The 71,006-nt window shown below is 40.5% G+C and overlaps 3 protein-coding genes and 2 long non-coding RNA genes across 6 annotated transcripts in view; 4 read left to right on the top strand and 1 right to left on the bottom strand.

The window, feature by feature from the left end:
- The window catches only part of LOC102233200 (ras-associating and dilute domain-containing protein-like), a 28,605-nt gene extending 19,259 nt beyond the window's left edge, over positions 1-9,346 (top strand). The window contains exons 11-18 of the mRNA XM_023340463.1: positions 3,344-3,593; positions 5,162-5,334; positions 6,024-6,168; positions 6,242-6,423; positions 7,112-7,406; positions 7,503-7,702; positions 8,655-8,794; positions 8,903-9,346. Of these exons, the coding sequence (XP_023196231.1) occupies positions 3,344-3,593; positions 5,162-5,334; positions 6,024-6,168; positions 6,242-6,423; positions 7,112-7,406; positions 7,503-7,702; positions 8,655-8,794; positions 8,903-8,996 (1,479 nt within the window). The 3' untranslated portion in view covers positions 8,997-9,346. The remainder of the gene's footprint in view (positions 1-3,343; positions 3,594-5,161; positions 5,335-6,023; positions 6,169-6,241; positions 6,424-7,111; positions 7,407-7,502; positions 7,703-8,654; positions 8,795-8,902) is intronic.
- Positions 9,347-12,628: 3,282 nt separating this feature from the next.
- LOC102227112 (sulfotransferase family cytosolic 2B member 1-like) lies at positions 12,629-19,918 on the top strand. Of its 2 annotated transcripts, none has more exons than XM_005811174.2 (6): positions 12,629-12,875; positions 15,981-16,192; positions 17,052-17,178; positions 17,309-17,403; positions 17,533-17,713; positions 19,656-19,918. In XM_005811174.2, exons 1-6 carry the CDS (start codon positions 12,737-12,739, stop codon positions 19,763-19,765), a joined length of 864 nt encoding a protein of 287 aa, XP_005811231.1. In that variant the 5' UTR covers positions 12,629-12,736; the 3' UTR covers positions 19,766-19,918. The 2 variants fall into 2 exon arrangements, with proteins under 2 accessions (XP_005811231.1, XP_023197262.1); XM_023341494.1 differs by having other exon boundaries at positions 17,530-17,713.
- A 7,581-nt stretch (positions 19,919-27,499) lies between these two features.
- Positions 27,500-29,565, top strand: LOC111609852. Its single transcript, XR_002753370.1, has 3 exons — positions 27,500-27,756; positions 29,107-29,176; positions 29,494-29,565. It is a non-coding gene; the product is annotated as an uncharacterized LOC111609852 (long non-coding RNA).
- A 1,305-nt stretch (positions 29,566-30,870) lies between these two features.
- LOC111609871 lies at positions 30,871-70,527 on the top strand. The gene is made up of 47 exons (XM_023340734.1): positions 30,871-30,969; positions 32,783-33,569; positions 34,872-35,061; positions 35,152-35,516; positions 36,200-36,319; positions 36,397-36,594; positions 36,746-36,886; positions 37,835-38,095; positions 38,708-38,888; positions 39,008-39,174; positions 40,281-40,421; positions 40,492-40,670; positions 40,754-40,926; positions 41,780-42,004; positions 42,104-42,213; positions 42,322-42,537; positions 43,076-43,202; positions 43,313-43,529; positions 43,610-43,757; positions 43,866-44,043; positions 45,385-45,562; positions 45,647-45,773; positions 45,884-46,003; positions 47,770-47,920; positions 47,998-48,110; positions 48,255-48,405; positions 48,490-48,738; positions 49,303-49,518; positions 52,827-53,008; positions 53,129-53,312; positions 55,292-55,434; positions 57,418-57,599; positions 58,146-58,402; positions 58,479-58,716; positions 58,806-58,989; positions 60,752-60,878; positions 61,936-62,010; positions 63,278-63,451; positions 63,540-63,820; positions 63,938-64,086; positions 64,618-64,696; positions 64,936-65,050; positions 67,086-67,217; positions 67,306-67,536; positions 68,310-68,457; positions 69,042-69,207; positions 69,765-70,527. The coding sequence occupies exons 2-47, from the start codon at positions 32,787-32,789 to the stop codon at positions 70,167-70,169; spliced, it is 8,877 nt and encodes a 2,958-aa protein (XP_023196502.1). The 5' UTR covers positions 30,871-30,969; positions 32,783-32,786; the 3' UTR covers positions 70,170-70,527.
- On the bottom strand, positions 58,177-60,743 carry LOC111609872. The gene is made up of 4 exons (XR_002753380.1): positions 60,542-60,743; positions 58,520-58,571; positions 58,357-58,398; positions 58,177-58,266 (listed from the first exon to the last, which is right to left on the bottom strand). It is a non-coding gene; the product is annotated as an uncharacterized LOC111609872 (long non-coding RNA).
- Positions 70,528-71,006: the final 479 nt, after the last annotated feature.

Here is a 71,006-nt window from a genome sequence, read left to right as displayed (position 1 = left end):
AAGAAGCTAGCTAGCCTTGGTGCTAATCTGAACCCACTGGACGTCAACCCTGCCATTTTCAAAAAGGATGCTGTGTTTGGGGCCGCAAGTGTAGATCACAGCTTTTAAGCTTTTGAAATTAATATTGTTTTCCACCAAATTCTCTTTCAATGTACAAAAAAATTTTTACCAAACCAAGATGGGACGTCTATGAGACAAACTGCGGTTTAGGCTCAGCATCACATGCTTTTATGGTTATAGGAAATAATAAATTTGCCTAATAAATCAAAAACTGTGGCCAGCCCTCCCCTACTGGATGAAATGAAGCTATCTGCTATTAAAACAATCCTGCCGGTGGTAAAAAGCCAAAGACATTTTTCAAAAGGCAGGCTAGCCGTTTTCCCAGGCTTAGCGCTTGGTAGGCTAAGCTAGGTGAAAGGTGTGCCCAATTGGAGGGATTTCAGTTTCCTGTACTGATCATGGACAATATTTCTAGAGGCAAACTGTCAGCTTGCCTTTAGAGAAAAGAGCATGTGAAGCCAACAGGATCCAGTTCTGCCCTTTTACACTGAAGCAGTACCACACCCATGGAAGCGTGCCCAGGAAAGTTTCAGACAAGTTTCCAGTGGAGCTGCGTAGGCGTGGGTGAAAATGCCGTCCAAAAAAATACTGTTGAAGAGACTGGCCTATTTAAGTTCAAACAATGACCTTTACAAATGCTCGTTTGCTAGTCCCCCATGGCAAATCGGAGTCCGATCAATGGGGGCCCGCCGTAAATTACACTGCTTCCAAGGTCCTGGTCACACCATACTCGGCATTTGAAGAGCCGTGGGTGATGAGACTGAAGCCAAATCAAAGACAGCATTAGCGGTTTGCCATAATGTTAGCAGCAGCCGAGTCAAGGTCTCACATGTTGTGCCAGCTGGAACTCAGATCTGTGCCTGATGCATCAGGTTACGAGCCTCCTATGTAACGTTGGGGAGACGGTGAGAATGCTGCGTCTTCGGAGAGAAAGCTATAGGAATTCTTCGATAAACGCAGTCCTGTAAGTTTGACTCAGCACATATTTCTTGAGAGCAGCGGCTGTGGTTATCTAACTACCTGCTCTTACATCCATACTGTACACGCCACTGTTTTCTCTCAGGAAGTCAGCTTGATGAACCAAATGGTTTCCAGATGTGCTTTTGTCAGTTCAACCATCAATAATCTAAATGTAAGGCTAGTAAAAATGCACATTTAAAAAAAATCCATTACAGGGATTGGCAAGTATTCACTTACATTAAACTTTTGACTTTGTAGAGTTAGAGCCACAGAAACATTACTACGTTTTAAATGGGATTTTTTACGAGAAGTTCCTAATGGAAGGCTAATGATACATGGTTTTCAACATTTTTAAAGGGGCAGTATTATGTTAAATTGACTATATTGAGCTTTACGTCATGTTATGATCTTAATCTGTCATCAAAAACATACCTGAAGTGCTGCTTTGACTTTTTTATGCATGGTTGAGAAATCCTTTAATCTCCCATAGCAACCGTTCAGCTGTTAAAAACACCCAGGTGGACCTAGCGCCGCCTTTGAGGCACAGCTTCTCCTCAGAGCTGTCCAGGCTTCTGCCTCACAGATCAGTGCTCCACTGAGACTTCTCCCTCAGCTCCTTCAGACTAGCCAGCAGCAATTAGCAGACACCTAGTGAAACTGTGCATCTGCTGAGCTCATCATACAAGCTACTTCTCAGTGCAACACTCATAAAAACATTGTTAAAAGGTAAGTAGAGGAGAACTAGCAGGTCTGAGAAATAGCAGGAATTTGTTAAAGAGACAGAGTCCCAATTTCAACTTCAAAACCAAATTTCCTTTAAGTCACATCAAAACGGGATATTTTGAGTGATTTTATTTTAACACATTCAACTAAATACATTTTTTCTGGTATAACTGTATTATTCTGTTTTGACAACAAGTCTTATTAATTAAGATTATTAACAGTTAGTTTTAAAAACAATATTACCAGCAACAGTTGGAACCGTTTTAGTGGAATTGAAACTACTTTAACATTTTTTTTCATACGTTTGTTAAGAAGCCAATTTTAGCTCTTATGAACTTTAAATATCTGAAAAATAAATCTGAAGTATTCACGGCCTGCCCGTATTTGCGAGTGACAGCAACAATATCGAGACACATACAAGATAGAGGTATATATCTGTTAAACAAAAATATGTTACGAAAAACTAAATAGCTAACAGAAACCAGAATGTATCATTTTACTTCTGATACCTCTTCAGTGTAGTCACAGAAAACGTTGGAGTTTGACAAAAAGAGCAAAGAACAAATGCTTTTTTAAAATAAAACAAAGTTTGGCAGTGTTTGGAATCTGTTCCTCTGATATATTTTGTGGTTATTTCGTCAATACAAGAAAAATTGCATCGGCCTGCATCGCAAACGGCGCCACTGGTGAGCAAGTATTTTGGCTGAAGAGACGTTATGATGAATAAAAAGACACTACAAGCAGACCTGTGGGCAGACTGTGTTTATTTGTCCGTCACTGCGAATGCAGACGTAACCAGACAATGCTTTGAGTTGTCTTTTTATATTTGCCTTCAAAAGCTAATGCGTGCATGTGGTCATCTGCGAAACCAGTGCTGCTGAAAATATAAATCCCCTCTGGCTTGTCTGCATCGAGCGACATTTTCCAAGCCAGCGTGTCTTTCCAAGATTGTTTATTGAAATGCTCTGTCGTTTCCATTGTGTTTCACGCGGCCCGGCCCGGTTGATGCTGAGCTCAGCCTCGCCGCGGGAACCTCGCAGGAACTGTAAACGGAGCTGCTCGCACTGGATTCCTTCAGTGCTCTTCACTCAGCAGCCCTCTTTGGAGCACAATGCCAAGAAGCCCACATTCAAAGCAATGTTCAACTATTCAGGAATGTGGATCTACGGCTGGCACTAACCTCAGATACTTTGTGGGCATAGGAGTGAGATCTTAGGGAAAGGGGGATGTCTGTGTACAATTAGGCCGAACAAAGCTGCGGTTGTTCAGCCTCACTGTGAGGAACTGGAAAGACATTTGGAGCAAAAGGTGAAAATCTTAGAAATCCCATTTTTTCTTTATGTCCGGGACTGCTGCCTGCGCTAAAGTAAACATGCATTAACTATGTTTTAGTGTCAGACTTTGCCGTGCTTAAGTTATATACATGGGTGGTCTGAAATTTGACCGGGAGGGCTACATGTTTTAGTTTCTCCCAGCAATCGTATCATATACCACGCAATGTCAACTTTTCCGGCCTCTAATTGAGCCACAGGAATTGTCAACAGTCTCCAGAGCCGCATGGATAAGTGAGTCACGTCAATTTCCTTTTCTGTCCAACCAGTTCCTGTACACAGTCCTTCCGAGTCTCCTGGACTGCAATCCTTTCAGGGAGAGTGCTGGAGACTGTGGTCGGGGCCTGGGTGGTGGCGGGATGCACGTCCCCGTGGAGATCAGTCAGGTGGTGGAGGTTCTGAACGAGAGCTGGAGGCTGCTTTTAGACTGTCAGGTCCACCCAGAGGTTTCCTCTCAGCTCATTGGCTACCTCTTCTACTTCATAAATGCATCGCTCTTCAACTCACTCATGGAGAGAGGTACCTGCAAAAAGACACACACTAATTTCTGACATCAACACATAAAACGACAACATCAAGAGACATGAACCCTAGTGACAACACATAGAAAACATCAACATCAAGATATGGAATACACCAACATTAACACATAGAAAACACCAGTGTCAACATGTAGAAAATACCAGGATTAACACACAGAAAACACCAGAATCAAAACATAGAAAAATCCAGTATCAACACATAGAAAACGAGTAGAAAATACCAGGATTAACACACAGAAAACACCAGTATCAACACACAGAAAACACCAATATCAACACATAGAAAACACCAGCATCAAAACAGAAAAATTCAGTATCAACACATAGAAAACATGTAGAAAATACCAGGATTAACACACAGAAAACACCAGTATCAATACATAGAAAACACCAGTATTAACACACAGAAATACTGTGTGTTAATACTATCAAAACATAGAAAACACCAAAATCAACACATAGAAAAGACCAGTATCAATACACAGAAAACAGAACTGTGTCTTAACCCTCCTGTTATGTTCCGGGTCAAATTGACCCGTTTTGAAATTTACAAATTAAAAAAAAAAAATAGAAGCATTTTTTTGCATGAAACGTTTTCTATTTGTCTTAATAGGTGCACTCTAGACATAAGTTGAAAATTTATTCATTTTACACATTTGTACCAAACCCTAGGTCTACTTTTTACATCGATACTGTTCGGGTCAATTTGACCCGGCAGTCAGGTTAAAGTGCAAAAAAAGATTTTAAAATGTCCAATTCTATATGTTTCCTTGCAGTTATGAACCATATTTCACCACACACACACTCACACACAAACACACGCAACCACACACACAAGCCCACTTTCTCACTATTCTCTTTACTTCACTAGGAAACTGCGAGAAAGCAGAAAGTGTTCACACAACCTTTGACGGGAATCTTTTCTGTTCCTGTGGACAAACTCCACCCACTCTGAGTGACACTCAGCAGAAGTGGAGAAAAACATAAATACTCTCTGCATGACTCATTTATCTTGATTTTAATCAGCGGGTCAATTTGACCCAGAACAGTATGTGCGTCTCAAGTTCAATTATAAAGATCACCCTTTGGTAAAAAAAAAAAGTATAATATAAAATAATTTACCAAAGGTCAACTTCAAGGAAATTATTGTTTTTTTGTGTCTAGGTTTTTTTCAGTGGACATTAAAAATCTAAATTCCATTTTTTATGTCCAAATGAGTAAATGAGCAGGTTGTCGTCATTGATCCTTAATTTCTGAGAAATAATAAAACATCATTGCACAAATATTGATTGAAATGGTTAGTATTGGAGTTAATAATCAGATACAAAAATGTTTTGGAGGAATTTTTTGGTTTCTGACACTATTGCATGATTAAACACTCCCTGGGTCAAATTGACCCACGAACATTTTTGCTGTACCCTAGAAACGAACATAACAGGAGGGTTAAAGTGCATCTGTATTCTCCTTACTGGTTTGATTTATGACTCTAAAAGGGGTAAAAAAAACAAAATGTCTCTGACCAGTTTTCTCTTCATGTGCACCCAGGCTCAGAACCAGGCTTCTTCCAGTGGTCCAGAGGAGTGCGAATGCGGGCCAATCTCGACCTGGTTCTGGACTGGGCCCACGCGGCTGGACTTGGAGAACTGGCCTTGGAGCACACACACACTCTCTCGTCAGCTATCAACCTGCTGGCTACACCAAGAAAGAATTTACTGCAGGTAATCTAATCCCTTTTAACAGGTTCTGTTAAAAGGGATTAGATTACCTCTTGTAGATTAGGCTCTTAATTTACTTTAACTGTCCTAAAACAACAACCATCTGATGGACAGTTATTGGCACAGAAGTTGTTATAGATTGTTATAGTGTAACGTTTGGCAGGGAATATCAAAACCAATGAGTTCTTGACAAAATGTTTGCAAGGAAAGTTTTAGCTCTAGTTTGATTTGAAGCAGGCGTTCTTTTTCTTTAGCTGAAAGAAAAATATAACCTAGGTCATAGCTTTAGTGTCTTCTTGATCTTTTAATCGAGTCAAGCAGTGGTTTGACATTAAATGGCCACTGGCTTGCTTGTCTTTTACTGCTATAACGATTGAAACGAAGAAAGCAGAGGAAGCTTCTCCTGTTGCAGGCAACAGTTCAACGGGATCTTGAAGGTTTCCAGACACTGATACCTCGCCAGTATTGTAACTAATTTACATACCTTTCTATGACGTCACCCACTTGAATTCGGCATGTTGGATGCCGTTATCTTTGCCTTATTAGTATAATCTAAAGACGCGAGCGCAGCAGCTGTGTTTTATGTTGGAGACCGATCGTCCATTACGTCCTGAGAACAAAACGGCCTCGACTAAGGCAGTCCCTCGGAAGTGTAGAAACATTTTTGTCCTTTTCGTGTCGTTCACGTGTAGACGCCGTGGGCGTCCTTGCGCTCCGACTACCCCATCCTGAGTCCGGCCCAGCTGCACCACCTGCTGAGTTTGTACAGCCCGGCCTCACCCTGCGCCCAAACGTGGGCTCCATCCGCACAGGATCGAGCGGCAGCCCACACAACAGGTGAAAAGTCCTCTATGGAATAATCCGGGTGGCTCTTAAATATTGTCCTTAAATACAATTTATCTGTACTTAGCTGATATCCTGGAGAGTTTTGACACCCACCATCCGCTGGAGCTTCCAGACGAAGGTTACCAGCTCCAGCTCAGACGGCCAGTGGCAGACCCAGCTCTGAGGGAGCAGCTGCAAAAACTCAAGGAGTTTATCGGCGTGCTGTCTGATTCCCGGATGAACGATGCAGACGCTAAGAAGCACCAGGTTGTAAAATATTGGTTTTCACCTTTTATATTTGGTGTTTGGTGACAGGTGATAAAACTAGCAACCACCTTATAGCGTGAACAGACTTATTCACATGGGATTTTAATTGCTTTTTCACAATTGGAAATTGTGTTTTTTTGACTTTGGGGAAATATCGACAAAGTTTTGCACCACATTTGTAATGGAAACACAGTTAATGAGGACAACCTGAAAAGTTCGATTTTGGTCTCCTGTCTGACCAGAATCTTTGTTTTTTTCCGTACTGTCTGAAAAAACAAAAACAAACCATCATCCTCCGACCACTTCCTGGTTTTCACCAGTAGTAACATCTGGCTGTTGATCATGTGACTCGTGCTGTGAAAAAAAGTGTTTCCATTGAAGATGTGTGAAAAAAATCTATTTTCATACAACTGAAAAACCACATCATCCTAGCAAAAAAATATATTATTTTGTGAAATAAAGCTGTCGTTTTTGTAAAATGTTAGGAAAACCACATTCTACTCAAATGAGGGCTTTTAAAACTGATTGACCTTGATGTCAAAACAACAACAAAAAATCCCAACAAGTTACTCCAACACTAAAAAAACAACAATTTCTCATGTTATTTTAGAGGAATTTGTGATCTCCAGTGTTTAATGCCAAGCTGAAGCTTTACTGTATTATTATACTAAACTAAGCTGTTCTGTAGGTTGGTGCCGCTCAGATGGACACCGCTCAGGTGGTCAATGACATCCTTCAAAATGTCGGCTTAGAAGCCTGTGATTCATCACCGGATGAAATGATTCTACCTCCATCACCATCATGTCTTAACTGGGATGAGCTCAGCACCGGCGTTGCACATATTGTAGCTGAAAAACTAACAAATCTGGATCTGACAGAACCCAGTGAGGTGCAGTGGTCTGCTCTGGACCCTCCCTGCCTCCTCATCCGACCTAAAACAGGAACCTTGATGAATCCTAACAGCGAAACAGTGGAATGCGAAGGTCGTGTAACACTTTCATTCTTTTTTTAATTCATGCTCTTCCACTGACTGTGTTTTGATAAATAGAACTGAACATGCTTTCAAACTTCTCCCGCAGGTGGCTTAGTGTCCGAGTGCCTGGCCGCGCTGAATGCGGACCATTTAAAATCGGACTGCGGCACCGTGAAAAGACTTGTGGAGCTAAAGGAGGAGGAAGAGGAGGCCGGGGAAGAGGAAGTGGACAGCAACGACGAGGTTTTCAGTTTGGAGCTGGAGCGGAGCGAAACGGGAATCGGCCTTGCTCTGGTGGACACGAGGGTCAGTGCAGTTAAAAAAAGCAAAAACAAAGCTGTATTAAACATGTCCGTGGAGCATTTAAACATCGGTTTGACTTTTTTATTTTCAACAAAAAATGTTCCACCTTCTATCAAAAAAGCACAGTTTTGCAGTTTCTGTTTCCATTTAATAAGAAATTAAATTAAAATTACGTGCGAATAACTTGTTTGCGCGATACGTCTTTATAAATCATGGCAGCAATGGATGTAAACAGTGACAAGATTTATTCATAACTCAGCAATCAGAGGAGACGTCTGCGTCTTTTTCAGGCGTTGGAGCGACAAGTGCCTTACACCGGGGATTATGGATTCAACAAATGATTACCTTTTTTCACAACTTTTTATGAACTGCGTGATGCTGCGAGAGCGCCGGTTGTTTAAAAAAAAACAAAAAAAAACAGGCCATCGTCCTCCCATCACTTCCTGTCATCTTCTTCGCAGTTTCCGCCAGTAGTAGTAACATCTGGTTCTTGCTCATGTGACTCGTGTGATGCAAAAAAACGTTTTTCCATTGCAGTTTTGTAAAAAAAAATCTTATTTTGATACATCTGAAAAACCACTTAATCCTAGCAAAAAATACACGTATATTATTGAAATACAGGAGTTTTTTGATGATATTTAAAAAATATATTGAGGTTTTGCAATGTATTTTTTTTATATATTGAAAAGCAGGAATTTTTTGATAACATATTGAAAAATTGTATCAAAAAATCTATTTTGATGACAAAAAAATTAATCCCTGCGCTGAATAAAAAGCTAAATCGTTTGGAAAATTGTATCCTGCTACTGCTGCAGCTAGCATACTTGACTGATTAATAAGTTGCCCACACGGTATGCCTGTAAACTGTGTTGCTGCTAAAACATTTGACAGTCAGGTTAAAAAAAAAGCTTCAAGTGTGAAATCCTGACTCCCGGCTATCATGTTCCGCGACCAGAACACGTCCATGAAGGTGAAGGGCGTCTTTATCCGCGCGGTCGTGCCAGACTCTCCCGCCGCCAAGTGTGAGAAGCTGGAGCCCGGAGACAGGATCCTGGCTGTCAACGGAGTCAGTCTGCTCGGATTGGATTACGAGAGGTTAGGAACGTTACCCAGTTTAACAAAAACACTCCATATTTCATACTACAATCTGGACGAGCGGCTTTTATTTACAGCACATGCTCTCTGCCTCTTTGCCTCTGTTAGCGGAAAGGAGCTGATCCAGTCATCAGGCGCCAGACTGAGGTTACTGGTGGCAAGATCGCACTTCATGGCTGCAGCCTTACAGAATGAATGCTGACTCTGCAGTTTAGGAACCACTGAACCACAATCTGCTCTGCACGAGACTCCCAGAGCCCGTTGAACACGGCGTGTACAGAAAATGGACTGTGAAGATGAACTGTGCTTTCAGACGGTCATTGTAAATTAGCAGCTTTTGAGTTAGAAAAATTACTGTAATAATTTCTCGTTATCTTTGAGTGGTACTTGATTTTGTTTCAAGTAGCGGAGAATTTGCTTCGAAAGTTTGAAAATTTGTTCAGACTGAATCCAGGCAAGAACACAGCACCCTTTCACAGATGTCTGAAAAGCCTTAAAGGGGCAGTGTTATGGATCTGCTAGGCACATAGTGCCATTTTACAAAACAATCAGGCGACTATGTTACTTTCAGTTGTTATAAAAATGCTATAAATATCAAATATGAAGTAAAAGAAATTTGACTTTGTAATTTAACGCCTTGAAATTGGGCTTCTGTCTCTTTAAAAATGTCTGCTTTCTGCCTTCAGGAATTTTTAACAACCTTGCTCTTCTATTAATTATTGGTTTTTACCAGCATTGCACTCAGGAGTAGCTCCTATGATGAGCTCATCAGATCCACAGTGGTTCCTAATTGCTGCTGGCTAGTCTGAAGGAGCTGGGTGGAGGAGTTGCAGGGGAAGGCTGCTCTGTGAGCCAGAAACTGCAGCTCCATTTAACCTTTACCAGAGGGTCACTAACTAAAGGTTTCTGGAAATTGATTGACTGAAATATATAAAGCACAAATAAAAACACCAAAACAGTATGGTGAAACTGGTAATTTTGTAAAAAGCATTTTTTCCTAATGTAGATTTTTTTCCTCCCCCTATGAATAAGTCAAATCAAATCCTGGATTCCCCCCCCCCACATTTCTCAGTGTGAGATTATACAATAAAGTATCATCTTCACCTGGACCAATCAACAGATCTCAGTGGTTAATTGGGCTGCTAAGTTAAAGATGTGGCGAGGTTTCCTCACCTTTGGACTTCCGTCGCTAGTTTTTATATTTCCTTGCACTCTAGCCAACAATATCCTGTTGAGAGCATGATGTACTTTATTTAACAATTCAAAAGTGTGCTGAGCAAAATCACTTCCTGTCTGCATCAGCATAGCACAAAATGAAACTGAGGTCAGCTGAGGTTAACCCTCAACAGATCTTGTTCCGCTTCACCCACATAGCTGCAACAGGGCGGCTCTTCCGCTGGTCTTTTGCTCCACCTAGTGGCTGTGACCAAGAATGGCCACACAACTTTTCATTTGCTTTCATTTGAAACTATTATCTCAATCAGATAATCGGCTATTCAGACAGCTGTAATCCACATATTTTGTGTGACTTTTGATTTGTGAGAAATAAACAAACCTCAAAGGGGATGAATCTCTGCCACATGACTTACTCCGGCTCAGATATCAAAAGAGCAAGAAGGGTACTGTTGCCCGGATAACAAGTTTTTGTGCACTCTGCTCTAGTTTCCTGTAATTTACCACAAGAAACTTTGAGATTAACTGAATTTATCTCATTTAGTGCCTTTACATCCAAACTAAAATCCGATTCAATGACATGTACTTGTTCTTGATAGCTTGTCATTTTCTTTTTGCCGAGTAACTTTTTGTGTTGTACTTGTTGCTGCCTCTTGGCCAGGTTTTTAATCTCAATGGGATTTTATTCTGGTACATGAAATGTTTAATAAAAAATTTAAAAAGTATGTCCAAGAGAGAGTAATACGTCTTCTTCCAGTTGAGAACAATGGCTTCAGACGTCAGAGAGCTAACTCTCACTCCTGGCGCTCCGTTGTTACAGTGAAGAGCTCCAGTGAATGCCAAAGGTCATGACACGAAGATGTCAACAGAATTACATCATCTTCATAAAGCAATGATGAGACTCAGGTTTCTACTATACCTAGCCCACCTGCTCAAGGTGTCATTGTACCTGTTAGCGCACAGCAAGCTAGGTCAAAGAAATCTGGTAAGGTTGCAGAGACACCTATAGGACTCTAGTGGCATCAGAATTTAGCAGTTGTGGGATTTCTCTCTTGTCTCTGGCAAAAGACCGTCTAGCGCAGGACGATTGTATTTACCCAGAATGCTCTATTCTTTAGTCTGCTTCCTGCTTTTAGAGCGATCTGTTTGCATTCAAACAGAGACTTGGGTTTGTAGGCAGACCAGAGTTTAATGTTTGGTCCACGTCGGAGTTCAATTGCACATTCATAACTCTCCAAATGAATCAGACTTTCTAGACGAACGAACAAGAGTTTGATTAAAGCGGACAAAGCAGGGAAGGTGTTGTGATTATTTGTTAGCGATCGTCTTCAAGTTGCTGGTGCAGTGATGCGTCAGCTGAACGGTGAAAGATTTTATTCTGAACTGCCGCCCGTATCACGACAACCAAATCGCGAGGAATCGTGACCCAATCAATAAAGAACCCCGCTACCCCCAACTCTCACAACACAACATCTTATATTGTCCTCTGAACACACATTTGGGTCTCATAACGTTTTCATTGTCTTCATTGTCCCTATTTTTCTCCAGGCATATTTTCCTTCTGGTCTCGTGATATCTGCCTCTCCATAGGATGCTGGAATTAATACCTTTTATGGTTTGATGATACCATAAAATGGACTCTCAGTCTACTGGAATCCATACATCGGTCAGTCTCATGTGAGACATTCATTAGGGATGTGAGAGGCCTGGGTGCCATGAGTGTTAATGCATCCTAGATGTAAACTGGTACCTCATGGCCCTATTATTCCCTTCCATGCCAATGGGAAGAGAATTGGTATTAAAAATTAAGGATGAAACGTTCACCAGAAGTGAACTAAGTTGTGGTGTACTTACCCTTCTCTGAGCATCCTTGTGAAAGCTCTGTTTGACCAAAGAAGGTCATCCTGTTGGCTGGATATACACTCTGAGAGTTTGTTGCTAAGACGGACGATAAACAGCCGCACACAATGCTAAACACAGACTGATCCAGATAACTGTGGCTAAAATAACCAGGCAAGTTTTAATAGTCTGCATTATTAGCCAGTTGTTTGAACCCTTAGAAAGTAAGTAGCCAAAGATTTGTCTGCCTCTTTATGAAAAATGACGTCTTTTGTCATTCTGTCAATTATTGAAGATAAATGTGGCTTAGTCAGCACATTTAAGGGTTACTCAATTGACTGAAGAGTATTTTGTATATCGCTGCTAGTGCATAAAAGGAAGCGAACTGGATGTCCAGACATGACTGCAATGGAATGTAAAGCAGAATGTGAGGCTCAGGGTTCTTAGTGTAAATCAGTGCACTCACGTTGCAACCACAAACTTAAATGTTGTCACTTCCTAAAGTAAAAGATCTTTGTCATTTTTTTTTTTTTTTTGCCAAATGAGAAACGGCTTAGTTTGCTTATGGTTTGGGCCGTCTATGACTTCCACAAACAGTCTTAAAGTCACATTCAGGGAAGTGTTTGTAAGATGAAATGTGAAATACCTCAGAGGGTGAGAGTACTTTTGTAAAGCGCTGTAAACATACAAAACATCTACGATTCATTTTCACACATATATGGTTAAAAGATACGGAGTTGAAAACTGTGAGCACACACCTATGTTTTGTTATGTTTCCGTCGCCTCTTCCGCCTCCGGAAGAGGCGACGGCTTATAGTCCCAACCTACTCATTAGTATCAGCAAAGTTCAGACAAAGTCCAGCAGTGTTCAGCTCGGAGCTGCCCGAACCGAACCGCACACACTTAGCTCCGTTCACTCTGCTCGGAACCATGACTGAAGCGGACCTCTACACTCTGTACAAGGGCGTGTATGTACCTACTGCGGTACACACTCCGGAGAGCCTCAAGTACTACGAGGAGTTTACATTTCGACCTGACGACGTTGTCATCGTAACGTATCCCAAGTCAGGTGAGCGTCCCGCCGTCATAAGCGTCATGAACAGAGGAGGGGGTATTTTAAAGCTTTTTTTTTTTAAATTCAGACTGCTAGATAAATGCGTAAATAGTGAGAGGTTTCGATAATTTATACAAAACTGACCAAGAATTGGACTTTACGCTCAAGCCAAGGGTTATCTGGAGGGAGCGTTTCAATATAGCTCTACCATCACCGCAAGACATCTGGAAAAATGACAATTAAAAAAGAGAGAAAGAGATAAAGAGTTCCTTAAAGGCACGAAATCACGGTGTGCCAAATGACAGCACTTTTAAAACGTGTTGAAACACAAACTGTATCTTTTCTACACAAATACACACACACGCAGTAAGTCTGTATTCACAGGGACTTTGCAAGGGCCGCAGTCCTGCAACTTTTAGATGTGCCTCTGCTGCACCACACCTGACTAGAATAATTAGGTCATTAGCAGGACTTTGGAGAACTGATCTACACAAGCAGGAGGCAATTAAGCCATTTCATTCCAGCGTTTTGTACCTGTGGCACATCTTAAAACTGCAGGACAGCGGCCCTCGAGGACTGGAGTTTGAGACCCCCGACTCTGTCTAACATCGACCCTTACCCTAAACATAGCCATCACCAGGTTAAGTTGTCTAGCCCTCAACTTAACCTAAATTCAACTCAAACTAACCCAAAAACTCCACCTCTTCATAAAGAGCAGTCTGTCCTCACAACTAGCATCTGTTAAAAAAAAGTCCTTAAACTGTATCTAAAACAAGGCCACACACACACACACACACACACACAAATAATTGTCTTGACTCTGAATGACCATCAAATACATTTTAACATCATTTAAAGGTAATCTAATTAAATATAAAATGTAATTCTGAGTGTTGTACATCACCGTACTAGAGTTTTTGGCCAGAATTGTTTTAATTTGAGCTAATTTTATTTTTAAAACATGAACGTCAACCTCAGTCAGATTTAGGTCCAGGTTTTGACTTGGTCACCCCAAGGTTAATTAATTAATATGGGGGTTGTTTGTTTGTTTGTTGAGTATTTGAGCCATTCTAATGTGAACTTATTGGTTTGTTTCTGGATCATAATCCTGCCTCATTACTCGAGTGTGTTTGTTCTCAAAGTAATGTTTTTTGTGCAAGAGAACAAATAAAAAGAAGTTTTTAATGGATCATCCACATTTCTCCGTTGGGGGATCGTGGCTCTCGCTGTAATTTTGCTTGAGTCCCGAAGCCGTAGAAATTACTTTGCAAGCCTCTCAAAAGCGATCGACGCCGATGGCTTTGCTTGGCATCTGTTCTTGCTTTTCGAGATTATTGGCACTACTACGTATTGCCAATCCGGTTGGGTGCTAGGGCAGTCATTCCTCCAGCGGCCCGTCATGTTTTTTAGTTTAAAAATTTTATAAAGTTGGCAGGAAATTTGAAAATATCACTTGATAATCTTCCAATCTGTTATTAAAAGATTTTAAGATTAATACCTGAACACCAACTATAAAATCTTTAAAAAAATGCATTTAAAAAGCATGTTTTAAAAAATCCTTTAAAAAATAAGCAGTGCTTAGCCTGGTGGGGCACAAGTAAAGCCTGGTGGTCTGCCAGGCTTATAATACCCTGGGGGGAAACCCTGTATTGCCAAACAGGTTTCCATTTGGATGAGTTCTACTGATTTCTATTTCATTTATTCAGTGTTTCTATGACCACTTATCTTGAATACCATTTTCACTGTTCCCCTCAACTTGCAGCTGGGAAGCCATTAACTGTGTCTGTTTATTTTTCAAGTTCCAGTTTCGTAAGCGGAAGCTACCATGATTCCAGAGGACAGAAGGTTTCTTCTTTCACAACCGTTATATAGTACAGTTATTCCTTTGGGTTTTCTTAGCTTTTAGGAACAGGACAGTACAACAGGGCTTTTTGAGAGCTTTATCTGTTTCTTTCAATACTCTGTTCAGCCCTCCGTCTCCTTTTTCTCTGCTCTTTTTGTCTCCCCATGTAAGATCTCACAGTATGCAACCAGATATCGGTTCTTTGTAAAGCTAAAAGTGTTCCCAACATATTGGTCCTGAGATTATTCATTTGCTTAAAAAAAAAAACCCCAGTAATCTTCATTGTCATAAACTCCAATGAGATATATCTATGTATATATATATATATATATATATATATATATATATATATATATAATGACAGTAATAATTTACGTAAATTGGGATATTTTTAACATCTAAACATTTTTAGAAAACTATATTTTCACTTCTTGTTTTCGAAAGGCTGCCTTTGTGGATAAATCGTTGTAAAATCTCTAAAAACAAGCCAAACGCTGCAGTGACAGGCCTGCAAGGTGGTGGTGTAACACTGCAGCAGCAAGACACCAAATACAGACGAGGTATGGGGGGAAGTACACATTTGAAATTGAGGCTGTGATATTGTTTGTTTGTTTTTTTTCCTTTTTAAACAGAAAAATGCAAACAAGGCATTTTGAATGGGTATTTTTATGTGGAACCAATTTCTTTTAAAAAAAACAAACGGTGTTTTTAGTCAGTTTCTATGTAGACACAAGGCTTGAAACCATGAAAAAAACAAACAAACTAGGACTTAACTTTCCATAAACTTTGATCTACATCGGCTAGCTTTTAGGCTGTGTTTCCATTGTTGTTGCGTCTGAAACCTTGACCACATTATCATTATCTCAGTTTGTTTCACAGCGATTATGGTTTAAGAGCTACAGGGTAAATTTTAAATGAACTGCGCTGATCCTGACTTTTGGAAAGAAAAAGGAAAAGAGTTTGGATCACGATTAGAATCCAATTGAAATTAATAATTTTTATTTTTTATTTTGCATTTTTCATTGCTGCTACGCTCTGGACTTGAACTAAAATCTATTCAGTTTGTCATAATTTACAAATCTATCATAAGAAAAGCTGAAAGGGGAAGTCTTCTTCCTTTAATTCAAGCCATCCAAGTTTGATGGATTTCATCAGCGTACTTTAATGAAACCTCTGTGAAACATTGTGACATTCAGCACGGTTGTCCTGGCTTTAAATATTTGATAATAGTAATGAAATTTTTAAAAAAAGGCTGCTACCTTGTTTTCTTTGTGTAGGGACAACTTGGATGCAGGAAATTCTTCCCCTGATTGTAAGTGGAGGGGATCCAGCCTCCGTTGAGACGCTGCCTAACTGGGACCGCGTTCCCTGGCTGGAGGAGACCCGGGCCTCCATCCTGAAGCTCGAAGAGCGGCCGTCTCCTCGCTTGTTCACCACGCACTTCCACTACAGCATGATGCCGCCGTCCTTCTTTCAAGTAAAACCAAAGGTAAGCCTGCCCCTAAGTCTGTGGTTGGGATCTCTGCTCTACTGTTACTTTATCAAGCTAATGAAATCCTCTCTCTGTGTGTTATCAAAAGCATATATTTTTCCCTTCTTTAGCATCGGCTAATACCGGAAACAGTGCTCCAGTTGACTTAAAACAAACATAAATGTACTGAATTACAAAATCCGTTGGTAACTCTGACATAACTCAAAGATGTAAAAATAAACCGCAACAAACGTTGTTTCAAATGGTTCAGAAGCTTCGATCGATTAGAAATTCTAAATGAAATAAATAATAAAAGTATAATGTCGCTCAGAGCACAAAACATAGAATTAGACTGAATAGATCCGTCCTTATGGGCGCATTGTCACCGATAACCAATCTAGGATGTTTCTCGATATCGGGACTGATACAGATACTAATATCAGATCGGTGCATCGCAACTTTTGATATGAGCTTGTGATCAAAGTTTTTAAATTATTTAAAAATTTTGATCGCATCATTTTGAAGAAAAAGATTTTAAAAATTTAGTACAACTTATTGAGCAATTCAAAAAGATATGATCTGTTCCTATACTCTGTGAATTTTTAAAATGTTTTAAGCCATCTTATTCCAGTTTGTACATGTTAAAATAATTGTTAAAAAATGTGAGGAAGTTTTACTTCTGAACATTTTGGGTTAGTAGAAATGTCTAATTTTGTCATTTTGAAATGACAAACAAATAAACATACAAACCAGAGGGTTTTGCTATGAAACTCTATACTCTGTACTTTGGAGACACATTGTAAATAACGCACAGAGTTTATGTGAGACAGGTTGGAATACATTTTCTGACAAGTTTCCAAACTGACCATCACTGCAGGTGGTCTATGTCATGAGGAACCCCAAAGATGTGTTCACGTCTGCCTTTCACTATTACAACAGCGCCTCGTTCTTGGTGAAACCGGGTCCGCAGAGCGAGTTCCTCCAGAAGTTCCTCACGGGAAAAGGTCACCGTCTCTACGTAGCTTTATCCTGCATGCACTGTTAAAGTGTTACAGAGTATAAATCTAATCCCATCTGTGTTTGAAAACTGATTCACAAAGAGAAAAAAATGTGTGAATCTGTTCTTTTTTTCAGTTATTTTTGGCTCCTGGTTTGACCATGTGAAAGGCTGGCTGAATGCTAAAGAGAAACTGCAGATCATGTACATCTCCTACGAGGAGATGATGAAGGTGACAGCAAAGTGCTTTTTTCTTTTGTTGTTGTTTTTGGTTTTTGAATAGCGAGTCTTGCCATGAAACTCTCTGTGAACATGAACCGATCTCTAAGATGGAACTGCGCTGTGGCTTCCTGTGCAGCAGGACCTGAACGACGCTGTGAGCAGGATCGCTCAGTTCCTGGGGAAGCCTTTGGAGCTCGATGTTCTGGAGAAGATAGCCGACAAGTGTTTATTCAAAAACATGAAGAATAACCCTATGTCCAACTACTCGGTGGTGCCCCAGGAATTCATGGACCAAACAAAGAGTCAGTTCCTTCGTAAAGGTGAGTCTTTGTAATTAGCACAGCCCCCTAGTGGTGGAACTGCACTGAACCCCATTGAAAATCTCATGGCTATCCCACCAAATGTTAATTTCTGAACTCTTCCGGAGTGAAAAACATTAGTATTGTTGTTTCTAAATGAGTATCATCTTGTTTTCTTTGCATTATTTCAGATCTGAAAGTATTGCTTTGGTCATTAATTTGACCATTTCTCATTTTCTGCAAATATTAAATTTTTGCTTGGAATTTCAGAGACCTGTTGTCAGTAGTTCATAGAATAAAAGACAATGTTCATTTTACTCAAACATATATCTATAAAAAGTAAAATCAGAGAAACTGATCATTCATGTTTCCCAGAGCTGCATTTCTAGCAGCATTCAGATTGACGTTGTAATTCTTACCCTGGATCTAATCCACATCGGTTCTCTGATGTGCACCAGCATGTGTAAGCACATTCCTCCCAACATAAGGCGTCATCAGAGGAATCTTCTTGTTATGCGGCAATTGTGCAAGTCTCATTTTTACCCAGATATTCATTCCATGTTTTACGATGGAGAGTTTAACTAACTTATTGAAGAAGTCAAAAGGTTACTCTATAGTTACAGGAGATACAACTATTGTCTTCAAACATGGAGGAGGATAATCTGGAGAAATTTGACCACTGATTTAGTAGGATTTGCATATATCAGCAGACGTTTTGTACTGATATAAAAAGCAGGTGTTACAAACTGGAAACTGTTGCCCAAGAAACCATTTTGTCTTATGATAAACTTTATGCTTACAAACAACAACTATGGCCGTCTCGATGGTATTGCTGTTTGTGTCTTTGCCTCTCTGCATCTAAACAGTGAGTACTGTACAGTTTCTAAAATATAAGCTAAAGAGTGACTAATAATCTAGAGTCTCTGGATTCCAAGTTTGTCCTAATTCTTTTTCTGGGTTAAAAGTGAGTACTCCACAGTTTCTAACAAAATAAAATAAAAAAGAGGAAAGGACACATTAGGGCAAATGGCAACATTCAGACAAAACAAAGGGCCCAGGAAAGGAAACCACGTTGCTCAGCCTCCCGGCAGAAGTCCGATGAGATGTTATAGAGGAATGTCCTTGGGAGCGCTCAGCTCCACAGCTGCATGGATTACAGGAGCAGGTGAGGTGGGAGCGTTATGTTTACATATCCTCCAGGAGATTAGAAATATGTAGCCCTTCCAAGGCAACACAGGGAAAGCCAATTCAGATACAGAATGTTTTAGGTCTGGTAGATTATACATTTCAATCTTCCCTAAAGTCTCTCCGATACATCTCAGTTTCCAATAATCCAAATTAGTTTGGTCGTTCCACTGAACAGAAATTAGCAACTTCTCCAAGATCGATTTCATCCCGTTAGTGAGTTTTGAGTCCTCAGCTGGATGCGAGTCTCAGCGAGGCTCGCATCCAACTTGCGTCTCTGTCCACACCAACAGTCTGAGTGTTCGCTAGTTCGGCCAAGTCTGTCACAAATTTGTCGATAAGCCAGGAATCTGCAAGCTCCAAACAGCAGAAATCCTGTTATGAATAAATCCAGGGTGTGTCCCCGCAGGACAAGAGGGCTCTTCTGTGCCTAGTCTTCTTGTTGAGAAAATTGGATCAATTGTATTGAGAGACCAGTTGACCAGATCCATAATTTGTAGACTTGGAGGATGTGCAAAGAAAGGCTCCAAAAATATAGAAAAAGACAGGACAAAAACAGAGCAAGCATGGGCAGAGGAAAAAAGCGTCCGCCTTCACCGAGAGCAAGAGAGGAAAAAACCCTGGAAATTGGACACATTAGTGACTTTAGAAATAAAAGTCAAGAAGACTTAAAGTTATGTTACATTTGTGCACAAATTGCTTTCCATAACCGATGAGATAAATTCAGCATTTTCCTTTAAAAAGAAAAAGGTTCTACGTCTCTTGTGTTTTATTTCAGGGGTCGCTGGAGACTGGAGGAACCTGCTTACACCAGATGAGGCACAGCACTTTGACAACGTGTTCAAAGAAAAAATGAAAGATGTGAACTATGAATTCAACTGGGATTAAGCCAGTTTAGTGCAATTGCTTTTACCGTTTCATAAAAAGAATTAACTAGTATGTCAGACCAGTGACTGAAAAAAATCAATACTGTATTGAGAGCAGTTCAAACTTTGACCTTTTCTTCTGTGACTTAACGAAGTTTCAAAAACAAAAAAAAAACAAATGCTCAACGTTGTGATCCATTTTGCCTAGGAAGTCAGAGCTTACCAGGTAAGTGGAACTGGGAAAATACCTAAAACCGAAATTTCTACTGGTTTTGCAGTAGAAATTTGGAAAACCAGTGAGGATAGCAAAGTGTTGTCTTCAATAACCAAGCTAACTATGTTTAGTGACGTAAGCCAAGAATAAAAAAATCTGTAGCATTTAATACATTTAAAATATCATGGAAACACTTTAACTACTATAGTTTGTCAGCAGCTAAACTGATAACTGATTGAGTCAAATGGAAACTGTCAAAAGAACAAATAGTTTTAAATCTTTACCGTGAAGATTGATTAGCTTAGGGAAAATGTACGCAATTGACATGCGTTACTGTAGCACAAATAAACATTTTTAGCATTAGTTGTTTTTAAATGGCTTAAATTAACTAAAACGGTTAATAACCCAGCAGTGAACTTTTCACCTTGATTTAGCGCTTAGCTTTTCACCATGACATAGCGGTTAGCTTTTCACCATGACATAGCGGTTAGCTTTTCCCCATGACATAGCGGTTAGCTTTTCCCCGTGACATAGCGGTTAGCTTTTCCCCGTGACATAGCGGTTAGCTTTTCACTGTGACATAGCGGTTAGCTTTTCACTGTGACATAGCGGTTAGCTTTTCACTGTGACATAGCGCTTAGCTTTTCACTGTGACATAGCGGTTAGCTTTTCCCCGTGACATAGCGGTTAGCTTTTCACTGTGACATAGCGGTTAGCTTTTCACTGTGACATAGCGGTTAGCTTTTCACTGTGACATAGCGCTTAGCTTTTCACTGTGACATAGCTGTTAGCTTTTCCCCGTGACATAGCTGTTAGCTTTTCCCCGTCACATAGCGGTTAGCTTTTCCCCGTCACATAGCGGTTAGCTTTTCCCCGTGACATAGCGCTTAGCTTTTCCCCGTGACATAGCGCTTAGCTTTTCACTGTGACATAGCGCTTAGCTTTTCCCCGTGACATAGCGGTTAGCTTTTCCCCGTGACATAGCGGTTAGCTTTTCACTGTGACATAGCGGTTAGCTTTTCCCCGTGACATAGCGCTTAGCTTTTCCCCGTGACATAGCGCTTAGCTTTTCACTGTGACATAGCGCTTAGCTTTTCCCCGTGACATAGCGGTTAGCTTTTCCCCGTGACATAGCGGTTAGCTTTTCACTGTGACATAGCGGTTAGCTTTTCACTGTGACATAGCGGTTAGCTTTTCACCGCTCTAAAATATTCTACAAACGCACTGCCGTACATAATTCGTCTGGCACAGGCAACAGAACTGTTACTGAGAGTTGCTGCAGACAACCTCAGTTGAAAAAATTTGAGCTATCCCTTTAAGCCGGACTAGAAGTTTTTTAAAGTGCTAGGTTTGCTTTTATAGCTCAGTCGGCTCTGTCATTGCGTGGTGGTTCACTTTGCCCTCAAAAGCTGCATGCTTTTTACTGACTGACTCACTGAGGGAAGGTTTGATGTAATAGCATTCCTCACAGCACATTACTGATATGTTGCAAGGCATGTGAGATTGACCTTTTTTGGAATAATGTTGCCCTTTAGAGAATGAAGAAGACATGTTGAGTTGTAGTAGTTCTGTGTTAAAGCTTGAGGGACATCTGAAAACCTCAGCCATGGTAAAGTTCAGATGACGGAGAAAGGCGTACATAGCACGCCTTCATTGCACATATGGAGAAGCACCATAAGTTTTCTATGCAACTTGTATTCAACAAAAATACCAGGCATGTTAAATCCTGAGCAGCTGAAATCCCATAAAAACCTGCAGCTACTACTGCTTTTCATAAGCACTTACATGATGTAATTAAAAGAATGTATCTAAGAACATTAATAATGTTTCACCCAAACAAATATTTGTTGATCTTCTTACAAACTCTTATAAAAACTATTTAACTCATAGTCCTGTGTCCTTTCATTATGCTTTTTTTTTTTCAACCCCTCCAGGGGGTCTTTTGTGGGCTCTAGTGTCCCTTATGTGACAGTGGGCAGACAGGAAATGGGGAGGTAGAGGGGGGAAGACATGCGGCAAATGTCGTCGGGTCCGGGAGTCGAACCCGCGACGGCCGCGTCAAGGACTCAAGGCCTCCAAATACGGGTCGCGCTAACCGCTACGCCACCACGGCACGCCCCTTCATTATGCTTTTTTGTGTAATACTGTAGAAAGTTGTACGAAACAAAAACTTTCACACTCTGTGTCTCCAGTTTTGAGTTGGAGTTTGTTGAACATAGAGAAATAGATATTTTCAAAATATACCGATTTCGAAAAGCACCAAATGTTAGGTAGCTGTAAATGTTGCGTCTCACACAGCAAAGACAAGAGTTGGCTTTGCTGTCAATAAGTTCTCTTGTCAATAAGTTTGAGTGTTTAAGTAGTCTTTTCATCTCAACTTGTACACAAACATGTTAATTTTTGTTCCTTTATCATTTTTTTAGGTACTCAGTGGTTTTTAGGACAAACCCTGGCAATTTCATGCAAAAATGAAAAAATAATAACTAACTAATATTCTCCCTTTAGGGACAGGATATAGTTGTCTCCTGTGTAAATTGTGTGGCCAAATAGTTATAAGCACAAATGTACAGCATACTTTATTTTTCTTTTACTATAAAACTGGAAGTAAGTGGTTTCAAAAGTAAAAGCTCATATTAACTTGTAACTTCAGGAAACTTTTTCATACAATTAAGTATAGCTGATATATAGACCTGGATGTTTTTGTTAGATAAAGACGATACTGAAGTAAGGAATACCTGACCATGGGTTCCTGTGACGATGTCTAATGGTGCGTTCGCACCAAACGTGTTTTGAGCCTCCAAACACATTCATAGTCTGTGGAGCGTCGGACTCGTTGAACGCTTCATACGCTCAAAACGGTTCAAATTGCGTCATGCTAGACTCTCAAAACATGCCGCAACAATCCTCAACGCGTCTCCACATAGACTTTGACGGTAAACCAGACACGCCTGATGCCCAAAACCCGTTTGGCGTGAACGCACCATTACATTAACTCTCTGTACTCTCCATTTTTCCCTTAAGAATTACTGTTTGCTTCCTTTTTCTCCTCTCATCATCTCCATTGGCCTCAAAAGATGGCTGCCCATTCTGAGCTGTTGCGTTCTCGTTAAATCTGAGTCGTTCCTTTCCACTGTCGCCGCATGCTTGCAGAAGAGGACGGATTGCTGACATCAGCTCTGTGTTCAAGGTTTGGCAAAATATGACCTACTGATCATTTGAGTGTATTGTTCTATTACTGAGAACTGATACAAATATAAATTTGGACCTCGCCACATTTCATATGATTGTCTTGTTTACCACCTTGAGAATAAATACCTGCCTGGGTATGATTTGATGACTCGGGCTGCACGAATTTACAGGATCACTTCGGTCAGTGACGCTTCTTTCATTAAAAAAAAAAACGTGTTAGTAACTTCCTGTCTTGACATTTTTACATGATGAGTTAGAAGGAAATTCTCCAAAGCCGAGTCAAGGGACGTTTACGGTCAATTCGGCATACGCCACGCACATGAATATGGATTAATAATTTGGGGTTAGCAGAGTTGGACAATATGTTGTAAGAGCTGTCATTACAAGTGCTTAAAAGAAGAAGAAAAAACCCACAAGGTTCCCGTGAAACCATTTCCATCTTATGTCTCATTTTGTCCATTGTGAGAAACTATAGAGAAACTGACAGCTTTAAAATACTGAAAGTAAAGATTAACAGTGGCAGAACAGTCAGTATGTCTGTTGTCACAAAGTTAGTTAGGATGTTCTAGTCTTACAAACAAGAAGTGGCATGTCGTAATTTGAAGGTTGTGAAATGTCTGTGCAGACTCTGCTAATGTCTTCTGAAGACTTAGAGCTCATCTTCCTCACATAACAGAGATCTTAAGCATAACAAACGGCATACTTTAGACATAAATCATAGAACAGAAAGCAAAAAAAAAAAAAAAATTATTGTACCGGCGCGTTGTCTACTCATGTCAATCTCCTGGACACAAATGTGAAGTCGTCTGTAACACGAGCCGACTGTTCCAGAGAGACACCATTTCTTCCCAATTTGGAGTTTACTGTCCAAAGAATGCGAACAACAAAGCTTGACAAATGGTGTTTGTGCAAAAGTGAAGTGAAGTGACTCCCAAAGAGCTTTCGGCTGCACAAACTTGGTGTACTTGAAATGGTTTTGGGGAAGCTGAGAAAATAAAGGATTAAAGAAGAGCCTCAAGTAAGAAAATGAGTCTGAAAAGCTTGTCTTGTTTACGCAGAAATATTATTTGCATGCGTCTCTTCAGCAGGAGTGCAGAAATCATTAATTACTGTACAAAGGTCAGCAACTGACCTGTTTTTGTTTGATTGTTTTATGTCAGATGGTGCCAGTAGTCATGTTACTGACAGCAAGAGTCTTGTTAAATTGTTACTTCAGAGGGTGAGTCCATATTATCTGCTGAGGGAGACCAGTTGTGTCAAGCCCGTCCTGTGGCCGGGTTCCCAACCCAACACCCTGATGCATTCCTGGTGGGCTCCAGAGACTCCAGCTACGCCTCTCTTCCTGTCTCTGCTGCTCTTCCGGCTTCCCAACAGTTGGTTGATTGGCTGCTCCGGCCCGGGACAAAATGATGGATTTAGTGTTTATAGTACAGATGCTGCTCTTCAGATTGCTGAACAGGAAGTCTTGTAACCAGCATGAAAAAAAAAAATAAAAAGGACTTGAGTCATTTGTTACAGCTGCAGTTGGGAAAACGAGCAGAATTTCTCCATTGTTGTGCTCAGTCACCAAGCTAACAGCTGTAGCTACTAGTGGCCGCTCCCATTTCAAACTCCTGACCGGACTGGCCATTAATTTTGCCTCAAATGCATCAAGAACAAGCTGCAAGAGATCCAAAATGTCGGACTACGACAACAGGGTAATGTCGTTGTGTTCTGGGAGAAAACAAAACTATTTCCCTGTTCTCATGAGGTGGGGTATGTACAAGCCTCAACAGTGCAGGTCTTCTCAATAGCCACTGATTGACAATTGATGGCTCTGGCATCATCCATTGTTTCAGACTGACAATATGGCGCAGATGTAAATGGGAGAGAAAGTTGGTGGAAGTGCTATGTCTTTTCTATCTATTGCATATGATGTATACACTTAAATATATTGTGTAGTGGTTGCTGTCCAGTTTCATTAATAATATATCACACCCAGTACAGTGATGACCGTTATTTGTATGTGAAAGCACTTTTATTGTAAATACGGGTTGGAAGACCAGTTTTTCTTTCTTGTAGCGAAACTGTTATCAACTCAGGCTGGACATCATCCCCAGTTTTTAACTGTACGGCTTGTGAGAGAAATTGAGAGCATCACAGCTGAACGTCGGAAAACCAGTTGGATTTGATCATTGTGGTGCTAACTGATAATCAGGAAATAATTAAATATTGTACAGTTTATTGATATTGTGACTTTTTTTTCTATTGTCATAGGATGTTGGAGCTCAACTCATGCTTGCGCAGGTGAAAGATAGTAAAATTAGAAAGAAAGAAGGCCCGCAGCCGACAAAGTCCATATTTCACAACTACCTAAAAATGTAATGAAATATGAAGGTTGCAAAGATCTTTTCTTCTTTTTCAAATTAATTTAAGGATCAATTTGAAAAACACCTTAAAAGTAACACAAAAAAAATTATCTTACCGTTTGTTTCTTTGGGCTTTAGATTAAAAATAGTTCTTATGTAATGCTCTTAAAACAGGTTCAAAGTACAATGTGATGCTAATAGAAATGGTGTTTGTTTTTGCATTATTACATCAGTGCATTACCCTCTCTTTTGGCTATCTGCTTGACATCAGTCACCTGCATGTCAGGGTGTGATTTGGAGCACAGCTGTACTTAGTGGAATGAGTTTAAAGTTATTGTTTACAGAATGAGAGCAAATGCAGGTGAAGATGATTATGGGTCTGGTTTCTGAAGTAGACAGTCAGGAAAAAAAATACTAAAAAACATAAAGAGAAAAAGAATGTGAACTGCAACTCACAAAATCATGTCCTGACGCTTGCGAGGCAGATATACTGACTATGGGTGTTACACTGACCTCTGTTGGTCAGTTCTGGCATTACAACATCACGTCTTGATTATACTTCACACAGGCACGTGCAGAGGGGAGTACAAAGGGGGCTTGAGCCCCTCCCCCTTTTATCCTTGAGGCCCTCACTGCCCTTTTTGAGGTTTTTTTTTTTTTTTATGTGAAAAGGCCTGCTTGTGCCCCTCAGCAATAAATAATTTAGCAAAATAAACTAGTCTGGCTGCCCTCAGTCTAATAATGACTCAGTTTCTGCCTCCATGTTGTTCAGACTCCGGGTCCATGGTGAGGAGGAGGGGGGCAGATTTGTGTCTCTAACTATTAAATTATGGGCAAGAATATTTTTCATACACTGGTTTGTGAATAAAAACGTAGGTCTGATGTTGATGTTAGAAAAACTGTTTGTATTTATGTTTTCATAATTGTCTTTGCAATAGCGGGGAAAAAAACCCGCCTCGCCACTAAACACATAAATGCTTCGGCTGCAGAGAAACTTCTGACTTTAACTTCATCATTATGCTAAAAGCCCGGTTCACTACAGGCAGCCTGACAGATATAAAGAATATCTGTCTTTATATCAGACATCCTGATATAAGACACGGTACCGACTGTCACCGCGAGTCACGACGCAGCTCAAAGCCCCGGTACCACCTGGTACCACCTGGTACCACCCGGTACCACCTGCTCTCTGTTCGCTCTGCTTCTCTTTAACGTTTCTACCAGGTACTACTAAAGAATTGAATGCTGTAATTAAAGTTATCCCATCCCTCACTACGGCCTCAGGCTCTGATTAAAATAATTCAAGGGTCGCTGTTCATCCAGATTACTTTTTTACAACCAGATAAGTAATATGAAAAGACCTTCCCATCTTCCTTGAGAAAGAATTTTCTTCAATGTTTTTAAGAAAATATGAAGTTATTCCCTCATATTTGATATCTGTGTGTCTCGTTTTATGTTTGACTTGTGCCCAGATAATAATAAAAATAAGACCCCTCACTACTGGTTATGTTATTGAATATATTTTATTTTATTTTATTTTATTTTTTTCGTTTTCTTTCCGTCATTCAGTGTTGTATGGCTTTCTTGTTGTTCTGCATCACTTTTTTTATGTATTTTCTGAACACTTCTGGTCCTGAACTATTTTCATAGGAATTACGCTTTTAGATTTTTCTGTAATAAAGTTCATAGCGAAAAAACCCCCCACTCACATCATGCTAGGTTCATGTCGTGCGGGAAAAAAAGCAACTCGTATTTACAACTTGTCACAACTGGCGAGACTGTTGACGCAGTTTTAAATCTAATGCTTATAAAAAACAAGAAAAGAAACAGTTTGAATGCAGTTACATATATATATAATTACACTGAACACAATGATAATTTTTTTTCTGCGTTTTTCAGCAGAGAAGTCGCATTTACTAGCTTGTAGTACAACGCGAACGCAGCACGATGTTAGCTTCATAGCTGCTCGCATGCTAGCGTTCAAGCTACCAAAAATGGCGATTAATAAATGAAAGAGTGTTACGTTTTCAAAGTACCGGTGAGGTGACTGCTTATTAATACGTTTAAATAAGCAGCCGACGTAAATAGTGACCTTTCACTTTTGAGAGCCTTTGTTATCTGCTGCTAATATTAGCATGTGAGACGTGCTAGCCAAGATGGACGGGCTGCTTTCAGGCTTATCTCTGCCATAAACGGTCAGAACAAAGACATGCAAGCAGACCAAACAGCAGCAACTCATGGGTGCTGCTGCAGTAACAGCAGGTAGCAAAATACCCCCTTTCAGTACTTGCTCAGTTAGCTGCGTTTTCAAACGTCGCTTCCATGCAGTAAATTATCAGAAAGAAATATATCATCCACTCCATTATTTATAAGTTGCTGAGGGCTGATTCTGTGCTTCAAGTATTAATCTTAATGATTTCTGGAAGGAACTAAAAATGAGCGAGTGCAAGGTGCTGCAGCTCTGCACTTATAGATGGAATTTCAGGGTGAGACAATTTTGCTGAACTACAGTGCCAGCATCACAATACTCAGTGCAGCTGCGTCAAAAGCTTTGTGTATAATATCATGTGTACGCGGATGACCTTGTGGTTTTTTTAGTGCATCAAGTGCAGGTTTTCAGCAGCTATTGCTACATGACACTATGTTCTGCAAACTTGTGGGCAGACAATGAAAGACCAAGTCTGAAAAGACCTCAGGTTACAATAACCATTAACCACTACAGTGATGTATTGAGAGTGGATCTGATAAGACCAAGATGGCCCAATGCAAGCAAATTGCTTGGGAGTCAATACTCTGAAGGAGTTTAGAAATTGATGTATGAGTTTAGATAAGATAAGATAAATCTTTATTGTCATTGTCACAAGGACAATGAAATTCAAAAGGTGCCATCAGTCGGTGCACATGCCCAAAAACAAAAAATAACTGTCTCACAATTCACACACAACGCAAGAATCAACAAACAACTGGCAAAAAAAAAAGAAAAATAAGAACAGCCAGTTTCTCACATACATCATTTATGATGATTAATGGTTGTTTTTGATTGCATTTAGTTTTGTTATTGCTATCGGGTAGAAACTGTCTCTGAGACGGTTGGTTCTGGTTCTGGTTGCTCTGTATCTTCTGCCTGAAGGCAGCAGTGTGAACAGAGAATGTCCGGGGTGAGAAGTGTCCTTTGTGATGTGTTGTGCTTTTCTTAGACAGCGGTCACTGTGCAGGTCCTCCAGTGAGGGGAGAGGGCAGCCAATGATTTTTTGGGCTGTATTCACAACCCTTTGGAGAGCTTTCCTTTGAGCCGTAGTGCTGCCATACGCAGATATCTCAAAAATGAATCTGAAAATAAAACTACAGTGGGCTTAGAAAATCCACAGTTGAACTCTACGCGATACCATTGACAGTATTACATTTTATATAATTGTTCTTGATTGGAGATATGTATGTTTGTTGTTAATCCTGTTTCCAGCTGGCTAGTAAGTTAGAAATCAAGTTAACTAGTAGTAAGCTCGCAATCAAGCTAGCCAGTGGTAAGCTAGCAAGCTAGCTGACTTTTCTGTTTCTGTTTTTACATGTCATAGCTTCTTCTCATCATTCCTGATCTTTCTACTTGCTTTTTAGCTCCAGCGCTGCGCCGAGGACACATAAAACATGATGCACCGAGAAATAACGACAAACTCACAAATCCAAGGTATGTTGTGCTAAAATCCTAACAAATTTTGCTGCCGGTTTCGACAAGAACACCTCTGTTTTCTCTAGCCTTTAGAGTTTCGAGGCACATATTTTTCTTCTGCTGTAAATCAAAAATCATTTTCCGCTCTGCTATTACAGCCTGCTAACTGATATGTAGTTTAGCAACTCTTTGGTAGTAAAGCAGCTCAGTTATTGTGAGTTATGATGTGTATCTGACATGACTGATCTCTTATTTTTCACAATATTCAATATTTTCACCACACTTCTTTGTGTATTGATTGGTTACATGTCCAAATAATCTGTCCTGTTTCTAAGAGCCTTCATTCCAAGCTGAAACCTGTGTTCCCCAACCCTGGTCCTCAAGGCCCACTACCCTGCATGTTTTAGGTATGTCCTTCTTCTTCTTCTTCTTCTTCTTTTCCTTTTTTATGGCGGTTGGCAAACAACTTTTAGATGTGCATTACCGCCATCTACTGGAATGGAGTGTGGATCGGGACGCTAACTATATACACCCCCCTCAAAACAAAACAAAACAAACAAAACAATAAAATAATAATAATAAATAAATAAATAAAAATAATAATAATAATAAAATAACAACACTTAAATCTAGGTATGTCCTTGCTTCAGTCCAGCTGATTTCAATTGATGACTGATTAACAGGCGTTTGTTGAACTGCAATCAGTTGAATCAGGCACATTAAAGCAGGGGGAAACGTCTAAAACATTTAGGACAGTGTGCCTTGAGAACCAGGGTTGGGAAACCTAGACTCTAGGTTTCAGTTTGTCATGAAACAGTAGGTAATAGCCAATGAGTTAATTTTTAGGTAGTGAGTTAGCTTTTGGCTAACTCATTAGGTAACAGCTAACTAATGAGACTTATTTTTCCCTTAAGCATCGTGGGAAAATCTTTATTATTTTTGCCTTCTTTACAAGTAAAGAAGATTTAAAAAAATATATTTTATAAACTTTCTCAATTAGCCGTGCATAGATGTTCACAACCCATTCGCTGTTCTATTTAAGTGCCAGTAAGTTTCAGTGCATGCATAAAATAATTACAGTTACAAGCTCTGGATTGTAAAAATGCCTGAAGAGCCTCTGTACTGCTTTGCCGTCTGCATGTTTTGTCTCTACTATCACATTTCAAAGCATATCTCTATCTTTCAAGTTGGCATTCTCAGTTCCTCCTTAGAATTTGGGCTTTTTTTTTATTTATTTTTTTACAACTTGGGGAACTGTAGCTGCTTTTGTGCTGAACCCTGTTGCCCTTCCTTAGTTAAGCAGCTGAAACAAGGTCACGTGGTTTATTCCTGAACAGCTGCAGTGAATCAGCTGGCTCGAGCCGGGAATATGAAACTTAAAGCCTGACGTCACCGCTCGTGTCTGTTTTTGTTTTCCCTGCTGCTCCGTCACTTCTTCTGTTTCCTCACTAACTTGTTATTCCCAGTATGCATTCCTTGCTAATGCTTTTTTTCGGTGAACGGAAAGTGAAACATTCAAACGAGTTCGTCTTCTCACCCGGACGGTCTGCGTGAGATTACGGTGAAACGCACGCTGTTGCGTCCTGAGCCGTGTTGTGAGGCGGGGCTCTTTTCCGGAGAAATGAAACGACGCTTCTAGTATCACTTTCGTTTCTCCCCTCGCTGGCTGACGGTGAAACACTTGAGAAAGGGAGGGAGGGAAGGTGCGGGTGGGTATATAAACACAAAGAGGAAGCTTGGTGGTCATTGTTGGAGCCTGGTGAAGAAGTTAAAGAGAGGCACTGCACATGTAGTTTGTGGTAAAGGAAAAGGTGAGAATAATATATTTATATCATACCATGAACTCGTTTTGTTGTTGTTGTTTAAAGCTGCGCTAGAATGGCTACTGTTTTTTTTTGTTGTTAAATGCTAGGTTAAATGTTAATGTATTTTGAATTTTGAGTATTTTCTCTAAACACAAAGATTGAAGCTACTGGACGCTGACATTTTGTGGTCACAAAGTGCACAATTTATCCCAGTCCTGTTATATTCTGACGGTAATGACTGTAGTAAAACCAAATTTTTCTATTAATTCTTTTTAATAATTGAGCTAACTGATGCATAGTTACAGTAAATCTAAGCTGAAGGATTTCCCTCTGTTTGCAGCGGATTGGGTGTGATTCAGTCTGTGATCATGCGCTAAATTCCTCTTCTGTCTTTCCCTAACATATCCTTTTGCTAAAAGCTTAATCTTTAAGCTTTAATAGGTGCTAACACCTATTAAACCAAGACTTGAATGCACAGCAACATAGATGCTAGAGGTAAAGTTAAAGTACACCTGTCCTCCTCTTATTTGTTGCTCCTTGGTGGCTGCTGTTGTTGTTTTGCCATCTCAGAAGTTTCGCTCTGCCTGTCTTCAGATCAGGGTTTCCATATGCAAATCTAGATAGACTGGTTTAATAAACCTCTTTGCCAACATCACTGGGTTGTTTTACGAGAAAACGAGACATAACCCTTCCAGCTGAGATGATAATCTATTAACATCCTGTTGTTGTATTCAGGTAATTCAGTTGTAATGTAGATGCATTGTACAGTAGTTTAAATAATCTTGTTTTGACATTACCCTTAACGTTGTTTATTTTTTTATTTTCTTTATGTAATATTGTCATCGATGAACCTTCTTTTCATGGTTCAGAGATTAACTTAATTGCACAAGCATTTAGTCATTTTAAACAATAATTCTCACTTCTATTTAACCTCGTTTAATTAGTAGGCGTGCTCAGTTATGTGTTATTTTATTTACTATGAATGTATGAAAGTCTTGTGTTGTACCTGACATCTTAAGTATTTAAAAGATTTTAATTGGTCAATAACGGTTTTGTTAAGTTTTTACGCGCTTTTTTGAAAGATGGCATTAGTTTGGAAACGGCAAAATTGAAAATAACTTCCTCAATCTGGAATTACACTTTGTGTGGCGTGGATGATTTGTGCCTAATTGACTTTTTTTTCTTTCTTTTTTTGGACATTTTAAAGGTTAGCCCTAATTTCACGTTACAGTCGAATGGAAATATATTGAAATTATAGCGCAAAAAATTAGGTGATATTTTTTCATCTTAAAGTACGCAAGATGTTGTTGGGTCTTTTTGGTGATGGCTTGATATGAGTAACATTCATATTAGCCAGTATCAATATTGAGTTTTATATATATATATATATATCAGTCATCAAGTAATTTGTTATTCCTGCTTCAAAATACTGCAACAATTTTAACAACTTGACTGAAAATGTACGGCAAATTAAGCTAAAATAGCCCTTCATAAATATACATAAAAAATATCCCAAAACATATCACAGAAACACAAACAAAAACAAAAGGATAGAAAACACACCAAAACCAAATCAGATACAAAAAAAATGAAGTAATTTATCTTTATAACCATCACATACTTTCTTTCTAATCAATATTTTGAAAACCCATAATGAACTATACTTTTGTAAGTCCATTCCAGAAGTTAATTCCAACGACAACTAAAGACCTTCTTTTTATCTTTTCGTTCAATAATTTTCAAGTATGGCTTCTTAAATTACCGGCAAACTGTTGTTAAGTATTAATTCACTGATGAAGGTATCTTTTTCCCTTTGCAGCAAGATGGAGGACGTTTTGGAAAACGTTGTTGCTTTGGCGTACCGTCACAAGAATGGGATACCACTGAATAGAGTCTCCACATTCTACAACCAGACATACCGCACTAACCTAGCTGTACGCGACTTAAACTTTCCCTCCATTTTGAGCATGGTTTCCACTCTAGAAGACCTGGTGGTGGAGGGCAATGTGGTGTTTCACAAGGAACATCGGCGTCAAAACCAAGTTGCTGCTGAAGCTAAAGCAAAAAGGAAAACGACTACAGAGGTTCTGCAAAACGTTGTTAACTTGATAAAGGAACACCGTAGGGGGATTCCCCTGAAGAACTTGGCAAAGGTGTACAAGCAGGCACACCATCACGACTTGATCGTATCGTCTATGGGTTTCAAAACAATGTCAGATCTCGTTGAATCTCTGAACGAGGATCTAGTTGTGAAGGGGGAAAGGGTTTTCCATCAGATTTATAAGACGCACCTCTCGGAAAGTCAACCCTTAGCGGAAGCATCAACAAGAATCAAAGAAGACAGTCGACCTACAACACCGCAGACATCAGATTCACTCAAGGAGAAGAGTAGCAGTAACTCAGCAACTCGCGTACCTGCTCTCCAGGGAGATTACAACTCGCCCAGTGCGTCTGGCCTTCAGACAGCGATGAACTTTACTGGCTCACCTTTTGTGGCCTCTACCTCATCGTCTTCAACCCATAACATCCTCGGCAACCCACCTGTTGCTGCATCCCAGCCAGTTACGCCGCTGACCCAAGACCAGCTGTACCAGAGAGTGTTGCAGGTGAGTTTTGTCATCACACCTCAAATGTCTGGACTTTTATTCACGAGATAATCATCAATGACTCGACATGTGAGTCTAAACTGAGAATAGAATAAGCAAAGCAATCAAGTGCAATTGTTTGGCTGGTGATCAAAAGAAGACTTGTTCTTTACACAGGACCCATGTATACATGGGTATACATCATATTAATGCCCATTTTACTGAAAGGGTTTTGTAAAATCACCTTGAAATATTTCAGACCAATTAGGTTTCAGAACTACCTGTTATGTAACAGACAGGGAACCTTGAACTCTTCGTTGGATATTTCCTCATTACAGATTACAGGAACAACTGGTTATCTCGTATCTTCTTGCGTTTACAATAGCTCACACTTTCTATCAAAGATCACAAACCTTTAAGAGGATGGAGTCACAGAATTACAGATCTAGCCTTAATTCACAGAGCTCAAGTTCTTTTAAACTGAGCATTATTTGTCTAACTATATATATTGGTAACTGTAGCTATGTTTTTGTAGTCATGCCCTGCCATAGTTGAATGGCATGTCCTCATGTATTTCCCAATTTAAAGAGTTAGAGGAACAGGCCTTTACGTTATGTCATTTTTAAACCCTCGGGAAACAGGAAGCTGTGAACCAGTATTTGAAAGTATCTAAACATGAATTAAAATGTAAAGCATAAATGTAATTAAATGCTTGTGTTACAGTTGTTTGGTAGGAAATGGCCCAATGAAGGCAAAGCCGGCTTTATTGTCAGTTCTTCACATGTGCAAGCCTAGAAGCAAATCAAAATTATGATTCTCATTCTCACGGTGACATTCCTGACACTAAATAAGAGTAAAATGCACAACAATAAAAAGATCTGTTGTCACACTAACTAATGACTATTAAAAAATGCACAGAGTTGAGAGCTAGATTAACTCAACTAAATTAATTAATTAATTAAATAAATAGGTTAAAATGAAGATAATAAATAAAATATCAGACATTCACAGTGCAAAAGTCAAAAATAACAGCAAAATTGAAATAGTGCAAGACAGAAAGTGTAGCAGCAAAAGATTTCTATATTAACGCAAAGACAGTTTTTGCGTCACCATAAGTGCTTAAAAACAAATATTTCTTAACATTGGAGGTATTTTATCGCGTCAAATTAAACATGGGACTTTTCAAAAAAGTTTCTGTATTGGATTATGTTCCTACAATGAAAGAAGTTAATGTAAGACTTTTTTAAAAATAGCGTGCCAATAAGAATAGGGGGCGCTGCATCTGTATTTGAAACCTGATCATCAAGCATCAATGTGTTCCAGGTAATAAAGACTCATCAACTGGCAGCTCCAACAATGCAGCAGCTGCAAGCCTACTACACTCAGACGTTCAGGGAACCGTTTCCACTCAAGCAGTACATGTCCCTGTACGACAACTTGGAAGTAAAGAAGCTGCCGAGTCAAACCGAATCGGCAGCAAATCCCCAGACAAACGCATGGCAGGGAACCAAAGGTAGGCCCCGCATGGGGTACTTTTATTTGCCACCCATCCCTTCTTTGCCTCCAACTTTATAAAAATATGACTTAACATTCTTCCTTGCAGCAACACAAAACCACACGAAGGCCGCCGAAGCAGAGATGCCACCTGAAGATGGAGCCGCCCTGTTGACCGCTAGCGATTTCCCGGTGCTGGGAGCGAGCGTGGCGGTGACCAAAGAGAAGAAAGGCAAGGCGAAAGAAGCCAACCAGAAAGAGGCCAGTGCGCCTGTCTTCAGAGAAAGGCTTTATGCCCAGCACAGGGAGATCCACGGTGGCAACATGCGGGCCATGGAGGCCATGGAGGACGATGACGAGGATGCGAAGTCGAGGAAGTGGAAGAGGGCCATGGATCCGGAAACGATCAACAACGTGACAGAGAGCGTTGTACGAGAAATCGCCTCAGAGGGGGAGCTGGTCACTAAAGAAAAGGTGAAATGGAAGAAAGGAAAAAGCTACTACAAGCCATGTCTGCTCTAGTTTTCTTAAAGGGGCAGTATTATGTTAAATCAACTTTTTTAGCTTTGACATTTGCTGTAATGTTATTTCCTCATCAAAAACATTCCTGAATGTTGCTTTGATTCTTTCATGCGTGTTTGAAAAATACTTTAATCTTCTGTGGCAATCATTTGGGTTTGTAAAACGCATTCCATGCACAGCTCCTAAGCCACGCCTCAGCATTGCAGAGCAACCCTTCAAACTAGCGATTAGCAAACACCTGGCAGAACTCATCTGCTGAGCTCATCATGCAAACGGTCTAATGCTTCAGTCCCACGCGCTGATGAACGTTTGTAAAAGCCTCTTAGAAGAATGTTGTTGTTCAAGGCGGAGTTTCGTAAACAGCAGGAGCTTCTTAAAGACACAGAGGCCCAATTTCATGATGTTAAACTGCGAAGTCAGATTTCTTTTAAGTTATGTTTGATACATACAGCATTTTTATAACAACTGAAGGTAACTTAGTTACTTTATTGTGCTATAAAATGATACAATGTGGTTGAAAAACACACAATATTGCCCCTTTAAAAATAAAACTTTTAAAAAGCTGCTTGTAACGACGCTCAGCCAGGAGCATTTACTGTTTTTAACATTTTTGTACTCTCAACAACTCCTTCTAGGTGATGTCCCGGGTTTGCAAAATGATTCCTTCCTTGGACCCAGGAATGCTGACACCTCGAACTATTCCAGCTCTCAAAAACCTTCAGTACCTCATCAGAGAAGTTAACATGTTCATAGAGGTGGGTACACGCACGTTTGGCATCAACTCCTTCATATTCGAGTGCTGTGCTGAGAAGAGCTTCATCCTGTATGTAAGGCTACAGAGGCGGTGACGTCCATCTGCACGCTGTATGAGCTCGGCCAGTCGCTGGCCGGTCTGAAGGACAAGAAGCGCTACGAAGAGCTCAACCTGGGGCCGCTGTGCAAGCTTCCCCGTGTTCATCGCTTGTTCAAGATCGACAGCAACACGAAAGACGACGACATCCCTGAGATCGAGACCGTAGATGTCTTAAAGGTGCCGCTCAAGAACATCTGAGTTAAAGCTGACGTAGTCGACCTGCAAATCAACATTCCAAAGAGCGATGACTAAAAGTTTCTCAGCTTGAAATTTCAAAATACATACATCTAATGTTGTTTTGCTTTTGTTTGTTTTGTTTTTTTTGCAGCAAATTAAGGTTTTTAGGAGGAAGCATTCAAACCAAAGGTTGGACCTGGCAGAGTTTATGAAACATCTGTCTGATCATTACAACTGTGAGTCTCCCTACGAGCTGGGGATCAGGATTCCCAGCTTTGGTCTACCGATTTCGGTAAGACACTCGACATGCCGCGGTCATGATTACTCACTGGTTGGTTAATTCTTGTCTTCAGCCAAGGGGATATGGTATTTTAATCATACACCTATGTGATTGAAACTCTCTTTATTCATTAAGAGTAAATATCTTGGCAGAATTAGTCAGTTTCCTGAGAAAAACATTTGGAAATTGTTGCAAATTTCAGAAAGTTTTAGCTCTCTTGATGGGAAAACAATTAGTAAAGAGGTGAAAGCAGAATAAAATAAACCAAAAACTAAATCAAAGCTATTTATTTATTTTATCAGCATGTTTTTGTGTGTAAGACATTTTTAATGTCAGTGGGATTTTCCTGGTAAAATAAAGGTTAATAATAATGATAATAGTAATATTAAATATTTCTGTCACACACAGATGAGAGGCCTGCCTTAAGCTTGAGCTATTTTCTGTATAAAGTGACATAAATTGTTACGTGAAATGTTAATCAGGGATGCCAATTTGTATTTTTAGCAATTAATTCTTTCTTCAGATACATTGAGAATGAAGTTGTATGATTTTATTTTGTTTAACTTTATATAATGGGTTGGTTAGGTTCTTTATCAATCAAAGGAATTTCAGAATACGCATTTTCTGACACCGAGTTAAAGCCCGATATCTCATTAAAATCATTATCATCTCCTGATTAAAAACATAGTGCTTCAGTAAAGTAACACACTTCTTCATCTGCATTAGATCATTATTACATGAGTATTACGTCGCGCTTTACTCTGAACATCATAAAACTGAAGGACTAGTGTTTCAGCTGCTCTCAGCGTTAATAGAACAGAATGTAAACACAACCTATTTTCTTTCAATCAGTAATCAAATAATGTGCCTTCATTTTAGTCATTGTGAAAGATTTTGGTTTTCTTGCACCTAACCTATGGGTCTTATTTCTGTTAACGCTGCTTGGCGTCTCCTCTGAAGAGCCTGATCAAGGTGAGCCGATGTGAGCACGTCCACCTGGAACAGGCCAGGGAAATCATCCAGAAAGAGCTGGAGGAGGAGACCATGGAGCGACTGAGAAAAGTCAAGAAGAGCGTCCTAGAGCCGCTGCAAGGCGCCGCTTCCTTCTCCTCTACAGGTAATGCTGACCTCAGGAGGAAGTACGCCTCCATGCCAGCTGGCGACGTCGTGCTGGAGGTCTTGTCGAACGCCCAGGGAGTGTTCAGCCCCAGGATGGCGAAGGTGGGTGCCAGACTATGACAAATGCACTCTATTAACAATAGAGGTTGGAGATGTCGGCCGCTTTTTTCCCCCAGTTAGTCCTTAGCTCACCGCTCGGAACGACAGGGTGGTAATTCTGCTAAGTCTCTCAATAGGAGCCTTCAGGGCAGCTCTTCAGACTGAAACTCATCAAAAAAAAAGCCACCCATCAACTTCTAATCCTTAATGAAGATGCAAAACATCTGGATTTCACACTCATTTGACTTTAATGGACTGAACTCGTGCTGGGAGCTTCCCGGTTCATACTGAGAGATTATTATTACAGTTAGGGATGGTGCAGTTTGTACTTGCACATCTCCTTCAGTTGAAGTAACGTTGAACTTTTTCACTGACTACACCTCATTCGTAGACCTGGTATCCATGGCTACAAGCTACAGGAATGTAGATGCAGACTGTAGGTCACAGGGCAGACATCAGCTGCTGTAACAACATCACCTAATGTTGTCTCAGTCAAATATTCTCCATCGAAGTTTGTTTTGGGATCAGTCCAAAAAATAGAACCACCATGTTTCTGTGTGTACTCAAGAGAGAAGTGGTTCCTAACAGAGCTGTGTGTTTCTTTTACCAACCCAGCACATCCAGGGCTTCTTGACGCAGGTGTCAGTCGATCGGCTGGCGAGAGCTCTGTTCCAGCTGGCTATCTGTGGAGGTTCCCTGGCGGTTCCACAGGACCTGGTGCCCAAAGAGAAGACCCCCAAAGCTACAGAGGAAGCTAAAGCGCTGGACAAAGCTGCTCTGACCCTCCCCAGTGAAGGTTTTTAAAGAGAAAATAACACTGCTGTGATATGAATGTTGTGTAGTCTGTTGACCATGAATGTTGTTCCAGCCAGAGTTGAGCACCATTGATGGATTTGTGTGGTTTGTTTCTCACAGCAAAACTGAAACAGTATGTAAAAGACAACCTGGGTGCTCAAACCTCAGCCATCACTCTGGCACACATCGCCGCTCTGGAGAAGAAGCTGACCAAACACTTTCACATCAAAGACTTCTTCTCCTTAGAACAAGGAACCTTCCTGGAATTCCTGGTGAAACACATTCAGGTACAACTACAACTTCCTGTGTGTGTCCTTCGGCGAAATTATCATCTGAAGCTACTTGGGAAGCAGTGGTGGGCACCACTAGCTGAAACTTAGTTGTGCTAACCCCTAAAGCTTTAATCATAAACATTAGTTGTGCCAAAACGCTGTACTGCAGTGGAATCTACTGCTAAAGCTCTAATTTTAACCATTGTCCCCCCCTACACATTATACCATATTTCACACATGGTTTCAGTTTTATAATTGCTGACTTTTGCTAACTCTGTTGTTTATTTTTGCCTAATTGACTACAGTAGGGTTTTAATTGTTGTTCTGTATAACTCATTTATTCATTTTGTTGTCTCAACAAAGTTTCTTTAAAAAAAAGAGAATTTGAAAAGAGGAAACAGAACTGCTGCATAAACAAACTTCATAACAAAAGCATGAATATAAACTTATAGCTACTTGAAGAATTTTTCAGAGCCGATAGCCAAAACTTGAACACGGATTTCGGACTTTAGTCTTCTGAAACTTTATAAAACAGCCAAGTAAATTAGCACCTCAGAGTTTATCTGAAAAAATTTACTTATGGGAAGTGTGAAAAGTGTTTTTAAAGTTTGCACAAAAAAAAAACTGTGAACCACTAAAAACTTTCAAAGTTAGCAAAACTGCTAAGGCGCTTGTCATTTTCCAAGTTAGCTAAAGCCTTAAACCTTTCAAAGTTAGCCAAAAACGGTAAACCGCTACATGTTCTCAAAGTTGGTAAAACCGTTAAAACGCCAGGTGTTTTCAAAGTTAGCTAAGGCATTAAACATTTTAAAAGTTAGCAAAAAAGTTAACTGCCACATGTCAAAATAATAGCATAAACATTTAGCCAGTTGAAGAATTTTTAAGAGCTGATTACCAAAGGGTTAAAACGCAAGCACAAAGTTAACAAAACCGCTAAAGCACTAGGCATTTTCAAAGCTAGCTATGGCATTAAAATTTTTCAAAGTTAGCATAAACACTAAAGTGCTAAGCGACAAATTAGCTCCACTGTTGGCATGTTAGCAGATTAGGGGAAGTGCCCACTATTTTGGAAGTTATTACAGCCACTGACTCTCTCTCATCCTGTGTGTGTTCATGTGCAGCTACTGCAGGAATCTCTGGGATCAGCTTTGTTTCTGGGAACTAATGCTCAACTCACAGGCAGTGGTTTCAGACCCACCAAACAAGACGTGTTTGAATTCATTAAACAGTGCGGCAACATATCCTCCACCGATCCAGACGAAGTGAGTGGCTCATCAGCACAAAACAGTGAAAGTACATAGCCAGTGTTCTTATCCTAATGTCTTTTCCCAGCTGGCTCACATTGAGACAGCACTGCGGTCGCACTACAAGGTCCGGGACAGTCGGGACTTGGGCCATGGGACCCTGCAAACGCTGGCTGGCTTGGTCAAGAAGCAAACAGAGCATTTTGGAGGAGGACTGAGCTCTGTCTGCTATGAGTCAGCTCTGCTGGCCAAACACAGCAAATCAAGGTTGGATTTGTGACTAGGCAGACAAAAATGTTCAGTTCTGCTTCCTTCTAACTTAATTAATCTCTGAATTTTTTCCCTTAAAGTGTTGAAAGTGGCTACGAGTCGGTGGGACGCCTGGGAGAGATGTCAAAGGCCCAGGCCCTGGCCAGCTTGCTATGCTGCCCTCTACTGGAGGATTTAAACATCTGGAGCCAATGGGAGCTGATCTTCAAACCCAGTCATGGGCCCCTGAAAGACTTCATTGAAACTAATGCAGGTACAGAAACGTGGCCCTTTCATTTTACTTCTATGGCTGTAACCCAATTTAGTAATTGATTAATCTATTGATTATTCTGACGATTAATTAGATTTATCAGATTAAAAAAATTGGCACGCTATGCACATTTTTTATTTAAGACTTTTTTATGCAATATTAGAAATACATTAAAAGACACAAACAAATCAATAACTGAAATCCTTTTTTTATATAAGAAAATAAACATTTTATTAGTTAAACGCAGTAACAGCATTCCGTTAGTGTACACCTGATCATTTGTAGCAAAGGATCTGCAGCTAGAAACATACTGTGTGTTTGTGGGTTAGGGTTAAATGCATAAATGCTATTGTGCATTTATGCGCTTTGCATATGAGAGTATCAAAGCATAGAAGACAAACTAGAATACACTTCAAATTAAAGGACATGTTTTTATTATGTATGGGAAATTGAAATATTTCCTCATATTAAACTAAAGACTGTCTCATTTTTTAAAAGTGATTGAAAATAGAATGTGTGGTTTTAATACTTAATCTGTAAAATGATTCTTTTGGTAAATGCACTCTGTATTTTTTATGTTATCTGACTCCAGGAAGACTAGCTGATGCAGCAGGCTGCTGATGTTAAACATAAACATAAAAGTTGTTCTCTAGTGGGAGGAAGCAGATAGAGACGACAAATAATGATTCCTTTCACAATTGTACGCTACTGTGTGTTGGGATGTCCCATAAAATTCCAATAAAATAAATGGAAGTTTGTGGTTATACTTTTGGGAAGTAATGGAAAAGTTATCCAAAGTTAGCCACTTGATGCGTAAATAATACTATAGTCAATATTTTGTTTTGCCGCTGCTCAGCGAATACGGGCCTGGCGGCGCTGGAGGTAACCCCGGGTTTGCTGCTGAGGATCACCACAGACACGGGCGACAAACACTTCACCAACGCCGTGGCGGCGCTCGACCCCGTCGGCACAGCCGGCCACCTCGTGTCCATGGTGACGGCCGATGGGATCGACAACGCTCCCACCGCTCTCCTGGCCAATCACATGGAGAACTCTCTGGCCGCAGCTGTGGCTGAAGAAGGTAATAAAAATCATCTTATTAGACGGGAAAAAAGTGTCGTTTTTGCTTTGCGTCTGGTGTGTGACTGTTTCATCAGCGAAATAACGTGTGTTTCGTCAGATCTGTCCAAAGCGGAAGAGGACGTGACGTGTTACAGCAGAGTGGCCAACTTCCTGCTGCAGTGTTTGACACGGATCCCCACGAGAACCTGCCAGGCGCTTCTGCAGCAGGTCAGCGACGGCACATTGGGACACTTATTGGAGGAGTCATCAGTTGGTGTTCTTCTGTTGCCGCTGTAAAAGAAATGCTTATTTTTCTGTTTGAATGCGACTTGCTAGGTGTTCCTGGAGCCCTTCTCCCGCGTGTTGGGTCAAGCCAAATCTAAAGAAGTCCTGATCACGGTGGCTCAATCTGACCCCAAACATATGAGCTGTCTGCACCGACTGGGCATCCTCCTGGGAATCACAGACTGGGTCAAAGACTACCAGAAGAAGTTGACCTCACTCCAGAGCCAAAACAATAACGCTTACGTAGCGAATGGGGATCACAGCAAGGTGAGAGAGCAAAGAAAAAAGCAGACGGAAATTGAAGAGATTTAGAAAAAACGATTTTAGAACTCATTTATTCACATATTGGTCGGATCAATAAGTCATATAAAAATAACTACATAAAGCAGGCTAAAAGAACTCAAAAAGCAAAACATCATGCCCTTGATCTGAAGAGGAGAAACATTTGGACCTTCCCAAGAGTGACCAGCCTACCAGAAGTCTTTTAAGATTTCCTCTAGGGCTCATCCAGGAAGTCACAGTAGAACCAAAACATCTTTTTTTCTCTGAGCTCTTGAGGTCAGAGTTCCTGAAACCGAAAAAACAAAATCTTACCAACTATTTTTGGTCTAGTTTCGAACAGCTTAGTACACTTGAAATAAGACGAAACTAACTTACGAGAAACCAGTAGGAGAAAGTCCGAACAAACCAAACAAAATAACCTATTGAGAATTCTAGTCAAAGTCTGGATTTAAATATACTGTAATTAAGATGTGGCATTACCGTAAACTTTTGTTGATGAACGATGTCTTATTTGTTTCCTTAGCCCAATCTGACTGATTCTGACAGCAGCAGTCTGTCCGCTCTAAACATGAGCGAAGACGAGTTCCTCGAGGACGACCTCACAGACAGCAGCTCTGTGTCTTCTCACCTCAACCAGAGCATTCAGCAAGGTGGATGAAATCAAGTTTGCTTTTTTTTTCAGTATTTTTGTCTTGAATCGAGGACTGAACCAATTCTGTTTCTCATTCCTTTTTTTGTACCCCCAAATAAATTCCTCTAGTTAATGGCGACCAACCAAAAGAGCCTGACGAAGAAGACGATGAGGAGCTGTATGAGCTGGCCTCCATTCCTAACGGAGAGACGTCAAACATCAGCAGTGAAGCTGAATGCGATCAAGCAGGTCAGACCGACAAGTCCGACTCAGATGAAAAGGAGGCTGATGGTTGTCAGTCGGAGGATGCATTCTGTCCTCAGAAAAACATCATTGAAGACATCAGGTTTGAGTTTTTGCCTTGGCGTTTACTCAGTAAGAGTCGGATGGTTCAGCAGAGCTGATTAGTCATTGTTTATGGTGCAGGAAGAGTGAGTTTGGCATTGGCGTGGAACTGAATGCGGAAGGCCAGAAGTTGATGCAGGTCCACCAGGAGCGACTGGGCCGCAGCTTGGACCGGCTGTCCACTGAACTCTACAGCAAAGACACACACTTCGTCCTAGAACTTATTCAGGTGGCCGCTCACACCGTCACAACCCTGAAACACTAAATGTAGTCGAACCAGATGTCTTTGCAAAAATGGAAGAAATTTACTCTTTTACTTTTCTGCATTTTTTGTCAGAATGCCGATGACAACAGTTACCCCTCCGGGGGCGGCGGCGTCCCAGCGCTCGCCTTTATGGTCGAGAGAGATTGCATCACCGTCCTCAACAATGAGACTGGCTTCCAGGAGAGAAACGTCAGGGCCATCTGTGACGTAGGCCGCAGCACCAAGGGCAAACACAAATACGGATACATTGGTGATTATGCACACCATGGCATGCTTACATTTATTGAAGTGTGACTTCATCACAAGAAAACCTCAACCTACCTATAAACCTAGTTTTAGCCATCTTTACTGTTACTGGTGTATAAAAAACACTATTTAAAAACAACAAACAATGCTTAGCCTGGTGGGGGAGCAAGTTAGGTCTGGTTGCCTGCCAGACTTATAATACACTGAGGTAAATCCTGCACATACTACATATAGAGGACTACTTTCACTATTTTAACCAACCAGGGAAGGTCATTTATGGAAAGTGAGGATATTTTCACCATCCTCACATTTTTGCACTTCTGCTGCACTCTACTAGCTTCGAGGTATGTTGTGAATTAAGTTTTGGTAAAAGATAGGGTTAATTGTGGACAAGTAATGGTTTGGGAAAATGTCCGGGTTAGGTATATATGTTAACTGCACTATCATAAAATTAGTGAAGGTCAATGTAATTTTGTCAGTTGGATGGAAGTACAAGAATGTGTGTATGTGTACTTGTCTATGGTGCCTCTTTGGGACCTTTCATCTAATCACTTGCCTTCAGAGGACTTATGGGGACCAAAGCTCAGTACTAATGCTGGGGACTCCCAGTGTAAGGGTTAGAGTTAGAATTAAGTTGTGAACTAAGTTTGGGTAAAGGACATGATTAGGAACATAAGAATTGGGTAAGTGTTAGAGTTACACACAATCTGAGTAACTAAAATGAATGGAAGGCAACACAAAGAAATAGGGACACCTGTATCTGTTTTAGTATTTCAAAATAAAGCTCAAAAGAATAAACCTGCGCTAGATTACTGTAATTGGTTCAACCTTGTTATTTTATACACCTCATTTATATCGAGTCTTCTTCCCTCAGTAATAGCTTTTACACTGAAGAGTGTTATGAGTAAGACATGGCAGCTCTAACTTATAGTAGCTAAGTGACTGAAAAAAATATAATTTTGAGATTTCTTACAGGCTATTAAAGTCTTCAATCATCTGAGTCTGGTCACTAATAATATTTTCACTTGGTCTCTGCCATGGATGTTCACTTATTTTATTGATTTAGAGTATTTTATGTTTTCTAAAATTGCACAGGTGTAATATAACTGCTGCACTAAAGTATCCCATTTACCATTAGGTATGTTTTCTTTTTAGAACAGTATTTGTGTTTTTGAGGTTCTGATTGTATCCAGCGAAAGATATATTGCCAAAAACATCTTATCCCATCTGTTCACATTCCCAATCTCAAAATTTTTAGTCTTTTTACATTTTCTTTGTGAGTATGTTTGATGTTAGCGGTACAAACTTGCTGTCTGAATCATCTGGCTTGTGCTTCTTTATGCAGGGCAAAAAGGGATTGGCTTCAAGTCTGTGTTTAAGGTCACAGATTGTCCTGAGATCCACTCCAACGGCTTCCACCTGCGCTTCGACAGGACCTGCGGCCCCATGGGATACATCCTCCCCCACTGGACCGAGGATGAGAGGCCTCTGGACGCACAGCTCAAGGACATGCATCGGCACAGGTGGGATTACGGAAAATTTACATTTTCATGCAGCTCTGTCCTATACAGCCACCAAAACCTTTGTTTCCTGCCTTTCTTTATTAGCTGGACCACAAAAATCTGCCTCCCCTTGCGTTCTGAAAGTCACCAAACGAGGAACCTGTTCCATGACGTCCATCCCTCACTGCTGCTCTTTCTGCATCGCCTGCGCTCCATCACCATTTATAACCAGGTTAGCCATTGTTTTCAGTGCAGAATGCAGTTTTTCTAAGCTATTAATGCACCCTTTGAATAAAAGTGACATTTTTTGTTGTTGTTTTCTTTCTTTCTGTTTATCTGCAGAGCGAGAAACGCCTTGTGACCATGACTCGCAAAGACCTGAGTCACAATGTGTTGGAGGTGGAGCACACAGAGGGTACAGAGCGCTGGCTGGTGGTCAAAACCACACTGCAGCCCAAGAGGGTGAAGCAATAGTACACACACGCAAACACACATCAGATTTTATATCTCAATCCAAGATGTTGTGCTAAACTTTAAAACTTTACATTGAGAAAAATGCCTGATTCCATTTTCAATACCAACACACTGTTATTTCTAAAGAAGAGCTAAAAAGTCTAGCTTATTAGCATGTGATAATATTTTCATTGTCTTCATTAGGACATAAAGTAGAAGGCAATTCAGCACCGTTTAGAAAAAGAGAAAACATTTTTATTTTTAATTCCCTTTATATATCAAATTTAAATCTCAAAGGGCACATTCAACTGCCCTGGGGCAGTCTGATAGTTTTGCAGTTTTGCTCAGTTGGCCCTTCTGACGAAGACCAGCAGGCAAGGAGGGTAAGGTGTCTTATATAAGGACACAAACAACGAGGATGGGCAGACTGGGAATCGAACCGACAACTGTCGCCCCCGTCACTTTCTCATAGCAAAGCTGCAGCACTTCTGGTCATTTTGCATCATTTTTTTTCTTTGTTGAAAAAGCTGCAGGGTAGGTTGCTTGTTTTATTCCTGAACGGAGAGTAATGTCGTCGAGCACCTCTGCTACTTTACTGTTCCAGATGCAAAAGCTTTACTGACCTTTTCAAATTGCTCTCAAAAATCACAGAATGTGTCTTTGAGGTCCATCTGTGGTTCTTGTGCTCGCTCAGCAAGCGTCAGCTCTTATTGTTTTCCTTTGGCATTTCTGACTTCGTCTTTGTTTGCCTCACTGGTGAAATGGCCTGCGAACAAAACTTTTGCCTTTTCCTTATAATGAGTTTTTTTTTCTCACATTATAACCACAAACTTCCTGCAATGACTTACGGGGACTAAAAATGCAAAGTAATGCATAATTCAGATTTTTATTTGAGAAACAACTTTAAAAGTATTGTGTTTTTTGGTTTTTTTCCCCCAAGTATAAACCAACTTTTCTAGGACTACTACATAAAATTCCCAATAAAACTCAAGGTTTCCCTCAGAAAACTTGCTAAGCCCTGTGGTTGTGGCGCTCGGCAGGCATTCATTCAGCAGCCCACTGTGTTTTTCAGTTAATTTTTTTTTTAAAGTTGACAGGAAATTTTAAAATATCACTTGATAATTATGTCATTGGAAGATTAATACCTGAACACCAATTATAAAGTCTTAAAACATGCAAACAGTAAAAAAGAAGAAGAAAAAAAAAAAGCAGTGGGGGCAAAAATAAAACCTGGAGGCCCGCCAGACTTATAATACATTGAAACTTATTGATGTTTGTGGTTGTAACATTACAAAAAAAAGGGGGGTGTGAATACTTTTGCAAGGCACTGTAGCTCAAAACATTCAATTAGCATCTTGAGCCAATCTGCTCCAAGGTGCTAGAATGTCTTGAGACTTAACAAAAGAAAGGCTTAGGTTAGAAACTCTGCATTCAAGCCTGCAATAAAAAAAAGTTCAGTTTTTATTTTTTTACTGGCAAAAAACTGAAGATTGAAATAAAATAAAAGTTATTTCTCTATTCCAGATCTTCTTGGGAATACATTGAATTGAACAATAGGTTACATTTTCAGTACTATTACGTCCTTACCTATTTTCTTTCTGTCATTTACAAGATTGAACCTCTGCAGTTTCGCTATGTACAAGAAGCAACAAAGTTAAACGGAACTGTTGAGTGCTCCAGTTTTTAGCGCCATCATTGTTTATTTGGCATTCACCTTGAAGCAGTCACTCAGTCAGTCTGTGGGCTGTTCTGACTCAGACGTATCTCCCTCTCAGATAAAAGAAGACGTCGAGTCGACCGAACTCGCTCTGGCTTTCCAGCTGGGCGGCGGCGAGACGGAGAGCGACGTCGTTTGCCAGCCACAAAAGCAGCCCGTGTTTGCTTACCTGCCTCTTCGCAGTTTCGGCTTTCGTTTTATCATCCAAGGTGAGAACAGAGGATTCAAAAAGGATCGCTTGTTGAAGAAACAAACCGTGGTTTGATGTAATCGCGTATTCTTTTAGGCGATTTCGACATCCCTTCTTCCCGGGAAGATGTTGACAGGGACAGCTCCTGGAACCAGTGGCTTCGCTCAGAAATACCACAGCTCTTCCTCAAGGCCATGGATGTCTTCACTGTAAGGCACAACGTAACGTTAGAAATTAAAATTTTTCTCCAAATAGTCACTTAATGCCTTTAAACACCAAAAAGTGGAGAACATATCATGAAATTAGCAAAATAAAAGTTGATCATCGACGTACAAACACGTGTTTTGTTTCAGAGTCACCCAGAGTACAGAGGGCTGAAAGGTCTCTGCCAGTTCCTGCACTTCATCCCCCTGCCTGACGAGGTGCTGGACTTCTTCAAGCCTGTTGCCGGGCAGATTATTCAGCTGCTAAAGGGCAGGGCCTTCCTGCCAACTCTTGGCACAGGTATTGCTCTCAGCAAGCACTCTGTAGAAAATAAACCTATAATGTCGCGTCATGCAACTGTGAGGTTTGTCCCGCCTCTCTCAGGTGGTAAGGTCGCGTACAAGCAGCCGTCGCAGGTCGCCGTCTGTCAGGACGCCGTGATCCGAGACGTGATCAGTGGCGACGAGCTGGAAAAGCACCTGTCTCTGTCCTATCTCCATCCGGGCCTGAGCCCGCCGCCTCCCGCTTCCCTGCTCACTCAGATGGGAGTCCGGTACCTGCGGGGATCGGATGTTACCACGGTAACCACAGCCATGGCGAAGGAGCTGGTCAAAGCAGAGGGCATCCATTCAGGTGTGTGGTACAGCAGTTAAATTTGCTTAAAACAAACAAAAGCAAAACATTTATTAGGATTGTAGAACAACAACATGGTTTTAATTATGACCATATCAAACTGAATGTTTTTTTGCAAAACATTTATTCGCTATATTCACTGTAACTACAACTCTCCAGCCTGGCTGATGGCATTTTATTTTTGTCGGTTTTGTGAAAAAGATCTTTAAATATTTAATATTTAAATATTACACATGTCACGGTAGAGATCACTATCATTTAGTCGGAGGGAACTGCATCAAAATAAACAAAATTGAGCATCTCTATCTAACGTTACCTCAGTGTCCTCCTGTTTTCTTAAAATATATATATTTCAAAATAAAGTAAATTTGCATGTTTCGTGATATTTAAATTTATATTATATCTTGTACTTTACGTGGTTTTAACACCTCTTTTTATCTTGTTAGTTATTTTTATCTCTTAAAAATGCTTCATTCTGAAGGTGACTGCTTTTATTTTGAATTCTGCTGAACATCGTCCTAAACGACAGCGACTGACTGAGTGAATTAAAACGGTGCGTTTCAGAGGGAGGCCTCCGTCAGCTGGCCAGGCTGCTGGTTTGCAACTTTCGGGCGATGGAGCACGGCTACGGCGAAGCCGAGTCCATCCTCCAGAACCTCAGGGAGCTGAGCATCATCCCTCTGGCTGACGGACGGGTGGTGGCGCTCAGCGGGGAGAGCGTGTTCTTTCCCATGGAAGAAACCGCGACTAAGAAGAAGAAAAAAGCTCAAGCTCAGACAGGTAATCGTAATATTGTAACCTTCTGCTCTCGAGCAGCTCTTTAGAAAAGTGCGTACAGTGAGGTTAGAGGTTGGATCACTTACAGATTTTCGCTTAGTAACCACTTTACAATTTTAAAATTCAGTTTTATTCAAATTTTGTGTGACACCTACACGTGGTTGGGAAGTGGGAGTAAAACAATACATGACTGTTTAAAACTTTGACAAATGAAAATCTGGTAAGTGTGGTTTGACTTAAAACCACACTTACCAGACCAAGTCAAAGTTCATACTTGACTTGAAACTTGATGTTGACAGAAGCTCTCCATCTAGTCTCTCTGAACTTGAGCAATTTTTAAAAAACGATGGGACTAAAAACTTTAGTCTCATGTACAAATCTGATAGACTTATACCCAGGAATATGTGGTGTCCATTTTTTTCCTAGTCACTGTTGCCAACTTATCCACTTCATCACAATACTTAGAAACGAAAAATTGATTTAAAAAAGAATATTTTGTTGCTTTTTTGAAATCGGCTTGATATTCGTCCAGAAAACTGTTTTCTCTACCAGAAACTTCAACAGTCTTGGAAGGTGCTGGAATGTTCTACATCACTTTTCTGCTGCTCCAAATAATTTGGGATATTGAGGCACTAATTATTAAGGCGTATTACCACTGGAAAATAAAATAAGATTTTAAAGTCCTACTTCTCTTTGCAATCAGGGCAAAAGGCAGGCCAGCAAGTCGGTGTTTGAAGTTTCACAGGTTTCAAATTAATTGAAATATGACAAACGATTATAAAGAGAAGAAAGCTGGATAAATAACTATCAGAGGTCACACGTACCATTTGTCCTCAGGATCTTGGTAGAGAAAATATTTTCAAAAGCATGAAACGATTGAAAAAAAAAAAAAAACCAGAACATTCTGTTCTATTTTTGTTGCAGCACCCAGGTAAACAGTGCAGATTCACACTTTCAGATGTCTGACTCATAGAAAGTCAGACACTGCTTGAAAAGCTGCACCTGCCTCACACTCCAACATTCAGAGACCCGCCGTGTGTGTGGGACAAATCTCTCCGCGGTCAGGACGCCGCTGACCTGTTTCTAAGAATAAGCAGATGTACAGACGCTTATATCCGAGGCACGCTCGCATAGAAAGCGCAGGAACATCCGCCCTCGTTTTGCGTCATCGCGTTCGGAAACGGCAACTGAAGCCGAGCTTCGGAGTGCCAAGTGTGAATAATTGATTTTCACACTTTGATGTAAGCTTTCTGCTTCTGCGGTTTAGCATCTTGAATAATCATGTGGGTTAATTGGTCTGGGGTCCCTGCGAGCTGCTCAGAATCCGGAGCTTTCTCTGTCGCCTGCTTCATTGTTTCACTGGAGCACCGTCGACGACTCCGCTCCAAACACACAGTTATTGTTATATTTGATACAATAAGCAACATAAAAACGTAAAACAAGTTAAGTTTTAACATTTTTAACAGCTAAATATCACATAATGCTGTTGTCACAAATCATGGCTAATAGGAGATAAGCATTTCTTGGTTGAATGGCAGTCATTCCTGACATTTTCTTGTCCTCCATGAAAGCATGTGTGTTAAAAAAAAGACTGCTCTATATTAAAAGTGTTAATATATTACTGGTTTGTGTTAAGTGTGTAATGTGTTACAGAAGCTAACATCTACAGTCTTCTTCATTTCCGTTCTTTGGGGGTTCAACCGATTGAAAAGGAAAATAAATGGCGTCCTGGATTGGCTACTTCGCCAACACCGACCAAGTAGTGTGTCAAGTGGCATTGCTTTTAGGTGTTTCTGCTTCCCTTGTTGGATATTCTGAATATTTTAGCTGCATTTCATGAGAAAAATCAATACATAGGCACATTTTCCACAAATGATTTGACTTTGCGTTCCACAAAAAAAAATCCACGAATATCATAACGCCAATAGGCAGGGGCCCACGTTACATACATCAGGTGGAAGGTGTTTGTTCCCAGACTGGTTTGAGCGTGGACAAAATGTCCCTGGTGCCAAATGTATTCACTCATCCATTACAGTTTTGAAATGCACAAATAAATTTGAAATAAATACAAATAAATGGTTGCAAAGGGTGTTTTTTTTATTATTATTTTTATGTGTGATGATTGATTAGCAGATACCTCTGGCAGTTTAGCGTTTCTTGGTTTTCTTGATGAAGGCTGGTAGCAGCAGAGATGGCTTATCCATAATGACATAGAGGTCAGTTGACGCACACACCTCCAAATTGTGCAGTTTAGCAACAATTTGGAGCTTAAATGAATCCCTCCCACGGGAATTAGTGCAGATTCAAAGGAAAATGTATTGATGTTGCCATAGAAAAGCCCTCGGATCTTACTTAACGAGGAGGACAAAGAGCAGGAACGCCACCGCCTTTGATGCGTAGTTTGTATAAAATCCCAGAGAGAATCTCTACGCCACGTTTTTGGAAACGTACTCTATTCTGTTGACACGACGAGTCCCGACAGGAGATGCAGCTGGCGGCAGGGACTTGGTTGGTTAGTTTTCAGGTCAGAGACTGCTGTTGGGAGCAGGTCTTTGTGCGCAGACCGAGCTTTGGAGAGACGTGAGCAGAGATGAGTGTCATAACTTCAGAGAGACGGCTAAGTTAAAGACGGTGTTCTTCTGAAATATTGAGCAGTGCTGGCATCAGCAGGGAATCAGGGCTTTAGATGGCAGCCTCAGAAAGCAGCAAAGTAGGTCAATAGAGGTTTTGTGTTTTAAGGTGGTGAGGAATGTGTTTGGGAACATGTCCAAAGTGAAAGCCAAAAGTAACTTTTGAAGTCTAACTTAAAAACATTACATGCTTTATGCCAGTGGTTTGATATATAACTAGGTTTATACAATGTAACCTCTGGAGTTTATTGAATTTTCTTCTGACTGGTGCTGTTTTTAGTTGCTAAATTCCCAGATTTCCCTGGGAATATGGATACTCTGTGATCTTTCTTGAACTAAGGCAGCAGAACCGATAGAAACGCTGAGTTTGCGGTCAGCCATGCATGTAATCTGCCATTTACAGTCATGTCAGAATTTTTCCATCACGTGTCAGCTCTGTTACCCTGCTAGGCTGTGAATGATGCGGTGAATTCAGCGTGACGTGGCATCAGCACTACCAAGATTTTGTGGCGAATCTCTGACAATTTTTATAAACCTCTGATCTGCAAATGCTGATTTTGGCCGATTCCTATTTTCTTATTCAAAGTATTCATTTACAAAATTAAAAATATTATGCATGGATGCACGCTGGACAGCTCATACAATTACTAATATAAATATTCCATTTTGTCTTTTTTGCAGGACCACTGTCTGCGTTGTACAAAGATCTGAGTGTGGTCCAACCCTCTCTGTTGAACTGTTTGGGGCCTCTGGAAAGCCAGCAGATCCGAGAGCTGCTCAAAAGGCTCGGGGTCCATGAACTGGAGCCGCAGGAGCTGCTGGAGCAGCACATCTATCCCACCATAAATAGTAGCAAATGGAAGGTGACTGAAGGCAACTTTTAACGTCTCAAAATGTCATTAAAAACCTTTACAAATAGTTTTATTTGATCTAAACTGTTTTCTTTTTGTCTTTTTTTCTGTTCCTGCTTGTTCCAACTCAAGTCGAAGCCTGAGTCGGTGGTAGTGAGTTACTTGGTTTTCATCAAGCAGCATTCCTCCTCTAGCCAAGAATACTCGGACATTGCAGTACCTGTACTGACCTGCAGGGGTCTGCTGTGCCCCTCTACCGAAAGGGTGCATTTCTCTGAGGAATACAGCAACATCGACCTGCCAAAAACACTGCCTGGTAGGAGATAACACAACACACACACACACACACACACACACACTGGTTCACCCCTACATTCCACTTCTAGATGTTGGAGAGATTTTAGATTTTAGCCCTGTTGTTTTGGACAGGTTGTACTGAAATATGAGCATTTCCCTCTGGGATTAATAAAGTATAAATAAAGTATATTCATTCATTCATTCATTCATTGTAAGCCATTAACTACAGTTTACAATCGAAACTTGGGTTTTAGATTATTCCATGTGTGATTAGAGCAAAAACAAAAGAAATAGTATATCAACAATGGCAGTATTGTATTAGCCACGATCATTAATATACTGGACGTGACTATCGTGGAACACACATGCTATCCATTGAGCTGGGAATATCAGTGGTCGGGAAAATCTCACAAAGAATCTGGACAAGGGAAGCAATATTAATTGCCGACACTACAACAACTAGATAGTAACGTCAAAGGGTCTCACACTTCATAGGTCAGTGAAAGGTTCTAATTTTTAAAAAAGTGGGGATATCAAGCTAGCAGCTATGCTAGCTTGACTTTGACAACATTAACATGTGCACGTACTGCGTAGTTCGGTGTGCTTTGATTCAGTTAACAAAAAATAAATAAGGCGACTCACACACATCTCTCTGACAGACGATTAGTAGAGCAGGTGTTTAAATTAGCTAATCAGCCTCTGCTGTGTTCAGGCAATCACGTATTAATAATCACAAAATAAATATCGAGTCTGAAAACATAAAACCGTAACCGACTAAATGTTCTGTGTACTTTCTCTTTTTTTTTATGGGAAAAATGTGCATGTTTTTTTGGTGTTGATTCCTGATACACTTGAATGTAACCTCTGCTGTGCCGACTAGTGAAGTCAGTTGCTACGGGCAACAGAAACGGAGAGCATGAAAAAAGAATACGATTGGTTTTGACTTGTTTTTCTGTGTTAATTTCCTCTTGGTGCAGTCGCTATAATTTTGAAAAGTTCAATAAACTACAAAAACTGGATTAATTGTCTCATTTGTTCATAGAAGGTGGCGATATTCGTAACGATCATAGAATAGGATGAAATATTTCATAAAGTGCAGGAGTCGTAGCTTGTTCAAAATTCAATTGCTGTCCAATATAATAGAGAAATTTGCTTAGGCCTCTTGCATCCTGACAAAACTGGCAGAAACCAAACAGTTTAGAGATTTATGCAATTTTTCCAGCTGTAATTTAAGCCTTATTTTATAGGAATCAGATAAGAAATAAGAACGCTACAACCATTTTGGTGACGGATTGTTGCACATCCCACATTGGAACGGTATGGTGCACATCACTAGCTGTAGCGGCTAATAGGCACTGTCCAGTCCAGTATATACATTGTTGTCCACAATTTTAGTGAAAAAAATAGAGAATTTTGACTCAAATCTCAGAATTTTGACTTTTCATCTCAGAAGATTAAGGTCAGAATCTCTTCTTTTTTTTTTTCAGTGGCCCCAATCCTCTTTTTTGGTATTAAGCAGCTGTGAAGTGTTAACGTAATGGACAACAGATCAGAAAATCTACTACACCCTTCAAATCAAGAGCATATTTAAAGGATACACGCTTAATGTTTGCAGCTTTGAATCATATAACAGCAAATATTTGATGTTAAAATCAGATTGTTTTGCTCCAGTCGTTTTTAGAATAACAAACGTCTTCCACAGGCGTTTGGCATTCTCTTGCAGTCCGCTGATGCCAGAACCTCGGCGGGCTTTGGCTCCGTTTTAGAAAAAGAGTGCGGCAATCTTCTTTCTGGCAACGCTCAAAAGCAGTGAAGCGGATTAATTACACCTTGCTTGGATGATAAATAACTGACATTAGCAGCTAAAAACTGCACACCCGGTTACCTGCCCACATCTCTGCTTGCTCTGTGGCTCACTCCCACCATGTTTCTAATTTCCTTTGCTTGTGCAAAGCTCCGTCTCAATAACCTGTCTGTTCTGCCCTCACGCTCCACCAGGCTGCGACTGGATCCTGCTGAGTCCCTGTTATGTGCAGACAGACGGCGATGTGGCTGGATGGAGGGAGCTGTTCGGCAGGCTGGGGGTCAGGGACGGCCTCATCCTCCGCAAACAGCGTCGAACTCTGACCCCTCAGGAACTGGTGAGGAGGAGAAGTCATTTAAATGACATCATCCTGTCCAAAATGCCATTTAGATCAATGCAGTTCACACCACACAAATGCAAAATCTAGTCTGGTTTGGTCTCGTTTCTTGTTTGAATATCTTAGTACTCTTGAAATGAGACAAAACTAACTTACAGGTAACTTTTCAGGAAGATATAAAAGCTTGGTTTAAGTCAGTAAATTCCTTAATGTTGATGAAATAGTACTGGTTTCACTGGCAGATTATTTCACTTATAACAAAATATTTTTCCCATGTTAAAAGTGGAATAAAATACCAGTGGAGCTATTACTTTTATGAAAGCCGCTTCTCCAATAGAGCGGTTTTAACTGGTTTAATCATGAGCTGCACACAGGTGAAAAAAAATCCAGATTTTCCAAAAATTAAACATTCAATGAATAGATAAAATTGATTTATTGCCCAGCCCTAGCTGGCCAAGGAGTGTTTTCAGCGGGAAAGAAGGACAGAGTGTACAAAGTTAATTGGAGCAGTGGGTCTGTCAATGGCTTTACCCCTCCACACAGATAAACCAGGCTAGATTTGACAATAAGAAAACACAAAGACAAATGCAAGTCATTTATAAATGGAGAGTAGCAGGAGAAAATGTCAGGAAAAGTGTTATGTTTCCCAGCAGCATACTTCATGTAAAACCTAAACCTCTGAAACCAATCGCTTTGTTCAAATCAAAATTCTGGCGAAAGGACAAAAGCTCAGGACAGCACGATCCGTACGCACACAGCTGTGAGCAGAGCCGAATCTCCATCTGCATCTGTGAGTCATCGTGACAAATAGGTTAGTGATTAAAGAGGAAAACGCGAAGGGTTATGAGTCACACTAGGAACGAGATCAATGGTTGCTTTGAGGTAGGAAAGAGGTGAATGATGTGACATGCTGCAAAACCGAGCTCAGCCCATCCTATTCTAGCGGTTTCTCTGTTAGCCTCAGTACAGACACGAGGGATAAAACATGGACACAGAATGAGGATTAAATCAGCTTTTGCAGCATAGGCAGCTGGTTCGTTCTTCATCCATTTCTGGGAAATTGTACTCTGCTTAATGTTAATACAGGATGTCACAGCATCCTTAAAAAGTCTTAAATTAATCCAAAAAGTAAGCTGGACTTAATATGTTAATACCAAGGCTTAAATTTCGTCTTGACGGGATTATTTACTCTCGTATATTGTGTTTAATTTTTTTTTGCCTTGGGACTTTTTTGTCAGGCAAAACTTTGAGTTACATTCAGACATTATTGTGTTCTCTGACTCAAGACGGTTGAGGCTACCGCTAACTAGCTGCTAATATACATTCACTAGCTTTTTTGCATAACTGCAAATGTATTGCCAGTTGTTTGGGCGAAGTTTGTACATTTCTGTGGAAATATTCATAATGCTCTTTAAAAGGTCTTAAATCTTAAATTTATTTTATAAAGTAAGGTGGGCTTTAATATGTTAATCACGGGTGTCAAATTTTGTCTTGATAAGAGTATTTACTCTCGTATATTCGGTTAATTTTTTTTTCGCACGACTTTTCTGTCAGGCAAAAGTTTGAGTCACACTCAGACATTTTCATTGCGTTCTCTGACTCGAGACAGTGGAGGCTACCGCAAACTAGCTTCTAATGTAACCCAGCTAGCTAGCTAGTTAGCTAGCTTGTTTTTGTCTGTCATGATTAAGTTCAAATTGTGTGAACACAGGTCTTTAATTTCATTCATAATGGTCTCAAAAAGGTCTTAAAAAGCCTTTAATTTTGAGTTGATGAAACCCTATAATAATATTTTATTATTACTTTGTTGTTGTTTTTTTAGAGATTGCACTGAAAGGTCAGAGAGAAGAAAGTCTGAGTAGCACAAATCTGAGAAAATGCCCAAGAAAACTGCAGTCAAATTGGCCCCAGACAGATTTAAATACTTAAGTGAAATGTCATTAGTTACCATGGGGCTCGTTATTTCCCCTGCTCTTCTCTTAGGCCTCCAGTCACTGGTCAGCTGAAAGTGCAAGGTGGCACCAAAGTCCAGGAAGTGACTGCGTGCTCGATGACTACCCCTGTGAGGAGTTCCACACTCTGGCCACAGCTCAGCTTCCCGGCTCCCTCCTGCTGCAGCAGAGAATGGCTCTGTTAGACCTGCTGCAGACCAACTGGGACTCCGGGTAACATTGAATATATTTCTACTATCTATTTTTTTTTAATTAAGTTGGAACTACACTTTTTTCCTCCAAAAAATCAACATGCCATCGACAACAATGTAACCGTCCTCCTTTTTCAAAAGTTTCAGGTTTTTCTTCCTTTCAGAACTAAAAAGTAACAAAAGTTATGGTCTTTTTTTCAAAATGTCATGTAACATTTGCAGCTCTGAATGAGTTTTCCTTTCTATTGTAAGTTGTATGCAATAGCTGTGACCTTCAACCTAAGCTGAAGGTTGTAGACCTTCAGCTTAGGGTTAGGGCCTCCTATAACCTTTAGCTTACGTAGACGGCCATGTCTTTGCAAGCTGCCAGTTATTACACACCATTTCCATTTTCTGATGAAAAATTGAAGACTGCTTTTCAGTAAAATAAAATGAAGTTTGTGTTTGTAATGTGACCAAATGGAAATTTAAGGGTTTTGAGTCACTTTGCAGTCATCATGCCCATTGACACAGTTGAGGTACGGATCTGTTTTGCTTCTTCCAACTCTATCCTTTCTCAATTTTTCAGACACCGATACTCTCAGTACCTCACAGCTCAGGTCGTCGACAGCAACGGCAGACCAGTCAACGCCAGGTCTTCTTTTTACCATCTGCTGTGCAGCCTTGAGTGGGTGCCAGCTTATCGCCCTCTAGAGGAAGAAAAACAAGAGAGAAAGTACCTCTGTCCCAGCTCAGTCTATCTGACATCGCCGGAGGTCTGCAGGCTGCTGGGAACTCACGTCTTTTATGTGGACACACGCTCCAGCGAATTCAGCAGAGCCCTAGGTAGAAACGCGTCCACCAGAACCAGTACTTCAGTTCTATAGTAGTTAGCTTCCGTAACTTTCCGTCTTTGTTTTAGGAATGAGAGAGACTATCACGGTAGACATTCTGATAGAGTACCTGAAGGGATGGTGCATCAAGCCAGAAGAAGACAACCAAGAGGAGAGGTCCGCTGCAGACGAGACGGAGGGAGCACATTTCACCACAGCTGTTACGCACATCCACAACGTCTACAACTACCTGAAGGACAACTGTTCCTTGAGCAGCCTGAAGGAGCTGTTCCAGCACAACCCCGCTGTGTTTGTGGAGAATAAGAGGTACAATGTGATCTGCATCTTTTTCCTTTTGGGGTTTTGTTGGTTTAATGTCTTAAGTTTAACACCTGGCAAATCTTTTTTTTGTCCAGGCATAGTGATGACTGGTGTTCAGGACGCTTCTATCACCTGAAGGAGGTGTGTTGGAGCGACAACACCTCCTTGTTCCAGCGTTACAGACAACTCACTCAGAGGGAGGACAGCCCCGTCCTGCAGCCCAAAGTCCTGGCTCCTTTCTACAGCCAGCTGGAGGACATGAGGGACTTCTTCCTGAACGTAAGCTCCTCCAATAAGGCTGTGCCACTCTAATGCATCTGCCTAACAACAGCCACAGAAAAGGTTGATTTCCTGCCTGTTTAATTCACTCTGAGTCACACATTTGACGTCAACCTGGGACCTCTCGGTGAGCTGAGACAGCTGTTAAAACTGTATAAATATCCTGCTTTTTATGACTTGTGAAACCTGTGGTATATTTCCCTGTGGTTCCTCATAACAGAATGCTGAATTTTTCCTCTAACACCCATATGTATTTCATTCACCAAAGTGAATCAAACACCAGACATATTTTGAAGGCTGGCTTAGTTTTCATTTGATTCTAAATAGATAATTATTCCTGTCTTACATTATAAATTCTGTAATCCATATCAGTGGGTGGAAGACTTCTGGACATGTTCCCGCATCACTTTTACATAAATGATGCTCTCTTGTCGAGTTCGATTTGTCTCAGAAGAGCTTGATCTAGAAATGACGTCAGATCCAAGCTCATTGCACTCAAGTTACAAAACGTTTATTACCAATAAAGGCTGAAAACAATCCCTTTCTCCCCACTTTATTAGTACAAGCACTGGAGGAACACATTCACAGACAAACATGGTATGTTAGTTAGCGGTGGTCATCGCTAACTAATAAGTTAGTTGCACTAAACCTAAAGCACTAATCATAAACATCAGTTCAGCTAACACTAAAGTTCTACACCAACACAGTATTTGGCAGACGCTAATGCTTAAGTGCTAAATTCAACCATGTTGATACCAATAATGCTCTTACATACCTAATATATTCATGTTTAGAGTTTTTTTCTCTAGGGTCCATGTTTTGTTTTGTTCTTATATGTATCCTGTTGGAAAATAAGTAATAAATTTATGCAGGGGGTGTATTAAATTACTAATACACCCCAAGCTTTTCCAAACTTAGCAAAAGCTCTTATCAAAAAGTTAGCTCTGCTGTTAGCTGATTAGCGGAAGTGTGCCCAACACTGACCAATCAAAATTCTGTCTTCAATAGACATTCTTGCTGGGTTTTTTTTACTGGCTGTGGAAATTTGACTTCCAAAGACCAAACATTGGTTTATTTTATTTGTGCATCTTTGGATTTTCGGATGGTTCTTTATAGTTAGCATCACAATCAGCGACCTCCAATAGTTTTACAATTTGCAGTATGAATGTTCTCCATTTGGATGTGACATTATTTCCAGAGTTGATCTTCAGACTTGAACATATTAGTGGTTTCACTTTGTGCCCAAAAGTGTGATTTTTAGAGTTCCCAGTTTAAAATACAAGGACAACCTGTCCACTGAATTTAGCCCCTAATATGGCTGCCCAGTGTAATGTGCTGCTGTAAAATGTCAGTTTGTGTTCACCTTTTATTTTAACATGTTAAAGGTAAATACATACATTGTCATTTGGTATTGCTAGTAGTAGTTACCAGAACAATGGTTAAGAAATTCAACTGCTGTCCGACTTGTAAGTAGAAAGCGACAACTCACATTGATTCCCTATGAGATCACTTGCATAGACAAACAACAGTGACCTGTAGAATTATTAGTTACCTTTATTTGGATATGTAATTTGAATTAGATGGAACAGTATCTGTCAGCAAAGATGTTTCTGTGTAGCTTGCTCGCCGAATAAGCCTAGTTAGCTTGAGCTGGTTGAGAAAAGACAGAAAACAACATTTAGCATACGAGATGGTATAAAAAATGCAGAATCGTATTAATGTGAGTTATTGATGCGCCTGTGGCCGTATCTCTCCCATCTAGTGCCTGAACGTCGATGACAGTCCCAACATGAAGCAGTACGTGGGTTTGCTGGAGCTGATCTGCTCCTCGGTTTCCGTACCGACCGCTGAAGTGCTGCAGGATGTGTCCGTACTGTTCGCCAAACTCGGTGAGCGCTTTTGTTGCAGAGGCTTTGTCACTTGGTGTCTCGCAGTTCTTCACTCTGTCCCATCTGTTAACAAGTCTCCTCTTTAATGAGAATGCAAAACCATTTGTTACGTCCTGTCTAATTTTTGTTGGATTATTATCATACGTGTAGAGGCAAAATGTGTTGGCAAAAATGAAAATAAGCAGAGGGAACAAATTAAGGGTATAGAAAATCGCATTACCTTCTAGAAGTGTCCTTGTAGCTGTGGACCTAAAGATGAATGTATCCATTCCGGTCCATATAGTTAAAATGCTCTGTATACTTTTTGTCACATTAAAATTATAAACTACAATGCATTTTATTGCTATTTTATGAAGTGCAGAAGACTGACTATTTATTTTTGCAACAAAGCATAGGCAAACGATTCACTCTCTAGTTCGGCAAAGACTAGTGATGCACAACACCATGAATTAAATAATAATTTCCATATAGCTGTTTAGAGAGCTCACTTTTTAAAAAGTTTTCCTCCATTTTTCTTAATCACAATTTCTCCTCCACTTTGACAAAAACCCGAATCTTGCTTGTAAAGTTGAAAGAAAGTTTTCCAGATGCATTATGTACATGCAGAATAATAATAATGCAAGTCGTTTGTAATATATCCTAATACCCTACATAATATTGCACTAAACTGCAATATTGTACATTTATAGTTCAATCATATTTTGCTCCAGTACAGACAATGCTTTCCAAAAGGTTGTTTTAGTTTTTTCTTCTTAAATGTTTATTTGTGGGCTATATGAACGTAAACATTTATTGTGATAATGTTCACAGTGTCTATAAACGATTTGATGAATCAATATAATCCCTATATATTTGTACAGATGTTTGATAATTTTCCATACTTATCAGCGGCATAAAATCCCACTAAATCATGTCGAAGCTAGCTTTCTTAAAATGAGCTCATTAGGTGGAAAAAGTCAGTAGAAAAAAACCACAAAAATATAATCGGACAACAAATTAAGACTGATAACATGACCATTTATTCTTTTCACTATTTTTCTTCTTTCTGTTTCCTCAGCTCATAAGTGTAAGCAAAAAGGGTATGGAGACCAGGAAACCAAATTTGATCCGAACTACAGCTCCCAGTTGAAAGGTGAGTGACTCCTCTTTAATCAGACCGACTTTCAAACCTCATCTGCTGGTCCGCCAGAGAGAGACGCGCTTTAAACACAGCTTGGGAGAATTTGGTACAGCAGCCTAGCAGGAAAATATTCTCCCTGGAGAGAGAAAGTACCGAGGTGCAAATTAACACCAGGCCTGAAGTAATCAGGGAGTGGTAGGAAAAAAAATAGTTTTTTAGTTTTACACACTTTCACTCATCATCTAACTTACAGACTCTTGGTATTCTTTAGTCTTCCCTCCGTCTAACCTCTGAGATATTTTATGTCCTTCAGAGAGAAAGAGAGAGAGGTGTGAGAGAGAAAGATGGATTCTCAAAATGGAGGATGGTTGTTATTACAGGATTCTTCACTCAGCGATATGCTGGGTGGTTTCAGCTCAGGCAGCAGTTAAAGAGACAGGTTACGGATGCTTGCGTCATCACTCAGTGTTTTACACACATTATTCAGTTCCTGCTCATTCAGCATCTGAGTTTTATTTTTGAAAAGTCAACAAATTCACTTTTTCCTTTTTATTTATGTTTTTTAATTTTAATTAGAAAATCTGAGTAAAAATCATTAGTAAAATATAGAACTTACTTTTACAATACTTTGCTCTATGAGACATGAAGGCTTTTATTTTGAAGAGTACTTTTGAATCTTTATTTAGACATTTCAGGATCAAATCTTAAGTTTGATCCTGAAATTTGTTAAATCTCAACAAATTTTGACAAATTGCTATTTTTAATTTCTGGTTAAGGTTTATTTTCTTGTGTTCTTTCTTTTCTTGCTTGTTTTTTTTTCTTTCCTTCTTTTGTTCTTTCTTTTCTTTTTTGTCTTGCTTGCTTTTTTTGTTCTTCTTTTCTTGCTTTCTTTATTTCTTTTTTCTTTCCTTCTTTCTTTTCTTATTTTCTTTATTTCTTTGTTTCTTCTTTGTCTTTCTTCCTCTCTTTTCTCCTTCTTTCTTCCTCTGCCCGTCTATCATTTTTTGGGGTCATGCTTGCACAGCGCACCTGTTGTTCTACACCAACATTGTCGTTGCGTCTGTATGTTCTCCCTGTGTGGAGGTTTAGCTCAAATGATCATTAAAATATTCAAGAATGTTAATCAGGTGGTTTATATCAGGCACCAATTCCGCTTAAACATCTGTTTTAGTCATTAGTCACATGCAAAAAGCTTCCTATGTCTCTCCAGTGTTTTTCTTAGTGGGACTGAGTGACTCATTGTGTGTGGGGGTGTGTGTGTGTTTTGTCTCTGTACCAGTCATGGTCTCCGACAAGAAGGTTTTCCCCACTAAGGACAGCTGGGTGAGTCTGAGCCGTCAGCCTATGATCGGCGACGACAAAGAGCTGGAGAAGATCTTCAAACCTCACAAGGAGGTGTGTCTGCTCCACCTGCCGCCACCAGAGAAGAAGTCTGTTCCCAGGAGTAAGACCGGTACGCCGCCGCCACCACCATGATGCCGTCAACTTTTCTATCACTTAAGAGTATCTAAATGTTTCCTACTTCCTGTGTGGTCCGGCAGGTCAACCGGTCGCAGGAGATCGAGCTACTAAACCAGCCTTCAACGAGAAGGACAGACTGTCATTCCTGAAGATCTGCGGGATCCGTCATCTTTCCCAGTGTGTCAAATGGGAGTCCCAGACTGAGAACTGGAGGCCCTGTGCCTCCATGCAGTCCCTGGTGCGCTTCGTCATCCCCTACATCCAGAGGTTCCTCTACCACCATGAAGAGCTGGCCGACGTCTACTCGGCCCTGACCGAGGGGAACATAGCAGAGAAACTCAAGAGCCTCTCCTTTGGACAGGTGGGCAAGTAGAAAGAAACCGGAACTCAATTGTTGTTGACCGTCAACTTTGAAGTCTCTGGTTCCGGGTTTCTACCTCCTAAACAGACGTTGTTCTCTGTCGCCGTCTGTTTCCAGGTGGGGAAGCTGTACATCCGCTACCAGCTGGACGTCGCCGGCAACGAGAACGCAGTGATAGAGCTGCAGGATGTGATCTGCCTGCTGAAGGACGAGAAGGAGCTCTACATCCAGAAGGACCACGTCAACGAGAAGCTGGAGATCCTGAGGTTTGTCAGCCTGAACGTAGAAAGTTCTGGAGATGAGAGCAGTCTGACCGAAGCCTGGAGAAATACTGGAAAATATTATTGACTGAATTTATTTCATACAGAATTTATATCTGTTGTTCAATTAACCATTTTATCATCCATCCATCCATCCATCCAATCATCCGACCATCTGAACGGAGAATTTGCGGATAAATCTTTAAAGTTTTGGCTCTCTAGATTAAAAACTGTAGGAATCCTCATGTAGGTTCAGTATTACCGGCTCTTAGTGTCTTAAAATGTCTGCTTTGACAGGATGTATCTTTGTCTTTCTTTATGTAAAAGAACTATCTGTTGAGGGTTAAAGTTTGAGCTCATTTTAAGGTGAACTGTCTGAGACGAGCTTGCCTCTGTGTGTGTGTGTGTGTGTGTGTGTGTGTGTGTGTGTGTGGGTGTGTGTGTGTGTGTGTGTGTGTGTGTGTGTGTGTGTGTGTGTGTGTGTGTGTGTGTGTGTGTGTGTGTGTGTGTGTGTGTGTGTGTGTGTGTGTGTCACAGTGAGCTGGTGAAGCTGTTCTGCACAGAGAGCAGCCACAGAAAGGACCTGAAGCAGTTCCTGACCCTCCTGATAAACAGCGTAAGTGCCATACGATCACTGATCCGCTTGGAGTTGAATTGGATTTGTTCGTAAAAGCTGAATATTTTTCTGTGATTAAATTATTTAATAAAAGGTTCCATCCAGGAATCAGACAGGAAGCAGATTTTTAGGCATCATTAGCTGGCAGCACAGATTACAAACATCATCAAATAATGAAAATAATTTATTAATATAAATATTGAGTCTGCATTAGGGAACTGTCATACAACCTGATGCAGGATCAAAGGGGTCTGGAGAGACTGATGAAAAGAGAGAACATCAGAGAGCTGCCCAGCGACGAGGCGCAGTGGGAGGTCCCAGAGCCCGTCAGGCCAGAGCCAGACAATGACAGAGGTACACACACACACACACACACACACACACACACAGGGATGGATGGAGTGACAATGAGCAGAATAACGTTGACAGCTCCATCAGCTGTTCGCTATATGTTGGTGAACTGATGAAAGTGGGGTGTTGTACTGTCACCATGGAAACACTAATTTGTTGTCCCCCCTCGCACTTTTCTGCGAGCATTACAAGAATGACAGCCAGACTAAGAATTTTATTTTTTGTAAAAGAATAAATTTGTCTGTTCTTGCAGAGTGAGTACAGGTTTGATTCCTCCGATCTTTTATATTAAACACTTTAGATTAAGCTAATTATTGAGCTTCATGCTACCCGACTCTCACTTAGCCCTGCTGGGTGTGATCCCAGTGTAAAATTTACATTTCTTTGTGTTTTCTAAGCACAGCCTTCTCCGGTGAAGAGGCATAAAATCAACTCCTTTGTAATGAACATGTAGGGAAATGTGGAAATGAATCGCTGAATTACTTTTTGTTATCATTTAGAAAGCTGTGTAGGGTTTTATAGTTTAGTCTGAACCACAGTCTTCCTCTCCTCCACTAGAGGATACATGGTGTGTGTGTGTGTGTGTGCGTGTGTACGTTTTTTTTTTTGCGTGTTTGCTCACTTTATATGAGGCGTCATAAAAGCGCAGTTGTTGCCGAGGCTCAAAGAGCGAAAGGAGCAGATCTCCCTCTTTACATCACAACACACACACACACAAGTATTGCTGTGATTAAAGATGTTTTCACCACTAAATCTTTTTCATGACCTACAACGCCAGGCAGAAGTTTCCATACAGGTTGAGTTTTTGAAATATTATGTTGTTTTAATGTTTCATTTGAGCCTTACAAATTCAGCAGCAGCAGGTGATGTTATCCAGACAGGGTCAAAATTATTCATACAGGCTGGAATGCAAAGCCTCAGTAATATAGATGAAACTTCCCTCTGCAGCTTGAAGATGAACTGCAAACTTTTTGTGTCCATCAACAAGGTTCTGATGATATTTCTGATCATATCTGGATTGCTCCTGACCAGTTTTCCTTTTAGTGAATTTGAGGGCAACAGTCTGAGTCGGTTGGTTGACACTCGATCAGTTGAGTGTTTTGAGCTGGACAATAATCCCAAAAAATACATCAAAGCTACTTTTTACAGTGGTGGGCACATTTATGCTAACACGCTAATATTTTTCTTTTAGTGTGAAGACTATTTGGCTATTTCCTCTCAACTTCTCTTTATTGAGCCAAGTACACAACAAACTAATGAATACAACACTTATATGAACAAACAACCAGGCATGTTAATTAAACAGAAATATACAAACAATTACATTTGAGAGCCTCCTCACATTCTCCTTGTGACATATGGTGGAAAACATGGTTGAAGGTAGGGCGTTAGCATTAGCTTCTGCTCAATACCATGCTGTTATAGCACTTTAGCTTAGCTACCAACCATGTTGTTGTAGCTCTTCAGCACTAGCTCTCATTAAAAACCATGTTGGTGTTTAACAGAAGCATTAGCTTTTGCTAAATACCATGTTAATTTAGCACTTTAGCATTGGCTTCTGCTAAATATCGTGTTAATTTAGCACTTTAGCGTTAGCTTCTGCTAAATATCGTGTTAATTTAGCACTTTAGCATTAGCTTCTGCTCAATACCATGTTGATTTAGTACTTTAGTATTTGTGGAACTAGTGTTTATAATTATTTCTTCAGGGTCGGGGAAGCTAAATTTTTAGCTAGCGGTGCCCACCTGACCTTTAAAATTAGTCCAGTCAGTTAACGTTAGGCTTCAGGATGTACCTCAAATTTTAAACTCATTGGTGTATAATATAAACATGATCAATATGTCAACTTCCTGACATAATGAGTCAATCTAAAGAAGCCGTAGTGGTTTGTATCAGTGAATACTCAAAATTTTTATGACTTTCATTTCCACAAATGGAATCATCTGATTGGCATCGTATCTGTCTTCCTAAGATGTGATTATAGACATTTAATGTTTTTTCCCTTTCTGACTCTATAAAATGTTTGTTTTTTTCGCAGTGTTTTTCAGGAGCCTCTCTTCCATCAGCTCCGCAGAGGAGACCATTTTTCCACCTCAACCGGACGGGGAACAAACGCTGGCCTGCTGGCCTCCTCGAGCGTCCATGTCGAACACAGGCAGCAGCCACTCAGGTCGCTCAGATGCTTCTTCTACACATTAATAACACATTTAATCTTGTGTTTTAATCAATTAAAGAATTTTTTTCTCTCTCTCCTCCAGGTCAGCCTAAAAGTGACGTGGTAGAGGCCGTCTTAAAGATGTGGCCTCCTCCAGCCCCTCCTAAAGACCGAGACCCAGAGAAGGAGGCGGGTCCCGGCAGAAGAAGCGGCGAGGCAGACCAGGCCCCCAGGAGCAGCAGGCCTGCAGACCCTCAGGGTCCTCAGAGAGTCCCGAGCCATCCAGGGGAGCCCCGCGCCGATGCGGCGACCATCAGCGCTCCAAAACCTCCAGGTGTGAACACACTGGTTGCTGCTTTTGAAACGACGGCACCTTGCAAAAGTGGCGTTGTCGGGATGAAATGTGAATACTTTCACACTTAATCCCATCGCTTCCACAATGTGTTTGTATTTAGCGAGTAATTGAAATGAACAGAAAGAAAAAAGGAGAAACGGCTTAGTAAAATCTGAAAAGTGTGGCGTGTCTTTAGAGTTGGTTATACTTTGTACTTTTTGGAATAACTCAGTCAGATTTAATAGAAAATATCTGTGAACTGTAATTTTCAAGTCTTGCCACCAATACTCTGATTGGGTTTGGGTCTGGACTTTGACTAGGCCCTTCTAGTATGATTATCCCCCCGTATACTACCATCGCAAATTCCACCTAATTCAGCCAAAGGGGTGTATTTATGTTACCTGTGCTAGTTGACACATGTTCTACAAATGAAAGCATTTTACAGCTAATTTCACTAATTTGTTGAAGAAAAGCATTGCCCACCTCATAATACTGCCACTGCCGTGTTTAATAATGAAGATGCAGCGTCAGCTCCTCACCACACAGCCAGAAAGTTATCTCAACAGATGAAAACGCTTGGAAAAAGTTTTCCTGGATCTCGTTCTTGAGTCTTAATGTGACGGTGATTACTAGTTTGGATGAACTCTAAAGCTGTGAGAGTCTTAAAAAAGACAAAAGAAAAAAACTGTCTCTGCAACATTCACAGATTGTGTGTGTTCAGCACGTTGTGTTAAAGCTTCCTGTTCCATTTGGTGTCGTCTGTCACCCGCCAGAGCGCAGCCAGCAGTCTGAGACCGCCGAGTCCCACAAAGCCGAGGGTGGAGAGGAGAGGCTGGCTCCCGCCGGCCCCGCGGCGGCGCCAAGTCCTCCATCTGAGCCGCCCGCAGAACCTTCCAGCAACCAGCCGCCTTCAAACAGCCTGTAGGTTGTCTCCGGTTTGTCTAACAACGTCTGAATTGTATATGTAGAAAACTAACGTTGGGATTCACTGCTACCAGGGCTCCTGCTAACGATTATTTTAGTAACCTTTCCATTATTCTGACGATTAATCGGATAAGAATATGGACATTCTACAGATATTTCATTTAACCACTTAAGCCTTTTCTTTTCAATAGTAGAAATACTTTAGTAAATAATTCATCTTTTAAATAACGTAAATAGTATATTGCCTAAAATGCAATGCCATAGCATTCCTTTAGTAAATCTGAATCGCGTGATGATAAAACTATTCCACTTGTGGAGTTTTGACTACAAAGTATTTATAAACAAATGTGTTTTCACCTTAAGTATATATATTTTGCACAGTTTTGGCTTCATTACTGCTCTGAATATGTTGGGGTTTTTTCACCAAACGGCCTCTTTTTGAGTCTGTGTACTCCAGTTAATGATTAATCAATTACTGAATTAGTTGACGATTATTTCAATAATTGAATGAAATCCGATTAATCTTTTGAGCCCTAACTGTTACCCTAACACATCCTTTCTTTGCCTGTTTTCCCCATCAGGGTGGGGCCTGAGGCAGTGGTTCCCTGCGGTACATTCCAGGGGACGGCAGTAGCTGGGGACATGCAGCGTCCTCTGCTGAACATGGACTTCCCCCAGTGGGACAAAGACCACTCTTCCCGGACCACACTGGAGGACATGGAGCTCCCCTGCCAGAGACCCGACACAGTCAGTACTACCTCTCTCTCTCTGTCTGTAAGGCTTTGATGCTCTGGTTGCGGTTTGGTTTTCATAACTGGCGATATACCGATCTGATATCAATATCTGTATTGGTCCCAATATTGAAAAGAATTTAGATCTCTCATAAGTGCGGATCTATTCAGGCTTATTCTATACTTTGTGCTATACGCAACGTCTTTGTTTAGTTTACACTTTATTTAGGATTCCTAATTTGTTGTAGTTTATTTTTTACATGTTCGACCAAGATAGCCAACTTATTGTTTCTGTCAATTTCAGTTTCTTTATTATTTATTTTACTTTGACTGTTCTACTCCTAATTGTGTTTTTACATGTTTCACCAAGCTTGTGAAGCTATTGGTGTATTTAAGTGCGCTGTAGTGGTGCAGAGTTATCAAATCCATTTGTAATGCAGTACATTTATTTCTATGTTTTAAAAAAACATAGAAATGGTTTCTGTTTTGGATCGGTATCGGCCGATACTAACCCTCAGATATCGGAATTGGAAAAAGTGGATCGCTATTGATAACGGCTACATCCATTTCCAGGTGGTGTTTTTGGACGAGCAGATGGACCTGGCGAAAGTGGGCGAGTGGGGGGAGCAGCTGGTCAACTCCTTCCTGTGCCACTGGAGAGACGGCAGCGACCCCGCGCGGCCCACCCACGTCCTCTGGTGCAATCAGAGCGGCGAGAGCGGCCAGCCCTACGACTTCAAGCTGGCCTTCGGAGAGGCAGGGGCCATATTCGTGGAGGTCAAGTCGACAGTGAAGAGAGAAAAATCCTTCATCCACATGTCGGCCAACGAGCTGGACTTCGCACTGAAAGAGAAGGAGCGCTACCACATCTACAGAGTGTACAGCGCCGGGGACGCTCAGAACGTCCGTTTGTGTCGCATTCAGAACCTGGCGCAGCATCTCCACACCAAGGACCTGGCTCTGTTTCTCTTTGTGTAGTTTATTTTTAGATCTGCACAAGTATTTGCACTGTATCTATCATAATATCAAGTGTTTCATATAATGTACTTTTAAACCTTTGTCTATTGTATATCAGGTGTTTTGATCCTGGCGTGCGTCGCCACACTCTTAATTCCAGTTCCTTTTTTTTTTTTTTTTTAAATTCAAGAATTGCTTTTTAATAAATCATTTTTCATTCAGCTGAAGGAGTTTCTCTTTTATATCATCTATTCTTGTATGTACTTAAGTAACTTGGCTGTTCAGTTGAAGTAATTGTGCCAGACGAACACAAAGAATTGCTTGGTTGCAAAGTGGAAAGAGTTTGACTTATTTTGCAAATAAAAAAATATTAACGGAAGGCTGACTTTTGATGACATTACTAATATTTTTAAACAACCAGTTTTCACAGTACAGACAGACACTAACAGCACAAACAAAAATTTGGAAAGCAACTTCTCTCAGGTGTGAACACACACTTAAACTAAAATGGAGGCAGGACTGTTTAATCTTATATGTAGTTTATTTTTACTGCTGGACTTTTGTGTCAGACGTTCATTCCATTCTGTAACTTGAAGTAGTTGAAGCTAACGCTAACTAGTTGCTAATATGGCCTTGTTAGCTAGCTTTTTTTTGCGTGTCATTGGTAAGTCTTTGCCACTCGCTCATTCATTCTGTGCTAAAAAGCTTGACATTAATATATATAAAAATGCAATATTCTTTGGTACATATATGTGATAGGCCTATTTAATCCGACTTTTCCGTCAGGCAAATGTTTGAGTTGCCTTTGCCGACATCTTCATATCGTGAAGAGGCTACCGCTAACTAGCTGCTAACGTA

This window comes from Xiphophorus maculatus, chromosome 10 (assembly GCF_002775205.1).
Source record: "Xiphophorus maculatus strain JP 163 A chromosome 10, X_maculatus-5.0-male, whole genome shotgun sequence".
Taxonomy (NCBI): Eukaryota; Metazoa; Chordata; class Actinopteri; order Cyprinodontiformes; family Poeciliidae; genus Xiphophorus; species Xiphophorus maculatus.
This window is presented reverse-complemented; position numbering and strand designations above follow the sequence as displayed.

Bases quoted from the DNA above. Each gene is read 5' to 3' on its own strand.
- LOC111609871 (XM_023340734.1), top strand. From the start codon at position 32,787: ATGGAGGACGTTTTGGAAAACGTTGTTGCTTTGGCGTACCGTCACAAG. The intron at 38,096-38,707 runs GTGGGTGCCAGA...TTACCAACCCAG, and splicing joins TCAGCCCCAGGATGGCGAAG to CACATCCAGGGCTTCTTGAC. The intron at 63,452-63,539 runs GTACGCCGCCGC...GTGGTCCGGCAG, and splicing joins TGTTCCCAGGAGTAAGACCG to GTCAACCGGTCGCAGGAGAT.
- LOC102227112 (XM_023341494.1), top strand. From the start codon at position 12,737: ATGACTGAAGCGGACCTCTACACTCTGTACAAGGGCGTGTATGTACCT. The intron at 12,876-15,980 runs GTGAGCGTCCCG...TTCTTTGTGTAG, and splicing joins CGTAACGTATCCCAAGTCAG to GGACAACTTGGATGCAGGAA. The intron at 17,714-19,655 runs GTGAGTCTTTGT...GTTTTATTTCAG, and splicing joins GAGTCAGTTCCTTCGTAAAG to GGGTCGCTGGAGACTGGAGG.